Genomic DNA, 71,271 nt, shown 5'->3' with positions numbered 1-71,271 from the left:
TTTTAACCGCTGGAATTGAATCATCTTTTTTTTTTAACCTTGCAAAAAGGAAAAAGGGGGAAAGAGGGCAAATCCAGCGATTGGTCCATAAAGAAACAAAGATCAAATCGAAAAAGAAATAATTATCATAATTTATATTCCTGAACAAGAAAAAAAAAATAGCCTAACCCTAAGCAAAAATCTCCTTTCCCTTGGTAGGATTTAGTAAAAGAAAGAGAAAAGAGAACCAATTGAATAAAGAAGAAATTAATTAGCATCAAACCATTGGATTTCTACTCTCTCATATGACTAATGAATTTCTGGAATTAGCTACCCTTGTATCCTTTAACTTATCCTACATGAATGCTTAGGCCTTCGGGTCACGTTCACTGGATTCTGATAAATTACTGTGTTTTTGTTGTCTGCTTGTTGGTAGTGAAATGCTCCAACGCTCCTTTCCTCCTGGCTTAGATGAAGCATTGCCGTACCAGATCATTCCGACCACGGCTATGAACATGCCCAGAACTACCTGTAAATTGAGGCCCTCTCTCCCAAAGAAGAAGAACCCCATTATCAACACAAGGATTGTCTTCATATGACCAAGTACTTGAAATGACACAGCTGTGAATTTGCCAATGCAGATGAACTGGCTGAGGTTGGTCCCAACCGCAATGGTGCATGATAGAATAATGAACATCTGCAGATGAAGAGAGAATTGTGAGAGAAGATTGTAATAAACCAAGGTAAGAAGCATGCACATGCAGCAGAGCTGAGTAACGAAGAGAATTTTATTCCATTTGCACAACCAAGAAAATGCCATGCATTTAGCCGCTTTATTTGGAAAAATCTACACAAAATGGAACAGCAAATCAAATAATGTGGTCAAATCTAAACAGGATATGGTTGTATAATATTGTCAGCACACTACAGATTGGACAGACCTGCAAGTGCTGTGGAGCATATATGAGAGATTTATAGCTATATTCTCCCATTTCACTGGAAAATGGTTACTGAAATTGATGTTTTACTATTTAAGATTAGGGGGTAAATATGGTTGGGCCCTTGAGCCTTTTTTTTCCTATTTACTTGCTTTGCAGATGGAAAATAAATATCTTTTGGTCTGTAGGTGCTATCAAAAAGAATCAGCAACAGAATCTTACTAATTTGCAATAATAATAATAATAATAATAATAAATTAGTCAACACCATCAAATTGATTCCTAAATTTCAAGTCCTAATAGAGCCAAATGCTTCCAACTTGTAAGCCTATATTTTAAATTGGAATGATTGAATTTTACAAGCCATGCAAGCCATATGAGACCACAGACATACATCTAGAGATCAAAAGCACAAGAAAATAAATCTACAAATCTGTTAAGATAATTACAAGTAACAGTTAATCTATCAAGATAATAACCAAGATTAAATAAAAAACTAAGAAGTAAAATTCTACTAAATCACTCACCACAGAGGCTATATTATAGTCGTAAGTGTAAACTCTTCTGTTTGTCAACCAGTAATCCAAAAAGGGGCCTACTAACAGCAATGTTGCAGCCTGTGCTGGAGCAGTATGACCAAGTAGGTTAAAAGAACTAAGCGAATACTTCTTTTGAAGGTAATGCACATACTGCAAATAAACAATTCAGCATAGTTACAAGGAGAGTGATTCTGAATTGCAAGACAAGTTCAGAAAACTGGATTAGTCAGTTCTTGTAATTTATGATGCTTTAAGCTTCTTTAAATTGAAAAAGGGTACCATCATAACTGTAGATTCATGCACATAAATACAAGCATGCATGACAAAGGTGTGAGCAAAAGACAAATAATTGCTCATTATGTAATAGAATGGACAACTTACATACTGTTGCAGAGAAGTGCTCCAGACAGCAATGAAAGCAGCGATGAAGCCCTTGGTATTCACACTTACATCGGTGATAGTGCAAACACCAACACCCAAGAGAACAACTGCTATACTCAACTTTGTGTCTCGGGAGTACCGAATCTTGTCAAACAACACTTCCAAAAGGCATGACACAGGAATCATACTCAGCTTTGCAATCTGACAGTTATATAGAACAGCAATTTAATGGATTTATTCCCAAAAAAAAATAAAAAAAGCCTAAACCAGCATAACAAAAATGTTACCTGATAAAATCCCACTGAATTCCACATTAGACTAACATTCATACCAACAACTGAGAAGTTTGCAAAGAAGACAAATTTCAAAAGCTCTGGGAAAGGTAGATGAGAGGCTTGGATGTATCCCAGCCACCTTAGAACAAAAGCCAACAAGGTTGTGGTAGCAAAATGCAAACCAGTTAGTGTTGTAGCTGCAGGAAATCATAAGCAGTAAAAAATGTGAACAAACAAATGATAAGCAGTTTATTTAGATTAATTACATATAATGTAAAAGCCATAAGCCAAAATCCTCTCTTTCATTAACTTACTGGTCACAATTGAATATCATCATCACAAACAAGAAAATAATTATCACAGTTACTTTCATGTCACTTTTACAGAAAAAAATATTATTGAAGAAAAGGTTATTAAAATTCACTAGGATATAAGGTTTCTTCCTAGAAAAATAAAAAAAAAGGTGTAATGCAATCATGGTTCCAATGAACCTAGTGCCTTTCATTTTTTTTTCCCTCACTAATTCACTATATATCCTCTATATCCAATATCAAAATTCAGAATAACACTCCTGCAATCCTATCCATTATCCAACTGAGTAACAAGAAGGCGAGAACATCAAATATAAGAATAAATTAGACGGAGATCAAGGATTTCCTTAGTTACACCCCATGAAGCTGCAAACCAGTATTAATGCTGACACCCCTTTAATTTTGATTCTTTAGATCATAATTTTTTAAGAACTATGGATCCGTCTACAATTTATTGTAAGCATCAAGCCCTAATCTAAGTTCATTCATAAAAATCACCATTCATAGGTATTAGGTAACAGAAACCACAAAACCAATGTTCCTATGAACTAATACCCCTAATAACTGAAAGAAGTTTAGATAGAGAGGAAAGTGATAACAAATGTTTACATGGCTGTACACTACTAAAATTAACTAATACACCAAATACTCACTAAATCTTAATCCCAAACTAGTTGGGGTAAGCCACACAAGCTATTTTCCTCCATTCCATCCAATTTAGGGCATCATCCTCCAAAAGATTTAGAATGAGTAAATCCTTAATATACCAGATATTGTAGCTCACAAATAACTGCAAACATTCACCGAAGGAAACCACAGGATAAAGTAGGACCAAATGGTTCTACTGCTCTACTTGAAGCTCTAATTAACATACAAGATCAAACACCATACATATGGGCACTTAACTAGATCTATTAACAAAGCTTACTTTAGAACTATAAGACCATTGCAGACCCTAAGTGTCACTAATATTACACAGCATAACAACAAAGAACAACCAAGAATACTATTGACTATCTTCTACAAAAAGAAAATGAATTAATGGAATGAGAATAGACAGGAATTAACGTAAACCCACCATAACTGAAGTCATAGGTGGCCATTAAGGCTTTGTTGACAATAATAATCCCAACAGAAGTGACAACGTTAAACATCCATGCAGCTGCATCCACTGCAGCCTTTTTATCAGCCTTGCTGGCTGGAGCCATTCTAAATTACTTCAAATGATTATTTCAAGACTTTACCCATCAGCCTCTATGCATAAGTCCATCTGCATTCAACAGAAGTGACAATGATTATTTTGAGGTACTAGTTTTCAAAAGCTAGAAGTTTGACAGTAAAGCTTCAAATGGAAACTGCACTATCATAAAACAAGGAAGCACATAGATATGTCCAACTACTATAAGGAGCAGAGGACTAGCAGCAATAATTAAACATGAAATGCTACTCCATCTAACCTGATCCATTTATTTCCCCACCCAGAAGACTCCTTAAAAATATATACAAAGCCCGTTCATGCATGTCATGAATTAAATCAAGATTATGAGTAAGCAATTCAAATCATACCCAGGATAATTAAATATATAAATACATAAATATCAGTTTCAACAACCTGTCTCCTCTATCTGGTACCATTAGCTGGTGACCAACCATCGAATGGTCAACCTTCTTCATACAAGAAATTCAAACTGTCTTAGGAACAACACACTCTCAAAAATCACTACTTTTTTCGTTTTTAATTCCCTGAATACAACAATTGAGTGCTTGAAAATGAAATATTTTTTAAATCAATCAACAAAGAGCTTGTGATCGCATCTCGCATTTATAAATCAAACAATCTCATGGATCACCAAAACAGATCTCAGATCAATCACGCAACAATCAAGGCTAATTTTAAATTTAAAAAAAAAAATCGAAGACCATATATGCATTCCAATGCAAAACTCACAATTCAGGATTTCAGATCCCAAAAGAAATTCAGAGACTGAGAGAAACCAACAATGAGAAGAGAAAAACAGATATAATAGTAAAAAAGAGTAGAGTTTCAGATAAAAAAAAAAAGCGCCTACCATGGGAATGAAACGACAATGAAAAGGAGCAATGTGAGTTTATGGAAAAGTATTTTTTTGGAATCAAAGAAGATCGGTTGAAAATGGGAATTGCTGAGAATTTGTGATTTGGAGAGAGACTTTAAATTTCTGTTGGGAAATGTAGGGCACGTGGGAAGTTGCAAGTGAAACAAGGCAGCCACGTGCCATTTTGGCCATGCTCCGCCAATATCACTTTATTTGAGAAGCGGTTATTTATTTTAATAGTTACCGGTTATATTAGCTGATAGATATTAATAATCAATAAATAATTATTTATATAATTATATAGTTATTAAAATAAAAATATTTAATAAAAATAATTATTAAATTAATTATTAAATATAAAAATAATGATAAAATTTTATTAACTTTGATCAAAATGTTCTTTCACTTCCTAAAAGCTATAAGAGATAACTTTTCATGAATCACTTTCTCAATTTCTAAAAATTAATATAAATGTTATGTTACTGAACAGTGTAAATAAAAGAAATAATATTTTAACTCTGATCAAAATACTAAGAATTACCTTAAAAGCTGTTAATAAATAAGGCCTTTTATCTTTCTAAATTTTCTTTTTGTTATTTTTAAGGGTGAAATTTTTTTAGTAGAGAAATGAAACGGTGCAAATTCAAATGGACTGGGTAATATATTTTTAATTATTGAATAAATTACGTTAAATTTTTAAGGATAAATTTGTTTAAAAAAAGTAAATTATTAAATTAAAATTATTTTTAGACTTTGATTTAAAACTATATTTAAGCATTTTTAAGTCCTTAATAAAACTCTTTTATTAATAATAGATTTTATGTTTTGATTATTTACTTTTAATTTTTTAATTTAAAATATATTTTTAATTTAAAAATTAATTTAAAAATAAATAATTAATTATTTAGTAAAATAATTTAAAATTAAATTTTAAATAATTTAAGTGTTTAATTAAAATATGCTTAAAAAAAATTTAATTTATCAAAATGATAAAAAAATATATTATTGAGTGATATGGTTGTTAAAGTGAAGATAACGTAGATATTTTTAAAAGTTATTAGAATAATATAATTTTTTACTTGATTAAATAATATTTTTAAAATAAACAGATGAGTCAGAAATAAGGGTATCTTAGAGAGTGTTTAGTTTGACTTAGAGAGTGTTTAGTTTGACTTACAAGTTGATCAAATTTACTTATAAGTAGAAAGTAATAAGTAGATTAATATTTAATTGGGCTTATTAGTTAAAAAAAATATTAAAATCAATCAGAAGTTATAAGTAAGATCGTTTCACTTATGACTTATTTAAAATTATATTTTGACCAAATAAAAAACATTTTATCCTTATAATTTTTAAAAACAGCATTTCAACGATCATAATACTCAATAATATATCATTTTCTATTATTTTGACAATTAAGTTCATTTTAATCATCTTCTAATCAAACACTTAAACTATTTAAAAGCTAATCTTAAGTAAATTTACTAAATAATTAATTATTTATTTTTAAATTAACTTATAAATTTAAAAATATATTTTAAATTAAAAATTAAAAATATATTTTTTTACTTATAAGTTAAATTAAACATCTTCTATCTTCGAACTTTTTGCTAGATGGATAGGAATCTCTGTCCAACATACTTATCAACATATTTAGAAAGAGAAGGCAAGGAAAAAGAAGCAAATAGAATATGCCTAATCCTTTAATGGCTCTCAAGGAGACTACAAAAACACTCTTCTTCAACAACAGTTGTCATTGATTTAATGTATCCCTTGTTGAATTCCCCAAAATCATTGGTGAATACCTTTCTTGCAGCTTCTGTACTTGGAACAAAAGCTTGGATCTTGCCAATCATTAGTGAAAGCCAGATGCTTATTAATGTATTGTTTTTTTTTCTTTTTTTTTTTTCCTTTAAGCATGGAACTATGTATTTGTTTGCATATTAAATAGAAGTGTGTGGTTACGATTTCCATTTTGGAGTTTGCCTCTATCTAAATATCGAAACTGAATTGAAATTTTAATATAAGTTTCAGTTCTAAAATAATTTTATACAATAATTTTCATAGAAAGTCATATTTAATTAATATTTAATTTTTAAAATTGATTATTAATACACAATATATTAGTGTATCAGATATAGTAACATAAAATCACCTATGAATTTTAATAATTAATTTCTAAATTATTTTTTTGCTAATATGACAATTGTTAGATTTAAAAAATTATATTCTCTCCATTAGTTTGATTTGACACTTAACAATAAAAACATTTATTACTTTCACTCTACCCACAATTTTGTCAATCAAATTTGCACATATTAACTCTTTAACAACTTAAAATTTGATTAATTGAAGTTACCAATCAATTAAAATATTGTTTTTTTAATTTTATAAATAACATGTTAACTCAGTTCAACTCAACTAAGACTTTATTTCAAAAATTTAGGGTCATTTATGTGGATTTTCTTTTTTTATTCTAAACGATTTTGGGTTAAATCCTCGGAAATGTGTAATACTTCTAGGTCATGTTGTACTACTCTCCTCCAAGTCAGTTTAGGTCTACCCCTTCTTTTCTTTATATTCACTAACCTAATGTGCTCTACTTGTCTAACTGGAGCCTCCGTATGTTTACGCTTCACATGATCAAATCACCTAAATCTCCCTTCTCTCAATTTATCCTCAATTGGCACAACTTTTACCTTTTCTCTAATACTCTCATTATGGACTTTATCTAGTCTAGTATGATCACTCATCCACCTTAACATTCTCATCTCCGCAACTTTTATCTTATACACATACGACTCCTTCAGTGCCCAACACTCACTACTATATAACATGGCCGGTCGTATGACTGTATGGTAAAATTTTCCTTTCAACTTATTGGGAATCTTGCGATCACATAAAACTCCCGTGACACTTCTCCACTTCAACCATCCGGCTTTAATCCTATAACTAACATCCTCCTCACATCTCCCATCTACTTGAAAGATTGAGCCGAGATATTTAAAGTGATTACTTTGGAGCAGTATTACTCCATCCAAACTAACTCCTTCCCTATCACCAGTTCGGCATTCACTGAACTTGCAATGCATGTATTCTGTCTTCGTTCTACTTAACTTAAAACCTTTAACTCTAGAGTACTTCTCCAAAACTCTAGCTTTCTATTGACTCCTTCTCGCGTTTCATCTATCAGAACTATATCATCTGCAAACATCATGCACCATGGGATACTCTCTTGTGTATGTTTCGTCAATTCATTTAAAACTAATGTAAAAAGGTAAGGGCTTACAACTGAACCTTGGTGTAATTCAATTGAAATAGGAAAATCTCTTGTGTCCCCTCCCACTGTGTACACAATAGTAGTTGCTCCTTCATACATATCTTTCAACAATTGTATGTACCTAATAGATACCCTCTTTTATTCTAACTTTCTCCATAAGACATCACTTGGAACATTATTATAAGCCTTCTCCAAATCGATAAAAACCATGTGTAAATCTTTCTTCACATCTCTATATTTCTCCATCAAGCTTCTAATGATTTGAATCCATATCATACATCACTTGGAACACTATTATAAGCCTTCTCCAAATCGATAAAAACCATGTGTAAATCTTTCTTCACATCTCTATATTTCTCCATCATGCTTCTAATGATTTGAATCCATATCATGAGATGTGATGAAATTTTTACGCTAGGTGTCACCTACCGCAACCCTCCTCCTTTATCCGGATTTGGGACCGACTTAGCACAAACTACTTAGACATAGTTATAAACAACATGTTAACAATAATCTAAAATTTGACTACTAAAAGTCAGAGAATTTTATATTACTTAAAAATTAAACGAGAGTTTTGTATTACAAACTAAAATTTTAATACCTTATTATTACAAACTCTAAGTTAAAATACCACCTTCACAATTTATCATATTTCTAAAATATACTTATATAATTATGAATTCTACATAAATATTTAACAATATAATTAAAAATTATAAAGTAAATTAATGTTTTAATAATTAAAATTATTAAAAATATATAAACAAATAAAAATAATATTAAATTTAATGTAATCCTCCGTCTATATATATATATAAAACAATTTTTATTACATATAAATATATAATTATTAAAAAAAATATATTTATAACATCAATTTTCGATTCAATTCTAATTCGATACTGCTCTAATTTAATTTTTAATGAAAAATCAGAACAATCAAGACATTAAAACAAGTTTTATTGAATATGATTTTTATTACTTCAATACAATTCGAGTCAAGATATCAAAATTGTACTTCATCAAAAAAGACGTTACATATTCTAAATTCTCACCACAAATAAGCTTTTAGAAAATAATGTTGAAAAAAAAATATCAAGAAAGACTTTCAATTGATAATGTACATGCCCTCCATATTCGTTAATCAATTTTTGCATGTCACTAGGAGTGAAGAAAAAAAAAAAAAAAACCTACCAACTGAATATTCAAGCAGGGCACTAAAAAGACCTAAGCCAAAACAAATAATAATTTTATATAGAAAAAAAAAACATAGAAAATCACATACAAACATTCTAAACAGCATATAATAATATTTGATTCTGCAACTCACTTCCACAGATAAATGCTTAATGGGATCAAAACCCTTCCTATCTAACAAAAAAAAATCTGGACTTTCCTAGTGCAAAAAACATCTGGACTTTCCTAGTGCAAAAACCTGTGGCAAGGAACCAACTCTCCCAACCCATATATTAATTCAACCCAGTCAACAGATTTTCACCGCTTCTTAGAGACACCAACAGTCTTTCCACGACGACCAGTGGTCTTAGTGTGTTGTCCCCTGACACGAAGACCCCAGTAGTGCCTCAGACCTCTATGGTTCCTGCAAAATGTACTCTGATCAGCTGGCAGTACCATGTTTCACCAGTTGTGAGTATAATCAAAGTTAAATAACACTTATGTAACTATATTTGACATGTTAAGCCATAACACCACCACCACCACCTCCTCCCAAAAGGAAAAAAAGTGAAGTTTTCTATGCTTCCCAACGACACTTAAAAAGATGGACATCTAAGAAATGATTGTTGTGTAAAAGTTGCTCTCCTAAGGATTTAACCCAAAATCGCAGTGAAGAAAGAGAATCCATATAGCTGACCCCAAATTTTTTGAATAAAGGCTTAGTTGAGCTGAGTTGTAAAAGTTACGAAACCAGCTAATAATCCAAACAATAAATTACCTGATCTTCTTCAATCTCTCCAAATCATCTCTCAGCTTCATGTCCAATGCATTAGAGACAACTTGAGAATATTTCCCATCCTTGTGATCCTTCTGCCTATTCAAAAACCAGTCTGGAATCTTGAACTGACGAGGATTTGCAACAATGACCATAAGATTATCCAGCTCAGCAGCAGTTAATTCACCAGCCCTGAAAGCAACGAAGCAAATCACATTATTGTAACTTAACAAAAACTGCTTGTTTAAAGAATCAAAACTAGTTATAGTCATCAAAAGTCAACTAGATCTGGAGCCAGACAAATTACAGCACAAAAACCCAAGAAGTAATACATCATATCAATCAAAATTTTTTTAACTTAATTGATAGGAGAACAAGGACATGAGTGATGGGATATCTTTCTTGATGAATGACGATAATACATCTGAGAATGGATTCTACAAAGATATCAGCCTTGGTGGTAAGACCATTAGATTACCAGCAGAACTCCAATTCTGCTTCCCCCGTGAAACAAAAAATTCTACCCGAAGCTAACACAGAGCCATTTTTAAAAGTAAAATTATGGGTAAAAGAACTAAAACTTTGTAACTTTTGGACAAATATCCCCACTTAATGATGGATAACACACTAGTTCAGCTAAGTTAACAATAAAAAAGTTAAGAAGTCCATGTTTGCTAATCCATTTGATTTAATGACATTCTTCTTAGCACTAGCAGCAAACATAATCATGAAAACAGAGTACGGAAGTAGCAGACCTCTTGTTCATGTCAACATCAGCCTTCTTGCAGACAATGTTGGCGAAACGCCTCCCAATTCCTTTTATTGAGGTCAAAGCAAACATTATCTTCTGCTTCCCATCAACATTAGTGTTAAGCACACGCAAAATGTGCTGAAAGTCCTCATTTGCCACCAGAGACTGCACATACAAAAAAATCCATACTCACATTCTCATCTAGCAAAAGTCAAACCGCACACCTAACGCGCAAATCTATACAAAAAATATAATAATATACACATCTAAGAGACTGCAATTGGCATTCCAGATCAAGCTAAACAAGCAAGCCGCACTGAAAAGCACACACACAGAATACATAGAACTAAAGCATGCCTATAACACATGTATTCCCACGAGAATCGAATAGTATTGAAACCCTTATCAACAGTTCAGATCAAACAAACGTAAATTCACACATAAACAAGCAAGTAAACGCTTTTTTTTTATATATTTAATAACAAAAAAGCATGTAATCATGTAAAAGCGATTGAAACCCTAATTACCATTTTGTATTGCAGTGACTTTGCAAGAGAGAGGGAAAGGGCTCCGGCGTACTGAGACGCAGCTTCAAATAACTAACAGAAACAAGCAGAAGCGAGGATTAGGGTTTTAAAGGCGTTGGTTATCACTCTAGTTAGGGTTATTAATGTCTTTGAAAGACAATTTTACCCTCCCAAAGGTTTTTCAATCCTAAATTCATTTGTAATTTTTTTAAAATTATATCTTTATATAATATTAATGTACTATGGGGTGTTTGATTTATTTATTGACTGTGATTGATAGCTGATGGATAAATTATAGTGTTTGATAAGCTTAAAAAAATAGAGCTGATAGCTGATAGGCAACTGGTATCACTGATATGATATGATACCATCAGCTGCAGTTTGTATCAGCTCTATTTTCAGAGCTGTTTCTCATCAGCTAATAGTTGATTTAGTTTTATTTTTTATTTTGACAATATTATCCTTTTTTATTTAACTTGAAAATTAATATTAGTAATGTTTTTATTTTTTATTTTTTATTTTTTATTTATAATTTTAACATTTTAATTAACCTATTTTAACTTTGTTAAAATATTTTTTATTAATAACATAAAATATAAAATATTTATTTATATCTAAAAACTTAAAATTAATTATAAATTTTTTTATTAACAATAATAATTAATTTATTATTTTATCTATATTTTTAAAATTATTTAATTATCTTAAAAAATAATTATTTTCTTATTTCAATAATAAAATAAATGATATAATATAATAGATTAATAATTATATATTTATTTAAATAATATAAAATATTAATTTAATAATTATATATTTAATTTAATAATAAATAATATAATATAATGTAATAAATTTATAATTTTATATTTATTTAAAAATTAAATAAATTATATGATATATACCCTTATTAGTCATTTTACATGTCAACAGTAACAACTAAATATAATTTTATCAAACACTTAATATAAAGCAAATTATCATCAATTTATCGATTATCATTATTAACAATAACAACTATCATTGCCTAACATTCAATGCATTCAACGGTTAAACCAAACAGGCCCTTAGTTTTCAATTTTTTTAGAAAAAGCATTTATATTGAATAATAAATTATATATAAATAAATTTTATATGATTATATGTTTATATTTTTATTGAAAAATGAAAAAGTCAATTTCATTCATTAACAAATTGATTGAAACTGAAAATTTATAAAATTTTAATTTAATTAATTTTTTTATAATAATATTCAGTGAAATGGATTAAAAATTTGAAATATCATTCATAAAATCATTGTTTTGAATTCAACTCAATTAAGTGTTCCTAGACTCATACAAGCAACATATTAAATACACATTTTTTTATAACAAACTGATATTATTAATTAATTATAAATTATAATTTTTATTAGTTAAATGAACCGTACCGAGTGATGGGTGAGTAGTCAATTTATAAATTGCTTTTCGTTTATAAAAGTTCAAGTCCAATAAATATATTAAAAAAAATCTCAAACCCACTAAATCAAACCAAACCCAATAATTAAATCCTGAGAGACCGGAGAAGCCAAATCACTACAAATCCATTCAACGCTCCCCTTGTCCTAACCACAGGAATTTGGGGCAGAGGGCAAAAGCTATTTCGCGAGGGAGTGGACTCGGGTGGATTTTTTGATGGAGACTTTTTTTTTATTTTTTCATTTTAATTTTTTATTATTATATAATATAAATTTATTTATTATAAATAAATTATAAATTTAAAATATAAGTTTTAAATATAATTTTAATAATATATTTATTTTTCATTAAAATTATAAAATTTAAATATATAAATAAATATAAATAATTTATTTGTTAATAAAATAATAATTTCTTATTATATGAGGCGGGCCGCATAATATCGGGGTTGGGAAAAAAAGTTCAAGCTGGGTTGAATCAAGTTCGAGAATAATTATCATATTTATTAATTGTCGTCATTTTTGTAGAACCGAATTGAAGCAACTTGGAAGGGCTAATAAAATAGAAGCTACACAGCAAAACAGAAAAATTACCTAATAACCAAAAGCCACCGCCTTTGACATCAATCCAGCCATATGCTGGACCTCAGAAGCAATAAATACCACCATCATCGGCTACTGTCGGAGGGAGGAGATGGGTAGAGCTCATAGCTTCTCAATCTCCTATAGCCTTGGGGGGGTGGTGAAATTGATAACCACCAATTAAGACTAACTCAACAACACTGAGTTACCTACCAATTCACCACCAAACATGCAGAGACCCTCCAAGAAGATGAAGGCCAACTGACATCAATGAGTGGTGCCACTCCCAATAAAGCTATAACCGTTATACGAATCAAAAGAAATGCTCTCATTGTGAACTCCAAATTTGCATAACACAAAACAAACAAAAACCTATTTACTCTCAAACCCAGCAATGGAGAGCAAACCGTGCAGGTTGGGACAAAATGATAGATTTCCCTACCTTAAGGTGCGGAAAGCAAAAAGATGGGGAGATTCGATTAAATTGAGAGAATAAATAAGAAAATTATCTCTCTACAACTTAGAAAGTGAGAGTTATATGTGTCAAAATTTAAACCACAAACTCATAAAGATTGACATAAACCAAATAAAAATGAAAGCTTAATTACAACTACATATTTAGACGTTATTATATTTTAATTTAATATTTTGATTTTAATAATTTAAAATTAAATGTAATTTTATTTAATGAATATGAAGAAAACGTATTATTGATAACACCATAAATTATGTGAAATATTTACTTTTTACGAATGAAACTTTTATTTATGTGAAATATTTTACTTATTATGAATGAGATTTTTATTTATTATGAATGAAATTTATATCACACATAATATAATGAGTCATGTGAATATCACTCATAATAAACCACTAAATCAATTTTAGTTATTTAATAATATTAATTAACATTAACCAAGAATATTCACCATCATTGAATGGTTGTCGTTAAATCTTCTACTGGTCACTATAAAAAAAAAAGGCTGAAACGTCTATCTACGACCCTCAACTTGTCCCACCCGCTTTATTTCATTCTGATTTAACTCTCCACGTTAGCATTATGACTAAACATTATCTCTACTTACGAATAAAATAAAATAAAAACAACTAGTTATCCAATAATTCGTCTTATTAGGCGTCACTTTGGATTCAGTGGTAGATTCCTTCTTATGGAGCTGGATTAAATCGAGAACGTCATCTGGTGAATATGATTTTTATTGGTTCAATACAATTCGAGTCAAGATATCAAAATTGTACTTCATCAAAAAAGATGTTACATATTATATATTCTCACCACAAATAAGCTTTTAGAAAATAATGTTGAAAAAAAATATATCAAGAAAGACTTTCAATTGATAATGTACATGCCCTCCCCCTATTCGTTAATCAATTTTTGCATGTCACTAGGAGTATAAAAAAAAAAAAAAAAAAAAAAAAAAAAAAAACCTACCAACTGAATATTCAAATAGGGCACTAAAAAGACCTAAGCCAAAACAAATAATAATTTTATATAGAAAAAAAACATAGAAAATCACATATAAACATTCTAAACAGCATATAATAATATATGATTCTGCAACTCACCTCCACAGATAAATGCTTAATGGGATCAAAACCCTTCCTATCTAACGAAAAAAATCCGGACTTTCCTAGTGCAAAAAACATCTAGACTTTCCTAGTGCAAAAACCTGTGGCAAGGAACCAACTCTCCCAACCCATTTATTAATTCAACCCAGTCAACAGATTTTCACCGCTTCTTAGAGACACCAACAGTCTTTCCACGACGACCAGTGGTCTTAGTGTGTTGTCCCCTGACACGAAGACCCCAGTAGTGCCTCAGACCTCGATGGTTCCTGCAAAATGTACTCTGATCAGCTGGCAGTACCATGTTTCACCAGTTGTGAGTATAATCAAAGTTAAATACCACTTATGTAACTATATTTGACATGTTAAGCCATAACACCACCACCACCACCACCACCTCCTCCTCCTCCCAAAAGGAAAAAAAGTGAAGTTTTCTATGCTTCCCAACGACACTTAAAAAGATGGACATCTAAGAAATGATTGTTGTGTAAAAGTTGCTCTCCCAAAGATTTAACCCAAAATCGTAGTGGAGAAAGGGAATGCATATAACCGACCCCAAATTTTTTAAATAAAGGCTTAGTTGAATTGAGTTGCAAAAGTTGCTCTCCAATTCTAGTACCAAGCAAAGTACAAGGAAACCAGCTAATAATCCAAACAATAAATTACCTGATCTTCTTCAATCTCTCCAAATCATCTCTCAACTTCATGTCCAATGCATTAGAGACAACTTGAGAATATTTCCCATCCTTGTAATCCTTCTGCCTATTCAAAAACCAGTCTGGAATCTTGAACTGACGAGGATTTGCAACAATGACCATAAGATTATCCAGCTCAGCAGCAGTTAATTCACCAGCCCTGAAAGCAACGAAACAAATCACATTATTGTAACTTAACAAAAACTGCTTAATCAAAACTAGTTATAGTCATCAACAGTCAACTAGATCTGGAGCCAGACAAATTACAGCACAAGAACCCAAGAAGTAATACATCATATCAAATCTGTCGTCATTTTTTAACTTAATTGATAGGAGAACAAGGACATGAGTGATGGGATGTCTTTCTTGGTGAATGATGATAATATATCTGAGAATGGATTCTACAAAGATATCAGCCTTGGTGGTAAGAACATTAGATTACCAGCAGAACCCCAATTCTGCTTCCCCCATGAAACAAAAAATTCTACCGGACGCTAACACAGAGCCATTTTTAGAAGTAAAATTATGGGTAAAAGAACTAAAACTTTGTAACTTTTGGACAACCATCCCCACTTAATGATGGATAACACACTAGTTCAGCTAAGTTAACAATAAAAAGGGACAAAAAAGTTAAGAAGACCATGTTTGCTAATCCATTTGATTTAATGACATTCTTCTGAGCACTAGCAGCAAACATAATCATGAAAACAGAGTACAGAAGTAGCAGACCTCTTGTTCATGTCAACATCAGCCTTCTTGCAGACAATGTTAGCGAAACGCCTCCCAATTCCTTTGATTGAGGTCAAAGCAAACATTATCTTCTGCTTCCCATCAACATTAGTGTTAAGCACGCGCAAAATGTGCTGAAAGTCCTCATTTGCCACCAGAGACTGCACATACAAAAAATCCATACTCACATTCTCATCTAGCAAAAGTCAAACCGCACACCTAACGCGCAAATCTATACAAAAAATATAATAATATACACATCTAAGAGACTGCAATTGGCATTCCAGATCGAGCTAAACAAGCAAGCCGCACTGAAAAGCACACACACAGAATACATAGAACTAAAGCATGCCTATAACACATGTATTCCCATGAGAATCGAATAGTATTGAAACTATTATCAACAGTTCAGATCAAACAAACGTAAATTCACCCATAAACAAGCAAGTAAACGCTTTTTTTATATATATTTAATAACGAAAAAGCATGTAAATGCATGTAAAAGCGATTGAAACCCTAATTACCATTTTGTATTGCAGTGACTTTGCAAGAGAGAGGGAAAGGGCTCCGGCGTACTGAGAGGCAGCTTCAAATAACTAACAGAAACGAGCAGAGGTGAGGATTAGGGTTTAAAGGCGTTGGTTATCACTCTAGTTAGGGTTATTAATATCTTTGAAAGACGATTTTACCCTCCCAAAGGTTTTTCAATCCTAAATTCATTTATAATTTTTTTAAAATTATATCTTTATATAATATTACTGTATTAGTTTTCAATTTTTTTAGAAAAAGAATTTATATTGAATAATAAATTATATATAAATAAATTTTATATGATTATATGTTTATATTTTTATTGAAAAATGAAAAAGTCAATTTCATTCATTAACAAATTGATTGAAACTAAAAATTTATAAAATTTTAATTTAATTAATTTTTTTATAATAATATTCAGTGAAATGGATTAAAAATTTGAAATATCATTCATAAAATCATTGTTTTGAATTCAACTCAATTAAGTGTTTCTAGACTCATACAAGCAATATATTAAATACACACATTTTTTTTTATAACAAACTGATATTATTAATTAATTATAAATTATAATTTTTATTAGTTAAATGAACCATACCGAGTGATGGGTGAGTAGTCAATTTATAAATTGCTTTTCGTTTATAAAAGCTCAAGTCCAATAAATCTATTAAAAAAAATCTCAAACCCACTAAATCAAACCAAATCCAATAATTAAATTCTAAGAGACCGGAGAACCCAAATCGCAACGAATCCATTCGCCGCTCCCCTTGTCCTACCCATAGGAATTTGGGGCAGAGGGCAAAAGCTTCTTCGCGGGGGAGTGGACTGGGGTGGATTTTTTCATGGAGATTTTTTTTTTATTTTTTTATTTTTATTTTTTTATTATTATATAATATAAATTTATTTATTATAAATAAATTATAAATTTAAATATAAGTTTTAAATATAATTTCAATAATATATTTATTTTTTATTAAAATTATAATATTTAAATATATAAAAATAATTTATTTATTAATAAAATAATAATTTCTTATTATATGGGGCGGGTCGCATAATATCGAGATTGAGAAAACAGGTTCAAGCTAGGTTGAATCAAGTTCGGAAATAATTGCCATATCTATTCATTGTCGTCATTTTTATAGAACTGGATTGAAGCAATTTGGAAGAACTAATAAAACAGAAGCTACACAGTATAACAGAAAAATTACCTAATAACCAAAGGCCACCGCCTTTGACATCAATCCAGCCACATGCTGGACCTTAAAAGCACCACCATCATCGGCTACTGTCGAAGGGGGGAGATGGGTAGAGCTCATAGCTTCTCAATCTCTTATAGCCTTGGTGGGGGCAGGGGGGTGTGTGGGGGGGTGAGATTGATAACCACCAGCTAAGACTAACTCAACAACAATGTAACACCCCTAATTTTTAAATTTATTATTTTGTGAATAATATTAATATTTTATTTTATTTAAATTTTAGGAAATTATTTAAAATTTTTCGGATTTTAGAAATCGGGTTCGATTTTCTGAAAATATAAAACTTTGATAATTTTTAAAAATTTATTTAAAGACAACATGGCAAAACTAAAAATATATTTGGACTCTACGAATTTTTTCGAGTTTTCTAGAATTTTTTCAGAATTTTTGGGCATCATTTTCAGTCCCAAGGCAGAGTAAAAAATTCAAAATTTTATATTCTGAATTGAACTGGCCGAATCATTAAACATTCAACTGTTACATTTTAAAATTCACACATTTCAACCCTTATCACCATTTCAGATCAAGCAAACGTAAATTCACACATAAACAAGCAACTAAACAATTTTTTTTTGTTTATATTTAATAAAGAAAAAACAACTAATCACGTAAAAGCGATTGAAACCCTAATTACCATTTTGGATTGCAGTGACTTTGCAAGGAAGAGGGAAAGGGTTCCGGCGTACTGAGGCACAGCTTCGAATAACTAACAGAAACGAGCAGAAGAGAGAATTAGGGTTTTAAAGGTGTTGGTTATCACCCTGGTAAGGGTTATTAATGTCATTGAAAGACGATTTTACCCTCCCAAAGGTTTTTCAATCCTAAATTCATTTATAATTTTTTTAAAATTATATTTTTATATAATATTACTGTATTAGTTTTCAATTTTTTTAGAAAAAGCATTTATATTGAATAATAAATTATATATAAATAAAATTTATATGATTATATGTTTATATTTTTATTGGAAAATGAAAAAGTCAATTTCATTCATTAACAAATTGATTGAAACTAAAAATTTATAAAAATTTATTTTAATTAATTTTTTTATAATAATATTCAGTGAAATGGATTAAAAATTTGAAATATCATTCATAAAATCATTGTTTTGAATTCAACTACAAGCAATAAATTATATACACACATTTTTTTTTATAACAAACTGATTATAAATTATAATTTTTATTAGTTAAATGAATCATACCTAGTGATGGGTAAGTAGTCAATTTGAAAATTGCTTTTGTTTATAAAAGCTCAAGTCCAATAAAAAAAAAATCTCAAACCCACTAAATCAAACCAAACCCAATAATTAAATCCTAAGAGACCGAAGAAACCAAATCACTAGGAATCCATTCATCGCTCCCCTTATCCTACTCGCAAGAATTTGGGGTCGGGGCAGAGGCTTCTCCCCAAGGGAGTGGACTGGGGTGGGAATTTTTTTTTATTTTTTTATTTTAATTTTTTTATTATTATATAATATAAATTTATTTATTACAAATAAATTATATATTTAAAATATAAGTTTAAACATAATTTTAATAATATATTTATTTTTTTATTAAAATTATAATATTTAAATACATAAATAAATAGAAATAATTTATTTGTATGTAAAAATAATAATTTTTTATTATATGGGGCGGATCACATAATATAGAGGTTGGGAAAACAAGTTCGAGCCAAGTTGAATCAAGTTCAAGAATAATTGTCATATCTATTCATTGTCGTCATTTCTGTAGCAGTCGAATTGAAGCAACTTGAAAGGGCTGACAAAATAGAAGCTAGACAGCATAACAGGAAAATTACCTAACAACCAAAAGCGACCGCTTTTGACATCAATGCAGCTATGTGCTAGACCTCAAAAGCAATAAACACCACCATCATCAGCTGCTGTCGGAGGGGTGACATGGGTGGAGCTCATGGCCTCTCACTTTGTTAGAGCCTTAAGGAGGGGGTGAGAGGGGGGCGGCGGCGGTGCGCGTTGCGGGTTGGGTTACCTACCAATTCACCACCAAACATGCAGAGACTCTCACCAAACATGAAGATGAAGGCCAACTGACATCAATGGGTGGTGCTACTCCCACCATTATACGGATCAAATGAAGTGCTCTCATTGTGAGCTCCAAATTAGCAGAACACAAAACAAACAAAACCCTCTTTGCTCTCAAACCCAGCAATGGAGAGCAAACAGTGTAGGTTGGGACAAAATGACAGATTTCCCTATCTTAAGGTGAGGGATGCAAAAAAATGGGAAAACTCGGTTAAATTGAGAGAATAAATAAAAAAATTCTCTCTCTATAATTTAGAAAGTGTCAAAATTTAAATCACAAACTCACAAACATTGACATAAACCCAATAAAGATGAAGGCTTAATTACAACTACATATTTAGACGTTATTACATTTTAATTTAATATTTTAATTTTAATAATTTAAAATTAAATGTAATTTTATTTAATGAATGTGAAGAAAACGTATTATTTATATCACCATAATTTATGTGAAATATTTACTTTTTATGAATGAGACTTTTATTTATGTGAAATATTTTACTTTTTATGAATGAGATTTTTATTTATTATGAATGAAATTTATATAACACATAGTATAATGAGTCATGTGAATGTCACTCATAATAAATAAAATCTTTCACATGTCAATAATAATATTCCCACTAAATCAATTTTAGTTATTTAATAATATAATTATAATTAATTTAAGAAATTGAAAGTTAATTGAGAACATTCACCATTATTGAATGGTTGTCGTTGAATCTTCTACTGGTCACTATAAAAAGAAGGCTGAAACGGTCTATCTACGAGCCTCAACTTGTCCCACCTTGGTTTGATTTTGGTGGTTAATTTAGTAAGATGGCTTTATTTTATTATGGTTTAACTCTCCGCATTAACATGATGACTAAACATTATCTCTACTTAGGAGTACTTGTGATTCGTCTCATTGAGTGTCACTTTGGGTTCGGTGGTAGGTTCCTTCTTATGGGGTTGGGTTAAATCAATGACGTCATCTGGTGATCCTGGGCCTTTGATTTAATATGGCTATAACCACCATATCTAAAGAGTTCTTATTTTTTACTATTCAACAAAAAGAGCCTCAACTTAAAAGAAAAGTTCCAACATATATGGAAGGCAAGTTACTAGTGTCTGTTTGGCATTGAAGTTGAAAGGTCAAAATTTCTCTTAAAAAAAAAAATTAGATATTGTTGAAAAAAAATTAGTTTGGAAAAAAGTGTATTACTATTTTTGTATTCTAATGACTAAAACTTATTAAATTTAATTTTAAATTATTTTTTAACTCTCTATCTAATATATTAAAAAATATGTTTGGCTCAACATCAACTCAAATAATAATGCCATATAGACCCTTAAGCTATGAGAATTTAATTATTGATTATAATGGACCTACAATGATCAATTGTCATAATTCAATCGTTAAACATTCAACTGTTACATTTTAAAATTTTTCATCACAGTAAAGCTAAATGCAGGTTGTTTCTTTTTCTTTTCTTTTCTTTTGCTTTCTTTTCTTCAAGAGTCTCAGATGCATGTGCTAACAAGCGAAGTGATCAAAACTTCTTATCATTCCCTATATATTTTTAAGCTTTGTGGCTGTTAGGTAATGAGAATATCCATTCTTAATAGCAATGTTTGTGCTTCTTGAAAACCATCACAGGAAATATAAATGAGTTGCAAGTAGAGCAGTGAACTGAAATATCAAAATGAATAGAATGGTCAAAAGATAACATTTATCATGAAAAATGGCAATAAAAATTTAAATGAAATATGTACCCACTGCATCAGCTTGCCCCACCAAAAAAAAAAAAATTAATTAAAAAAAAAGAAAATATAGATAGTATAGAATAATAAATTATCTACTATAAAAAATATAATAATTCATGTAAATTTTTAATATGTCATAATAGTAGAAAATGAAAATAATATCATAAAATAATAAATTTTCGATATATTTTTAAATTTACAATTATACTCAATAAATTTTTATTTTTTGAAAATGTTAGTGGTTGCTTCATTATCAATACCATCAAAAACATTTTTTAATAAATGCAATTAAAAAATAATTTAACAATATCCCCAATATAATTATGTAATTAAGTCTTCATAATTTTTATTATAAAAAATACCCTTTCAACACTTATAAAAAACAAAAAATTGCAACAAGTAATATCAACGCTAATTGATATACTAGATTTTTCACATATTACACGTCAATTGTCAAAATAGTAATTACAATAATTATTAACTAAAGTGTTAATTATTATACAATAAATGATATAATTGTAAAAATAATAAGTTTAAATTTATCAAATATATTAATATTTTAAAAGTTTTAATGGAGAAAAATTTTATTTTTTTTCTGAATTATATATATATATATATATATATATATATATATGAGCAATTAAAAAAAAAAATGAGTGGGTCTGGATCCGGTCTTGGTAGCAGCTCATGCATCTCAATCACTTCCTGATGGCGGATGCAAGATTAAATATGGAGGGGCCAAAAATTTAACAGGTATGTCAATTGTTCCCAATTTTAACTCAGGCTTCTATTTTTCAAGATGTTGCCTCATTATTGATAATATGCGATGTGGGATGGAGATATATTTTCCTCGTTTCTAATCCTTAAAATTCGTCCCAATAATATATTTTTTATTAAAAAAATATTTTATTTTTATTTATTTAAGGACTTAGATATTAAAATTTTAATATATATTATTAAAATTATGTTTAAAATTTATAGTTATAACTTATAATGTATTTTTTAATATATAATTTAAAAATTAATTTAAATAAGGTCTATACTACACCCAGCTTTTTAGGAGCCATTGTTCATACTCATTATGCACATACTTTAAATTAATAAAATTTTGCAATATAATTATTTTAACATTACTCTGATTATATATTTTATTGATTAAAAATCTATTATATAATATTAAAAAATACTACCAATTAATCACTTATAAATCAAGCATATAAATATTTTAGTTTTTTAAATATTTTAAATACATATTCACATTTTATAATATTTAATTATTATTATTATCTTTTTCACTTATAAAATTTTTTAGCATAGTAATATCTTTTACTTCAGAGAAATAAATAAAAAGAGATAATTACTTAAGAAAACCCATATAGTGCGAGGTAGATTATAATTAAGGTCTTAAAATGTCATAATTCAAACTTTGGCAGAATTTTCTTTCCTTAAATTCTCACTAATTGGATTTGAATTTAGAAAATGATATTTGAGAGATTAATTTGTATACATAACAATAATTGGTACATGAATGAGATAATATGATATGATCCAAAATTTAAAATTTCTCATAACAAAACTTGTCGGATAATTAGGGATAGTAATGGGTTGAATATTTTTATATTCAATTTAATCAAATTCCATTGAAATTGATTTGACTAATATATAATTGAAATAATTTGCAGTGAATTTGAATTTGTAAAATAATATATGCAATGATTTTGGAATGAATTTAAAAAAAAAATGACGCATATATTTTTAGATCATGTTCGGTAATAATTTTTAAGGTGTATTATTCAATAACAAAGTGTTTATATCAGTGTTTGAAGTTAAAGGAGTGACTTCTAAAACATTACCCCTCTTAGAGATTGAGGGAATGTTTTGATTAGAGTTAAAAAGACAGTACCATTATTTTTACATTTAACAAATATTTATACTTTACATCAATATATAAACAGCTAACCACTAATGATTAATATCTAAAAGTTAACTATTAGTAAAACAGTTAAGGACTACTAAAATAGTTAAATAATAGTTAATATTACCGAATAAACCCTTATTTAGTCAACACTCATGTGACAAACATACTAATTATAATTTGTTCAATTAAAATATACTGATTATAAAAATAAAACAACAAGAGTCAAATGGGTCATAATAAAAATTAAAGGCACCAGCAGATTTTTTTTTTTTTCAACTAAGGTACCAGCAGACTTTTTAAATAAGGTTGGGTATCAATTTAAGTATTAAAAAAAATCAACAAAAGATTAAAGTATTTGAAAAAATTGTATTTGAAAAAATTATATTTGAAAAAATTAAAAATATATTAGAATTAAAATAATTATAAATAACATGAATGTATAGCTGATTTACTTACTAATTGTTTGGTTTTTGAAATTATATATAATTTTATTTAATACATAAATAATATTCGCTATTGCAATTTGATGATAATAAAATGAGTTACACCATGAGTTGCAAAATACTATTATGAAAACTAATTATTTAGTCTTTTCATTTTAATAAAATTAATTATGTAATTTTTTTATTTTAAAATATATATTATTTAATTTTTTATTTTTAATTTATACATTATTTAGTCCTATTAATTTTTTTGTTAGTAAAGTAATTTAAAGAAGAGAGAAAAATTATAGGTACTGGATAATTGATAAATTTAAATTTATATGAACTAAACAATTATATCTTTCAAATTAGAGAAGCTGGATAGTTAGTCGGAAAAAATAATTATTTTAAAATAATGAGAGAAATTAAATTGTTGTCCCAAAATAGTCTAAGAGGGGGGTGAATTGGACTTTAATAATTTTTTGGCCTTTGCTTGTAGCCTAATGAAAAATTGTGGCTTTGTTCAACTAGTTGCTTCTCTATACAAAATGATAGTGATATGTGTTTCAACAATGAGTTTCTAAGTTGTAATTCAAGCCTCAATCAATATATATGGCAATATCTAACAAAACATGCATCATACAATATACAACTAATTTCTCATGTCACTCAATATATTCTCAAGTTAATCAATTCAATCTATTAAACCAACATTCAATATCATGTATAACAAGAAAAATTTTAAATTGCACAAAAGTAGGGAGGTCAAGGTTAGAGAGATCAAACACAATGATTTTTATAGTGGTTCGGCTTAACTAGCCTACATCCACTCTCTCAAAGAACCCTCTTTGAGTCTTCTCTCCACTATTTGCTCTTTTGAAGGCAAGAGACCAAAAGCCCTTTATAAATTTTTAACACTAAACTTTTACCAAGGTAGCTTGAAACCTCCACAAGTGCTATCACAAGCACTTTCTCTCTCAAGCTTCAATAGGTACTTGTACAACCTCTCTTAAATGCAATTTAATGTTGTAACACTCACTCTTACTCAATACAAATCAAACTATAAAGAAGAGATGAGTTGATTTGCCAATGATAGCTCAAAATCTTTAAAGCTCTTGAATGAAAACAATAAATGAAAAATCAATGTTGGAGTTCAAATGTAAGCTTTCATCAAATTAAAATGAAGGAAGGTGTATTTATAGTCCCAAATCATTTTAGACCGTTTGAAACCCTTTTGGAACGTTATACACACTGCCCAAGACAAAATGGCCATTATTTTGTCCTTTTGTGCGAAGTTGAGCAGCTCTGATCAATTAGCAAACTAATGAAGTTTTAGTAGCAGTCAGTAAACTGGTTAGTAAACTAAATTTTTTAGCAAAAACATTAGCAAACTAAAAATTTTAGCAAACCAGTTAGCAAACTAAGTCAACAGATGCATGTCTTAACTTGCAATGTAAAATGATTTAGACCTTAAAAAATGTTTTAGTAGTAGTGTCCAAGGTTATGATGAGAAAAAGTAATCAGAAAATAAAATTTTATTTTTGAGCTTCATATGACTAAATTCTCATTCATTCTTTTCACAATAGATCTAAGACTCAAACTATGCCTTTCATACCTTTTCTTTGAGTCTTGGCTTCCATAGTCTTGTCCTTTTCTCATTTTGGATTTATTTTGAAATACCTTTGAGTATCATTTCTCCTTAGATATAACTTAAAAGGTTCTTTATGCATAAGACAAAGAATCTACACATCACTTTGAAGTTGGGTTAGATAGATTCTCTTTGAGTTTTGTTATCATCAAAATCAATGCTCATTTTGAGCTACACGGGGTCAACAATCTCCTCCTTTTTTATGATGACAAAACTCAACTGAATCAACAATAAAAAATAAAAGTGTGTGAAAGTTTATGTGAGTATATAAATCCAAGCAGTATAGTATACCGAAAATGCTCCCCCTGAATATATACACATAATTTCCAAGAAATCTATTTTCTGTACATAAGCTCCCCCTGAGTTTATGCTATAAAGCATATTCACAATATTCAAAAAAAAATTTCCACAAGTATAAACATAAGTATGAACACATTCATATCAACACATTCATATAAACATAAGTATGAACACATTCATATCCATCAACACAAGTATCAACACATATTCACACACATATTCACATATCCATATCCATCATATCCATCCTATTCTCCCCCTTTTTGTCATCAATAAAAAAGGAAACAGGAGAACATAACCAAAAGAAATCATGTTAGCCCAAATTTAAATGCAGTAGGATAAACAGTAGCAAACTAAAAACCAATAGTAGCAAACAGACTAGTAAACTAATCATGCAGATAGTAAACTAAAAATCCAGATGAGATGCTATTTAAGTCTTTTACTTCTGTGAGTGGATTTGGAAGGCACCATCTTCTTCCTAGGGAGTTTAATAACAGGAGGCTGAGGTGCTTGGTCAGCCAATTGATCATCCTTCGGTGACTCATCTTCATCAGATGGTGGTTGAAGGGCAGCAGCTAGTGTCTGATATGGGTTGGACATAGTTGACTTGTACCGTTTCTTACCTTTCGTGGCTGCAAGGGCAGCAGCTGCAGATAGTTGAGTTGGAGCACTCTCTTTGTGATCCTTGAGAAAAGCTTTCTTCTGCTGTATAGGGGCAGTAGCAGTTTCAACAGGTGGTGCACTTGGAGGTTCAACAGGTAACTCACCTTCATGTTCTACAACTTTTTCACCTTCATGCTCAGTGGGTATACCAGTTGCAGGACCAATTTCAGGTTCAATGACCTGGTCACTAGCATGCTCAACAGGGGCTTCTACTGTAGGTTCAAGCTCAGGTTCAGCTACTTGGTCAATTTCTTGTGCCATAGCAGCAGGAGACTCACCAACCTTATTGCTTTCACCCTTATCAGCAAAGACTTGAGTAGCAGCCTCAACTTTAGTTGGAACACCAGTTTCCTTGGCCTGTTGAAGATCCATAATTAGCCTCTTCAATTCCTCATTTTGAGTAAGCAGGTGACTCACTTTGTAGTCAACCACATCCACATATTTTCGCAATAGTTCAATGGACTGATGGGTTGAACTAAATTGATTATTAACAGCAACTTTTAGCCCTTGAATCTCAGTAAAAAATTCACTAGCAGAATCAGAGCCAACCTTAGCAGAAGAAGAACCACCCTTTTTAAACCTTTTCTTTCTTCCATCAGTGTCAGAGTGGATTTCTCTGAGCACAATCAAATCAGTCCTAGAGTTTTCCTTAGAGACATTCACATTGAGCTCTTTAAACACAAAAGTCAAAAGATGTGCATAAGGCAGTTTTCCAATCCCATAAGCTTTGCACATGTTCTTGAAAATCAAGTAAGCCAAATTCATCCTTACTTTATTCACAATGTGCCACATAATACACATGTCCAGGTGACTCAAATAACCATAGCTACAGTTTAGGATGAGAAAATGTAGTTCACCATACTGTGAATGATTTTGATGTGTTGAAGGGCTTTTGTGCTAGTGGACTTTTCATTTGCGGCAGTGTTAACAGGAAACACTTCATTTTCAAACTCAACCAAATTAAATCCTGCCACCCTAGCAACATCCTTATGTGTGAAAATTTTATTTTCATCATTTGGCAAATTTAAAGCCGTAGCTATCAATTCAACAGAGACACCATATACACTGTCATTCAACACTATCTCAAATTTGTCCTCATCATCAACTGTTCTCAAAGTCCTATAAAACTCTTGAACAAGCCTAGGGTAATACCCATTTGTACATTCACACACATCCATCCATCCTTGAAACTCAAAAAGCTCTTTGAATTGAAAGTTTACCTGATTAAAGTACTCCCATTTGATGAATTTGCAATCCAACAGTGCTTTATCCACTGAGCCCGAAGATTTTGCAGCACGCATTTTTCGTTGGGTATCAATCCCTTGCCTTTGTCCCTTCTTTTTCTTTTCTGGCATCGATATAGTGGGTTTGACACCCTTGGATGGTTTAGAAGACTCACAAGCTGATTTCGATGCATGTAAGTTTTTCTTCCCTTTCAATTTCTTTCGCAATGTGGCGACAGGGACATCGTCGGAGGCTGAGGAGGAAGACGAAGCAGCCGCAGCAACAGAGGACTTTCGTTTGGCGCGAGCCATAAAAAAAAAGAAATCTGATAATGGCTTTTCGGTGAGTGAAGAGTGGAAGAGGAAATGAGAGACGAGAAGTTTGATGGGTTAGGGTATATTTTGCCGGAAAGAGAGAATGGGTTTGTTTTGGCGGTGTCGTGAACCGAAGCAGAGGAGAGAGAGAGTGATGGTTTCGTGTGGCAGAGGTTTTTAAGTTCTCTTGAGTCCCGCGCTTTTTTCTACTTCAGTGTACTTTCTCTGAACCTATTTTCTCCCTTTTTTTTATTTTATTTTAAACAAGTCTATCTATCTTTATATGCACAAATAAATATTTCTACATGTCTGACACAGCACTGAGAATGTGATATCAAATGTGAGAAGATAAATGCATAGCTGGACACGCAGAGAATTTCAAGCACAATCACGTTTTGGTTTGAGATTTGAACAGTACACGATATAGCAAACTAATTTTAGTCACGCAATATTAGCATACAACTTAGTAAACTAATTTTACGAGTACACAAACAAGTTAGCTAATATTCTTTAGAAATTTCTTAGCAAACTTATATCACAGCAGATCACACACGCATTAAACAAGATGTAAAAACATGAAATTATTATGACTTAAATTTCAAGCAAGTGTTTCACACATACCAATTTCCCTTCTAATTCTACAAAAGGTTTCTTCATTAAGAGGTTTTGTAAAAATGTCAGTAAGTTGATTTTCAGAGGCAACAAACTCTATTTTAATATTTCCATTTTGAACATGATCTCTAATAAAGTGATGTCTGATCTCAATATGTTTTGTTCTTGAATGTTGGACTGGATTTTTGATCAAGTTTATGACACTTGTGTTGTCACACCTAATTGGAACAAGATTATATTTTAAACCAAAATCTTCCAATTGTTGTTTCATCCATAAAATTTGAGCAACACAACTACCAGTAGCTATATATTCTGCCTCAGCTGTAGATAAAGCTACTGAAGTTTGTTTCTTACTGTGCCAAGAAACTAGTGCAAGACCAAGAAATTGACAAGTACCTGAAGTACTTTTTCTATCCAGTCTACTTCCAGCAAAATCAGAGTCACTATAACCAACAAGATTGAATGATTCACATTTTGGATACCATAAACCAATTGAGTGTGTGCCAATGAGATATCTAAAAATCCTTTTAACTGCACTTAGACGGGATTCTTTTGGACATGATTGAAATCTTGCACACAAGCAAACACTAAAGTGTATGTCTGGTCTAGATGCAGTAAGATACAAAAGAGAGCCAATCATACCTCTATAAAGCTTGATATCTACTTCTTTACCTTTTTCATCACTGTCCATTTTAATTGTTGAACTCATAGGAGTGCCCATGCTCTTCAAATCTTCCATCTTAAATTTCTTTAGCATATCCTTGTTGTACTTTGATTGATTTATGAAGATGCCATCTTTCATTTGCTTAATTTGAAGTCCAATGAAGAATGTGAGCTCACCCATCATGCTCATTTCAAATTCATTCTGCATAATCTTAGAAAATTTCTTGCAAAGAGATTCGTTAGTAGCACCAAAAATTATATCATCAACATAAATTTGCACAATGAGCATATCATTATGATGCTTCTTAACAAAAAGTGTTGTATCCACTTTGCCTCTTTGAAAATCATTTTGTAAAAGGAATTTACTAAACCTTTCATACCATGCTCTAAGAGCTTGTTTTAAACCATATAAAACTTTAGTAAGTTTATAAACATGATTTGGATGCTCATGATTTTCAAAGCCTGGAGGTTGTGCAACATACACTTCCTCATCAATATAACCATTTAAAAATGCACTCTTGATATCCATTTGATAAAGCATAAAATCCTTGTAACATGCAAAGGCACACAACATTCTAATAGCTTCAATTCTAGCAACCGGAGCAAAGGTTTCATCAAAATCAATCCCTTCCTCTTGGTTGTAGCCTTGAGCCACTAGTCTAGCTTTGTTTCTAACAACATTGCCTTTTTCATCCATTTTGTTTCTAAAAACCCATTTAGTACCAATAATTGAATGATCTTTTGGTCTAGGTACTAAATTCCAAACTTTATTTCTCTCAAATTGATTTAGTTCTTCTTGCATGGCAAGAATCCAACTTTCATCATTTTGAGAATCTTCAAAACATTTAGGTTCAATTTGTGAAACAAAAGCAACATTACCAAAATATCTTCTCAATTGTGCTCTAGTCATCATCCTCTGAGATGGATCATCAATAATGTCTTCTTGGGGATGATTTCTATGGAATCTCCATTCTTTAGGTAAATCTTCATGTTGGGGCTCATTTACTTGTAATTCTTCCAAATTTGGCATTTCTTCATTGATTTGATCTTCATTGGCATCATGGACATCTATTGTAGTTTCTCCTTGAGTTTCTTCATCTTTGTCATCAATTTGTTCCATTTCTTGACTTGATATTATATTTTCTTTTCCAAAAACCTGCTCATTATTATCATCACAAGCATTTTTCCTTCTAATAGAAGGGTTAGTCTCATCAAACAAAATATGAATAGTTTCCTCAATAACCAAAGTTCTTCTATTGAACACTCTATAGGCTTTACTCTTTGTTGAATACCCAAGAAAGATTCCTTCATCGGATTTAGCATCAAATTTCTTTAAGTTATCCTTCTTGTTATTTAAAATATAGCACTTACAACCAAATGCTTTGAAATATGAGATATTTGGTTTTCTTCCTTTCCATAGCTCATAGGGGGTCTTTTTCAAAATTGGTATAATCAAAACTCTATTCAACACATAGCAAGATGTATTAACAGCTTCAGCCCAAAAGTACTTTGGCAAATTATTTTCACTCAACATAGTTCTAGTCATTTCTTGCAAAGTCCTATTTTTCCTTTCTACTATCCCATTTTGTTGTGGTGTTCTAGGAGCTGAAAAATTATGGTTGATTCCATATTTATCACAATATTTCTCAAATAAATGATTTTCAAATTCAGTTCCATGGTCACTTCTTATAGATGAGATGCAAAAGCCTTTTTCATTTTGAACCATTTTACTAAAAGAGGTGAATTTTTCAAAAGTTTCATCTTTGTGAGCAAGGAAAAATGTCCATGTATATCTTGAATAGTCATCAACAATAACTAAAGCATATGACTTCCCACCAAGACTAGTAGGAGATACGGGTCCAAATAAATCAAGATGAAGCAATTCTAGTGGCCTAGTGGTAGACACAATATTTTTAGATTTAAAAGATGCTCTAGAATGCTTTCCTAGTGCACATGCTCTACATTGAAATTCATTTTCATAATTAATCTTAGGAAGACCATTAACAAGTTCTTTCTTAGACAATTTTGAAAGTGTATGCATGCTTGCATGACCCAGTCTTCTATGCCACAAATAACTAGAGTTATCAAGAGATACTAGACATGTATCATGATTAGTTTCAAAATTATTCATGTCAAGCAAGTAAACATTATTTGATCTATTTGCAATGAACAATGTGTCATTATCTAAGTTATTGATTGTACATAGAGAAGAAGTAAACTTTACCTCAAAACCTTTATCACACAGTTGGCTTACACTTAGCAAGTTGTATTTCAAACCTTCAACAAGCGATACATCTTTAATACAAGGTTTGGTTCCAATTGTGCCATTTCCAATTATTTTTCCTTTCCCTTTATCTCCAAATTTTACATATCCTCCATCTTTCATTGTAATTTCTGAAAACTTGTCCTTTTCACCGGTCATGTGCTTTGAACAACCACTATCTATATACCATTTATCACTTTCCTTCATCCCTTTGAAACAAACCTGAAATTTAATCACTGAGCTTTAGGTACCCAAGCAACTTTGGGTCCTTGAAGGTTAGTGACCTTAGGTAAGGTTCCCTTTGGTACCCATACCTTCTTTACCTTAAGATGGCCTTTCCTAAGTGCACAAGAACTAATCATATGACCTCTTTTATTGCAATAATAACATCTAACATTAGGCAAAGAGGATGTAGATACTTTAATGAAATAATTCTTATACTTGTCATAGTTCATGAAACCATCAAAACCAATTCCATATTTCTCATTTGAAATTCTTTGATTTCCAATAAGTACATTTAGAGTTTCTTTTCCTTTTGTAAATTTAGCCAAATCATTTGTCAAGAACTATACTTTAGCTTCAAGAACTTTATTTTTCTCAATGAGCATTTCACAAGTTTCTTTTGAGATTTTCAACTCTAAATCTAGTTCTTTAAACAAGGCAATTTGTCCTTTGTAAAATTCATTTTCTTTATGCACATTGGACATGGCAATATTTTGTGATCTCAATGATTCAATCTCTAAATTCATTTTAGTGCACTTTCTCTTGTAATTTCTATACTCATCATATACTCTAGCAAATGCAAGTTCAAGTTCTTCTACATTAGGAGATTCATAAGAATTTACCTCATTGTCACTTTCTTCTTCCTTTTGTGAACTCTCGACTTTCTCTTCAAGTGCCATCATACAAAGAAGAGCAGCCTCCTTGTCACTTGATTTATCATTTGAAGATTCTTCACTGTTGCTCCATACTACTTTCATAGCTTTCTTGCTCCTATCTTCTTTTCCTTTCTTCTTTTTGAGTAGTGGACATTTGGGCTTGATATGTCCAGGTTTGTGACACTCATAACATACAATTTCTTCTTTTGAATCTTTGAAGTGTTTATCCTTGGGAGTATACTTTTTCAAGAATTTCTTGTATTTGCTTCCTCCCTTCTTGAAAGCTCTTTTAAATTTTCTTGCAAGCATAGCCATTTCATCATCATCTTCACTCGAAGCACTTGAGTTGTCACTTGAGTCAACTTTGAATGCAACTCCTTTCTTCTTATCTTCATCTTTGTTTGACTTAAGAGCAATGCTTTTCTTCTTTTTCTGCTCATTTTCAACTTCATCTTTCTTGTATACCATCTCATGTGCAATGAGAGAGCCAATGAGTTCATCAAAAGTGAATGTTTTAAAATCCTTGGTATCTTGGATAACTGTAGTCTTTGCTTCCCAAGATTTTGGAAGTGATCTAAGAATTTTCTTCACAAGTTCAGCTTTCTCAAATCTTTTACCAAGTGCTTTGAGAAGATTTACAAGATCGGTAAACCTTGTGCTCATATCTGCAATTGATTCTCCTGGCCTCATTTCAAACAGCTCATAATCTCGGATAAGAAGGTTTGCTTTGGACTCTTTGACGACATCAGTTCCTTCATAAGTGACTTCAAGTTTATCCCAAATTTCCTTAGCAGATTGACATCCTGAAACACGATTATATTCATTAAGGTCAAGTGAGCAATGCAAAATATTAATAGCTTTAGCATTTATAGAAATTTTCTTCCAATCATTGTCATCATATTCATCTTCATGTTTTGAAACTTTTGTAGTTCCTGGACCATTCTTTTGAGGAACATATGGACCATTTTTAATAATTCTCCAAGCATCAATATCTACAAAATGTATGAAATTTCTCATTCTTACTTTCCAAAATGAATAATTAATGCCATTGAAGAGTGGTGGTCTAGTGATTGAGTAGCCTTCAGCTAATGGTGCAAGTATACCGGCAGTATTACTAGATGAACCAGCCATTATGGATCACTCTAAGGTTGTAACACCCTAAGCAAGAGAGACTGGCTCTGATACCAATTTGTTGTCCCAAAATAGTCCAAGAGGGGGGTGAATTGGACTTTAACAATTTTCGGCCCTTGCTTGTAGCCTAATGAAAAATTGTGGCTTTGTTCAACTAGATGCTTCTCTATACAAAATGATAGTGATATGTGTTTCAACAATGAGTTACTAAGTTGTAATTCAAGCCTCAATCAATGTATATGGTAATATCTAACAAAACATGCATCATACAATATACAACTAATTTCTCATGTCACTCAATATATTCTCAAGTTAATCAATTCAATCTATTAAACCAACATTCAATATCATGTATAACAAGAAAAATTTTAAATTGCACAAAAGTAAGGAGGTCAAGGTTAGAGAGATCAAACACAATGATTTTTATAGTGGTTTGGCTTAACTAGCCTACATCCACTCTCTCAAAGAACCCTCTTTGAGTCTTCTCTCCACTATTTGCTCTTTTGAAGGAAAGAGACCAAAAGCCCTTTACAAATTTTCAACACCAAGCTTTTACCAAGGTAGCTTGAAACCTCCACAAGTGCTATCACAAGCACTTTCTCTCTCAAGCTTCAATAGGTGCTTGTACAACCTCTCTTAAATGCAATTTAATGTTGTAACACTCATGCTTACTCAATACAAATCAAACTATAAAGAAGAGATGAGTTGATTTGCCAATGATAGCTCAAAATCTTTAAAGCTCTTGAATGAAAGCAATAAATGAAAAATCAATGTTGGAGTTCAAATGTAAGTTTTCATCAAATTAAAATGAAGTAAGGAAGGTGTATTTATAGTCCCAAATCATTTTAGACCGTTTGAAACCCTTTTGGAACGTTATACACACTGCCCAAGACAAAATGGCCGTTATTTTGTCCTTTTGTGCAAAGTTGAGCAGCTTTGATCAATTAGCAAACTAATGAAGTTTTGGTAGCAGTCAGTAAACTGGTTAGTAAACTAACGTTTTTAGCAAACACATTAGCAAACTAAAAATTTTGGCAAACCAGTTAGCAAACTAAGTCAACAGCTGCATGTCTCAACTTGCAATGTAAAATGATTTAGACCTTAAAAAATGTTTCAGTAGTAGTGTCCAAGGTCATGATGAGAAAAAGTAATCAGAAAATAAAATTTTATTTTTGAGCTCCATATGACTAAATTCCCATCCATTCTTTTCATAATAGATCTAAGACTCAAACTATGCATTTCATAACTTTTCTTTGAGTCTTGGCTTCCATAGTCTTGTCCTTTTCTCATTTTGGATTTGTTTTGAAATGCCTTTGAGTATCCTTTCTCCTTAGATACAACTTGAAAGGTTCTTTATGCACAAGACAAAGAATCTACACATCACTTTGAAGTTGGGTTAGATAGATTCTCTTTGAGTTTTGTTATCATCAAAATCAATGCTCATTTTGAGCTACACGGGGTCAACATAAATAATTTATGGACTGAAAAATAAATGGACTAAATAATAAATTTTTTCAAAATAAAGGACTAGTAATTAACTTAGATAATAATTTTTCCAATTATTATAAAGAAAAAAAAAAGGTGCTAAAGGGACAAACTGAATCAAGAGTAAGAGAATCTCTCATTCTTAGAAGTAAGGCATCCAAGATTGGATCCGTTTCTGCTGGATAAGGCCCTAATATTCTATGATCAAGACAAATATGGCTCATCGTTCACTAAGAGCATTTGACAGCATGTGAAATATCCAAGGAGGGGTTTGGGGTTCACTTTGTCTCGTTTGGATATAGATGTGTGCTTCGCCGCTCTTTCTCTACGCATTAGAAATCATTAGATAAGGTTTATCTTATTCAAGACAGAATTTTACTTCTATTATTGTATGTTCGCAACTTGTTTGTATCTGTTCTTGATGGTATAAATCAACTTGACCATTTTCCCTTTTGTATTCAAGCTAGCTATAGCTAGTGCATAACCGTACTCTTAGATCCTCTCCTATAGTAATTATACCCTTTTTCACTTGTTTCTTGTTTCTTGCTGTATTTCATAAGCTTCCAACTGATAATCGGACAGAATTGAGGATAATGTGTTGATCTCATTCGGCTGCAATAGAATATATTATAAAGAACTTGCTTCCATATAATAAGTATTATTTCTTTTCTAGTCTCTTTGAAATGCCAGAATGATTTGTTTTTCCAGTAAATCAAAGAAAGTAGGAGCGATCAACTGCTGCTCTAGTGCATATTCAGTGCCTGCTGCAAAGGGTCATATTGTTCTCTACACTTCTGATCAAAGGCGCTTTGTAGTTCCATTAGTTTATCTTAACAATGAGGTCTTCAAAGAGCTCTTAGCATTATCTGCAGAAGAGTATGGGTTGCCAAGTAACGGACCTATCACATTACCATGTGAAGCACCTTTGATGGAGCACATCATCAACTCAATTCAACAAGCTATAGCTAAAAGTCTTGAGAAACAGTTGCGCCTGTCAATTACTGCTTCCTGCTGCACTTATCGGTATTTCATTTCCATGGAAAGCTGAAAGACATAAGCTAACTGCAACCCTGTAATGAATCAATGGAGGAAGGCTAAAACCTGCTTTGTAAATTACAAATGCTTTCCCCTACATTGAGAAGTTGTGTTTCACTGTAACCAACATTTAGCTAATAATCAACTTTCTTGAAGGGCTTTCAGCTCATGTTGTAAGCTTTTATCGGCTTATCTTCTATTTTTGTGGCTTATATCTGAGTTCTGATTATGAGATGAGAAGTTTTGGAGCCATTTTTAAATAAAATCATTTAGCAGAAAGACATGTCATATATGAAGTCCTCCTCTTTGCTTCCCTTGATACGCTGACTATTAAAACAAAAGGAGGTGTATGACAGCCCCTCATATCTACTCATCACATGGTTTTGCTTCTTTTCTTTCACTGTGTTTGTGAATATATAAGCATCCAGATTCCATTGCCTCTAGATACCCACAGAAATACTCAAGCGCGCAGTGTTATAAAACCCAAAGGTCTCTTTTGCTTAAAAATTCAACCTGTGCCGCTGCTTGATTTAGGGAATAATCTATGCATTGTGAGCTAAAATTTATGTTTGCTTGCACAATATTAGTTATTTTCCAATTTCCAAATACAATATGTATGGGATAATAGTCTACCATCAGTTACTGTATGACAATTGCCTAAAGTTTACTTGTGTTTCTTGAGTCAGTCTCTGAATAGTCTAGGCCATTAGCAGTAGAAATTAAACACAATAATAATGATAAACTCTCTATAAAAATGTGATAACATTATACAGCAATTTTTTGAATAAGGTTTTCTATTATTTCTTAAGAACTCCAATCTTATCCAAGTAGGAACCTGGGAGCCACCTCTTCCTACCTCTTGTCAGGCAGTTCTTCGACATGTTAGGTCTAACACACGGTTCTGCGATATTTATGTACAGAAATCAAGCAAGCAACACTCTGCCAACTTGCAAAAACCATTAAGTAGATAATGGTATTGACAGTAATTTGTAATGAGTTTCTGTGGTTCTTAGGGTTTGTTGGTATTTGGGACCCATTTGTTGTTAGATCACTCTGCAGAAGATGATATGTCTTGTGTGATTCACCTTCTATGCTCCACCTTGGTGTTTAGATTGCCAAACAAAAACAAACATGCCTGCCCCTTTAACATCTGCTCATCACATGGTTTTGCTTCCCATGTTACATTGCTTTAGGAGCCTTCATTTAAGGAACAGCCTCTGGCTTTGTACATATATAATCAACTCATTTCATTACCTCCTGCATATCAAAAACTAGAACTGAGTGTTCTAAGAATAGAGCCTTCCTTTTTCTACCATCTTAAAAGCAAAATTGACAAGATGATCAGTGCCAAGAAACTTATCAAACTGGCAAGGAAATGGCAGAAGCTGGCTTCCCTTAGGCGGAAAAGAATCACAATGCCAAGAACCACCTGTGAGATAGTGGATGCAGAAAGTTGTAGCACATCATACCCAGTTGAGAATGGTCACTTTGTGGTGTACTCGATTGATCAAAAACGCTTTGTGCTTCCTTTGGAATATCTTAACAATGATGTTGTAAAAGAATTATTCGAGCTTGCAGAAGAAGAGTTTGGATTGACAAGCAACTGTCCTCTCATACTGCCATGTGATTCAGGCTTTATGGAATACATAACTGATCTAATACGAAGGCGTATGACTAAAGATGTAGAGAAAGCATTGTTGATATCCATGGCTAGCATTGGCTGCTCATCATCTTTACATTCTCTTCAAGCTGTTACAAGCCAACAGTTACCAATCTGCAGCTTCTAAAACATATGATTTTGTTTTGGTTCTATAATTGATCCACAAAAGTGTACAAATATATATTTATCTATGAGAAATATTTCAAAGATTCTAGTCATGTGATTTTTCTTTAGTTGTTCACATCCTACAATTAAATGCATATGCTACTTTTTGCATATAAAATCAGAACATTCACAACCAATCTGGCAAGCTCAAGCAGGGAATGCACAATGTTATTCATTAGACTTGTTTTTTGGATTTAAAACTGTACTTACATATATATAAAACAAACATGAGCTTGACATGCCAACCACCAAAACTAGTCTTATCACATGGTTTTGCTTCTGCAAATTGAAAGCCACATTCAAGGGACTTGTCTCTGCCCTTGTGAATATATATATACCCACAAATTTCTACTGCCTAAATCCAGCATGTTCTCATCTTAGTGTCTAAAGATCAAGTTCATTATATAATCCCCCTCAAAGAGCATACAAGAAGAACAACAACATGCATGATCAAGTTTATCGAAATTGCAAGAAATGGCGAAAACAAACTGCTCTAAGGAGAAAAAGAATCTCATTACCAAGAAGCAGCGAAAGGGTCATTTCGTTTTTTACAGTGCTAATGGGAGAAGATTTATTCTTCCTTTGTTGAGAGCTTTTTAATTTGGCAGAAGATGAGTTTGGACTGCAAAGAAGTGGCCTCTTACATTGCCATTTGATGCAGCATTTATAAAGCATTTACTTACTTTTCTCCAAAGGCGAGCAGCCAGAGATCTTAAGAAGGAGAAGGCCTTACTCATCTCCATAGCTACAAGTCGTTGCTTGTTATCTTCTCACGTAAATCAAGAACAACACAATCAACATTTCCTAATCCGTAACTTCCAAGTTCTAATGCATATGCCTTCCAATTTAGATACATCTATTTGGGCTCAAAACCATCTACCTTGTACCCGGCCCAAGCCCTTGCATAAAGTCACTTGCTCTTCCACGGGCAATTGCCGCCGACTGCGATCTCCGTCTTCCTCTCTTACCTTCCTCGCCCAGCGTTCAAACCAAAAAAAAAAACAAAAGGAAAAGAGCATGAAATCGATCTAAACCCTCTGATCAAAACAAAATAATAAATGATCACCTGAAAAGCTCAACCAATCCAAATTCACTTTTGTTTTTGGGAATTAGAGAATGAAACTTCTCTTTTCTCTCCTCTTTTTCTCTCTCGCTTTCTCCTCTTTCCTCTCATCATCCGTCGCCAGAGGCGGAGAACGTACTTCTCTATGTTCAGGTATCTCTGTATACACATCAGTGCTTTATTTTATTGGATTCATTGTTATGAAACTTTATTTCTTAAGTTCTCTCGGCTTGTTTGACCAGAATTGGTTAATGATCTCAAAATTTTCATTTGATGCTTTGATGCTCTGTTCAGGCACTAATAATGTCAGTAGTTATGTGAATTATGCTAGGCGGTTTCTTGTTGAGGATGACCAATCTCAGGGAAGGTAATGATTTATTTACGAGTCCATGTCTCGATTTTTGGCTTATTTGTTGATTTGTGGGCTTTTTCTTTTTGAGATGTATTGATATCAAGAGGGTGATTGATGTGGAAAATTTTTGTGTCACAGTGTTGATAAGGCTCGTGGATACTTGACTAACTCTGATCTTGAAAAAGCTGTGAAGGAATTTGGGGAAAGATGCAGTAGCATTTCTAGGATTTATAGGTGATTACTATATATTTTTGCTGTAATAATTGTTAGCAATAGCCAGCTGGAGTTGTGCGTTAAAGGGCCTTTTTTTTTTTGCTTTTAAGGCAATTATGCTGACTTGTGTTCTTTGTTCCTCTCTTTGAGGGATTCTTGGAATGGGTAATCAGTATTGGAAAGAGTGTGAATGGATTTCCACTGGTAATGGTTTCACTGAAGTTAGTTCTTCTCTTTATCTTTCTCTGCTTTCATGTCTTTTTTAGCTGTAATTTTATGCTATTGAGTTGTGTATTTCTAAGTATTTGTTTTTATATTATTGCTTCTAGTGGGTTATAGAGATCTCTGACAAGCCTGGGGCGGAAGAGCCTGAACCTGCATTCAAGGTGAATGATCATGCACGCTCATATACAAGAATGCACCTTTCTTTTTCCTAGTGTTTGTTCTTTTGATTTCTCTCAGTTGTGGAACTTTAATTGTTGAATGTTGGTCTGTTCACATGAACTTAAAATCATTAATTTTGAAATAAAATTCTAACCACTTTATCGAAAATCTCCCCTAAACTTGCTGTTTCTTAAGCAGATAGAAGCTTGATGAGTTTTGAATTCTTTTTTAACAGAGTTCTCAAAATATATATATTTTTTCTCCGGTTGAGTCCTAATTGAACACCATATTAGAAAGCTTTATTGAGTTATGATATAATTAATGTGTGTTAAAATGTTCAAATTCTCAGATCAAGAAAAAGTAAATGTTGAATACTTAAATTAAAAAATCCGTGAAAAATTCAAGGACTTTATATGTTATTATCTCTCTCTCTCACTCTCAAATTCAGAGCGTGTCCCCTTAGGGTTTTCTGTTCTAAATGCAATTTTTTTTGGTTTGATTTCAACATTGTTCATTTTGAGCAAATTGGTGTCTAATTGCTTTATTTTGCAGTATATTGGAAATGTGCATGGAGATGAACCCGTAGGTCGTGAACTTCTGATACATCTTGCTAACTGGATATGTGATAACTATCTGAAGGATCCCTTGGTAATTTCCTTTCTATTCCACATCATGTGATCGTGTTTGATTGGTTATGGTGCCAATTATTCATACGCCTCTATATATTTATTTGTTTTACACCTCTAGTTAACTGCATTTTGTCCTTTGATTTACACTTTTCACTAATATGTTCTTCAATTTTTGGATATTTGGCTACATAATGGTGCTTTCTTTGGATACTTGCATTTGCTGCAGTTGAACTTGAACTAGAACTAGAACTGTTGCAATTGCTGTCTGCATTTTCAGTTTCTCCTTTGCACTTATGACTTTTTGCCATTTTTTTTGGTCTTTACTTGCTACAGTAACCTATCTACCTTGTGCGATATGAATTCAACTTTAATGCTACTAAAGGAGCCTAGTTTGAAACTGAAACAAATATTTGTCCGTTTGTTTTTACATTGCACAAATCTTTGCTGATATCTGCTTTTGCTGCTTCAGAAGATTAAGGGGGTAAAAAAAAAAAACATTTTCCCTTCCTTCAGTTGACGTCTTTGTTAGACATATATTTATTTGCAAGATTAAATTTTTTCTTCTGCTGAACAAAACCTAAGTGAGATAGATGTTTCATGTTTGTCCATCTATGTGAAAATCAATCAATTGTTTCTACTTCTGATATGTTTTCACTACAATGTGTTAATATCTTCATCTGCATCTTTGCAGGCCAGGTTGATAGTAGAAAATGTTCACCTTCATATTCTTCCATCAATGAATCCTGATGGGTTTTCATTGAGGAGGCGTGGTAATGCAAACAATGTTGATCTAAATCGAGATTTCCCAGACCAGGTATCTCTCTTTAATTTAAATTTTCCATTGAATATGGATAAGCAATTAGACTATTTTATGATGGGTAATCAAATTCAATGTTTAGGACCTGTTAGGGTTTTTATTATATTTTCCTTTAATGTGAGTTACAAAATCCTAATGACATAATAAAACTGCAGTTCTCTTGAGCATTGTAGTATATTTGAATGATCTTACAATGTCAGAATACTTCTGATTTGGAATTGATGATTAATTTGCTAGTAAGGCATTAATTTTTTTTCAGTGTTTTTCCGTGAAGTTTCTTTTTGCTTGTATTTCTATTGTTTTAAAAGAAGATAGACCTGAAAGAGGGAGAAATAGAAAAGATGGTTTGAGATTCACAGCGTCACTGAAATTTTTATGTGGAATTGGCTAAAAATTCAGTTTTTATTGGACATATTTCAGGGAAGTTCGGGGTATAATCCTGCCTCTTTAGGTGAAGATTGGAATATAGAGTGTGTCAAGATGGATTGGCGTGTCTTGACAACTTTAATCATCTTATGTACTGGAAGTATTTAGATCCTGGATTTAAATTGTTTGTTCAAGGTTTAGTTAAGGTTGTAAAATCCAGATTGCCATGGAATGGGATGTTCCGATGAATTTCTATGCTTGATATCCTGATTGAACTTGTGGAAAGATTTCATTTCTGGACTTGATTGACTATACTGTTATGCCTTTCATGAAGTCTGATCATATATTGGTTTTACCAACACAAAATTGCCAGTTCTTTCCTTTGAATGGTGACATAAACTCACGACAACCTGAAACAAGAGCAATTATGAATTGGTTGGGAGAGATACATTTCACAGCATCTGCCAGTTTGCATGGGGTAAGGGTTCATCTTTTCCATCTTGTTGTCCTTTTAGTAAAAGCTTACATGTGCTGTAGCCATCGGATATCAAATGCTTGATTTTCTTTTCCTATTACTTGTTAATTTTCTATCTCCTATCAATGTACTGATACAAAATCACTTACTAGGTACTCCTGTCGCATGTGTTGTTGTTTTTGTCATTTTGTTCTCCACAGACAGCTGATATTTCAATTTTTTTAATGTCTAACTCAACAAAATATATTAGGTAGTAGTGAATCACAGACTCACCTTTTCTTTTTTTTTTTTTTAAAAAAAATAATTTGGATTTTTTTTTTTGGAAAACTGGATTTTCCTCCCAATTTGAAAGATATATTGAAATGAAATTTACGGGGTTTGATAGGAAGGAGTCTAGAGGTTGGAAAGGGATATTATGATTTTAAGAATCAGGTTTATCTAAAATCTAAACAGTTATTGCGAGATTAAATTGTTTTGTTTTTGTGTTTGTCATGGGCTTTTACTCATGGTGTATTCAAACAACTGACCTCCAACAAGATTGGAGTGCTAAACCTTGTTGACTTGTTTTTTCTTTGCTTCCTCAAATTGTTTACGGGAGTATAACTAAATATCCCATTTTTATGAATTTCTTCTTTCTCTTTTATCTGGAATTTCTTCTTTTATAAAAAAAGTTAATCACTTGAAGAAGGATGCTTTATGTGAGAGCAGCACATCCTGCTCATTCCTATACAATCTTGATTTTCATCTTCTTGTTTGTTGCTGGGTTCATAAAGTCTATGCCAGCTAATTCAGAAGATGTGATATAGATTGTTTCATGGAGATTTTATATGTTCTAATGGGCAGTTAATAAATAATGGATACTTCTTAATAACAGTCTTTCTATCCACAGGGTGCACTTGTTGCAAACTATCCATGGGATGGTACAGGGGATAAAAGGTAATTATCTGCATTCATGATGTGTCTTCACATCTATCCCACATATTTATACGTGAACCTTCTTCATATTTCAGTTTTCAATCCTTGTACATATATGGAAAAAGAAAAAATTATATGAAGAGAAGAAAGGAGATTTCCTTGGCTCCCTTTGTGATGTGTTATCATGCTATTTACTCATAGTTTATGGTGTCATCTCTTTGGGGAATATTAGACTGCCACCAAAACGACCAATATTAATTTATCTCCATCCCACTTACTTCATATAATTGATCTATGTTTTTATTATTAGGCCATTGAATACTCATCTATTGGGTAGCTTATTGTTCTGTGTCCCATATTTATAGCTTAGTGTAATTACCATGATGCAGCTTTCAAACAATTCTTTCCTTTTGGTGTATTCTTTTGGCTGTATCATATGCTTATTATGGTTTTTGAATTGGCCTTTACATAATTTCTATTAGATGCCAGAGGTGATTTAACAATGCTAGTTTCTTTTACACTGTGATTTTGGCCTTCTGATGCTCTTACTACAGTTGAAGAACTTAAGGCTTCCTAAGTGCTAGTTCTCACTTCTCAGGCATTTGCTATAGTCTTAGATAGTTCATTGTTGACATTTCTTTTTTGAACAGTTTAATGTGATACTTGGAAGCTATTAAATTATTTGCTAATTACAAGTTTCATTTGCTATACAGAGGACTTCTTTTCTTTCTTTTATGCACTTAAGCTTCTCTAAAGTTGTGAAACAATTTCAGGAGAAATTACTATGCATGTCCTGATGATGATACATTCCGGTTCATGGCAAGTATATATAGCCGTTCTCATCATAACATGTCTTTGAGCACAGAATTTCCTGGAGGAATAACAAATGGAGCATCTTGGTATGCCAGCTCTATGGTATTTCTTATTTAGCTTATGATGCTAGAAGTGTATTGAAATGAAGACGTTAATGTCAATGGCGGATCTAGAAATTTTTTTTTCCTGGTGTCAACATATAAAAAATAAATTGTAATATGCCACTAAAAATATAAAAAATATAATACCAATATCTTATAATTAGATTGACCACCCCAAAAAAATCAAGAATTACAGTATTATTAATACTATGAAATAGATCTCTCTTTATATAGGTGACGAAATAGTCATTTATCAATTAATCACACATGTGATTATGTAATTTTATCTTGATAAAATACTATATACTACCCTTTTTTAGTTTTAAATTTCATTAACAGAGGGTTCAATAATTAAATTTATTAGGGGTCAATTTAAATAAATCTATATAAATATAAAGATATTTTAAGTAAAAAGAGGGGTCAATTGACCCCTCATTTGTGTACATGGACGTGGATTGGTCACTGGTTAAAGTCCACAAAATCTGCATTCCTTTTAGTACCACTTCTTTTCATCTTCTTCCTGTCCTCTTTGTCACTCAGCTTTTATCTAAATCAAAACCGGTTGCAGGTACCCAATATATGGTGGAATGCAAGATTGGAACTATATACATGCTGGCTGTTTTGAATTGACCTTGGAGATTAGTGACAACAAGTGGCCTAATGCTGATGAGGTTTAAATTCTGTTAAAGATGTACTTTTCATAATTTTCAGTAACACTCCTATTCATCCCCATTTTGTTATCTTCTACCTTGTAACTATATAGTTGATTAATCTCTTACTAAATTTCTGGGCAGCTTCCTGTACTTTGGGAATACAACAAAATGAGTTTATTAAACCTTGTAGCCAGCCTTGTGAAGGTAGTGTCTTGTTTGATAATTGATTTTTTTTCTCTATTAATTATGGTCATATGATATTCTGCTTTTGAAGTTTCTAGTAGGGTCCCTTTAATTGATTATTTAGTGGGATTGGAGAATCCATGTACAAATGGATTTTCTGCTTTTGTTTTGATATATCTAGACAAACAGGCACACACATCTTAGGTGGAGACTCTATCCCTCCCTGACTGTACATGGTACCCTTCTCCTTTTGTATTTTCTTTTTTTTTTTAGAAGAAACACATTGTTTTAGATATATTTATGGGCACATGAAGATTTTTAGGAATGAGTTTCTCCAACGTTCATGCCAAATATTTCTCCATTGTTGATTTTTAAGAAGTGTTACTCAGATCATTTATCCATACAACTTATTTTCTTAAAGACAGGAGTACATGGAAGGATATTTTCATCTGATGGAGGGAGGCCACTACCAGGTTCTATCATGATCAAAGGAATAAATTATACGGTGTGTTCACAACCATTCAATGTTTATTATTATTGTCACTTGTAGTAAAGTCTATTAAAGGAGTTAGCATCATTAGTTGCCCTCAAAGAGTGGAAATGAGGAAAAAGATTCATGTGAGCTAACCTAACTAAATTGAAATTAAGGTTTAGTTGAGTTGTTCTAAATCTAAAGTCTCTTTAAGTCTTCACAGGTATTTCTATTCTAAAGTCGAAACCATTAGATGATTAACTCTTAATTATTATCCCTATCTCGTGGTTTTTAATGGTCATATTATTGTTTTGTGTCTTCACATAGATTGTCATTTAGTCAATTTACTACTCAGTGAACTTGAGTGGAATATGCAATTCAAAATTTTTTATACCATTTCTGAAACCTGTGAATCAGTCCTCCAGGAAATGTTGCTTTTAGGAAAGTTCTGCTTTGATGTAATGCTTCATTTCTCACATTTTTCTTAGCAATTCTTTGACTGTAATTGACAGATTAAAGCTGGTAGCTTATTTGCCGATTACCATCGCTTGCTTAACCCAGCAGAGAGATATGAAGGTATCCGATATTGTGCACTGATCATATTTTTTAGGGTTTCTTTTTGTGATTAAATCTCAGCAATTCAAGTAATGCATGAAATCTATTTCAAGTGCTTAAAATGGATCTTGAAAGCCAAAAGTAGAACGATAAATCTAATATACTTTTGATGAATTGGGTATGTTGGATGCCAATCTATTTCATTTCATGGCAATACAAAAGTACAGAGCCAAAGAGAAGGTGTCATGACATTGGCAGAATTATAATTGAAAAAAATAGTAAAACATCAATTGAAACCCTTTTTTCATATGGTGAACTATTTAGAGTGCGTAAGTATGAAGCATTGATAATTATTAATCTCAAGAATCATGAATGTAGTATTGACCCACAAATTGATGTTAGCTCAAATGGTACACCCGCAGCCTTGCTGGTAATTGCAAGTGACAGTCATGGATTCAATGGCCCGACCCTTCTCTTAAAAAAAAGTGCTGATCTATCTGGTACACTTCGAAGTCTATGTATAGAAAGTAACAGGGCACAGACATTTTGTAAATAGTCTTTTATTTAAGAATTACTGACCATCACATTGTTCAATAATATACTAAAATTTTTTCCTTTTTTCATACTTCAGCATTATTCTACATTAGTATATACTGTGTAATTGTGTTATAATTCGAATGATCATGTGCATCATGTGTATACTTAAGGGTGTGAGTAAAATAGCTAACAGTTGACCATTTTGAGGCAGCCTCCTCTAAATTGTGTTGCTAAATATTTGTAGTCTAGAACATACCTGTAATCTTTTAATGCTGCAAGTTCAGCTTTTTTATTTTCTTGATGTATTTCGGAGAGCTTTGGAAGTTTGCCTTCTGGTAAAATTTTTCAATAATTGATGTATCATAGTCCCCAATCTCATTCTTCTCTAGTTGTGTTTTCAAGTCTACTCTTAACTCATCTAGATGAACTGATCAGTTATTTTTCCTGAGTTAATTCTGATTTCAATGTGACAAATATCTGTAGTTGTGGCCTCCATGCCGGGGTACAAATCAAAGACCACATGGATCGTGTTAGGAGAATCAGCCATGAGTGTAGACTTTATTCTTGATCCCGAAGTCACAGCTATGGAGAATCTAAGAATTATCTGTGATTGCAGCTATTGTGGCAAGTCCAAGCTTGAAAATTTGTGGGGGTTTCACTTGGAATTTTATTATATTATTTTGATTACCATTTTAGTTTTCCTCTGCGTTCTATTAATATGGAGAATGAGGTTGAACTTCTTAAACCATAGACAGTCGACCAAAAAGTCAAGTCAAGTGTGAGGCACTCACTGTTAACTTGTACTAAATTGTTGTACATTTCAGATAAAAATATACACCTTTTTGTCATTTGCTCATCTATTATGAAGCTTCTGTAAACTTGTTTTGGAACAAGTTTTCCTATGCTGGACATTCTATTTAGTTTATTTTTGTCAATGAAACTGATGAGATCTAACCTTTGTATGTAGCTTTGTGAAGGTAATTGAAATATATATTTTCTGAACTGTAATTGAAATGTACTGAGATGTTTCATATGCTTGATCCACATGAAAATTTTCAGGTTTCCATGTAGAATATTACCTCCAAAGAAACTACAAGCATTTTCCTGCTTGACAGTAGAGAAAATGATCACGGGATAAATGCAATGCAGCTCAATAGATACATATCTTTTTAAAATACAGGTATATCACAAGAGATGACCCCTTCAAGTGACACAGATAGACAAGAGAAACAGGTCAATAGAGATGACCTCTTCGAGTGATACAGATACACAAGGGAAAGAGGTCGATAGACATGACCCCTTAAAGAAATATAAAAATAGAGCATCAGGTCAACGGACATGACCTCTGCAAGTGACATACATAGTGAAACAGACAGGACCTATGAATATATACATCACATTCTTCAAATACTTTCTGAACCTTCTTCCTCGGAGACTAACTGGTTTAGCTTGTGAAGCAATAAATCAAAATCATCTTGGCTTCTGATCAGGCTGAGGCGCACATAGCGATCTCCAGCAAAGAACCGGTGACCTTTCCGACTTGTGATATTGCCTGCTTGAAAAACTTCATAACAGTCTTTATCTTCTTCTTTTTCACAATTCACCCATGCATAAGCTGCAATGAATTCATTGCAGTTACAGTATTGCAGCAAATTTCTTGAAATTATGCTTAATATGTATATATAAACTAGAGCCTGCATATTCATAAGTGTTTGCTATCTTACCTGGTGAAGCTTCCCTGACTTTCTTGAAAAATATGCAGTACTGGGGTGCTATTTTCTGAAGAGAGAAACGCTTTGACATTGAAATTATCTTATTCAATCTTTCCCAAAGTTTCCTCATTGTTTGGTGTCCAAATTCAAACAGATCCTTTCCTCCTCCTTGAAGGACTACTTTCAGGAGCTTAAGAGCTCTTAATTGACTCTCCCGAGAAACCCCGATGGTATTTAATTCAGAATACCTTTCCATGCTTTCATAGGTTGCTTTATCCTTCAACACTGCCCACCTGTACGAGGCAAGGGAAAAACTGATAGGATTGTACAGACTTCAGTGCATAAGAGGCTTAACAGTTCAATTTGTATTTACCCAAATCTAGAGCCAGCATGACCAGTGAGCTTGGAAAGTGTAAATATCATCACATCTTCATCTGCTGGAGCTGGAATTGCTGTGAAATGAGGCCAATAATAGGCACGATCATAAATTGCTTTCACATTTTGGCCCTGGAGAACTGCCTTATTCAGCTGGCCATCAGGGTTGTTTGGAGAAGTTACAAACTCAATCATATCTGTACCAGCCTCTGAATAGTTTTTCCACAAGGATGTATCCCCTTGAAACCTGAAATCCACCGACCGGAAAAAATCTGTCTGTTCTTCATAAACCTGTAAAGATTTTAACATCAAACGTCAGTATTCTCTTCTTATGAACGCTTCAAGCAATAAACAGAAGCCGAGTGCAGATTGCAGAACCTGCAAGAATATAATGTGAGACGACAATGTCTACAATGGAAATTCAAGAAATGAATAAGTAGGACTACCAACCGGGTAAAAGGGGATTGAAGCTACAACTCTGGCAGGGGATGAGGCATTATCAGAGGATAAAGCGTGAACTGCAGCATTGAGGAGTTGGGTTGAACCAGCACCAAAAGTAATATATTTTTCTTGTGTTACTGCGTTGCCTACCATATCATGAAGCTTGCGAATGTGCCTCTGGAGCTCTTTCGAGGTAGTGGATTGATCACCGTAATAGTAGCTCATCCGATGCCATCCTGCTACCACAATTGCACTGCTGGCTGCATGCTGCACCCAGAAGGGCTCCAAGAATAATGGATCCCCACTGCAACATTTGATCAACTATGATGAGGAACATAACAATGAAGAGATCTATGTTTCAATACCTTCACATACCAATTTCCGAATTGGTATGAATCTTATGACTACAAGAAAATGGTCTATTCCGATACCTTTTTTACAACGCTAATTGAAAACTCAAATTGAAAGCGTTAGCAGTATCACTTAATTAGAAGTAATAATTAACTGGGGCAAACAAAAATTAACAAAGCTTATTAAAATGCTTTAGCATTTGGCAATACAATATCATATTAAATATGTAAATTTTTGGATATTTTAATTAATAAAAAATTATTATTTTAAGTGAAGCATAGTTATGTATCTTTACCATTAGTGATGTTTTTTCTTCACTAGATGCTTCAGTTGTTAGTACCTTGGTATTTCTATACCTTTTAATGCAATGAAAAAAATATAGGCAAAAAATATTTACCAATTGTTGGTAAACTCAAATTTCATACGCTTTTCATTGCATTAATAATATTGTACTGTTAATGCTTTAATTTGGTTGCAAATTTCTATTCCTACCACTTATTATTAGTGTTGCGTATGTTCATTTCCCAGTGCTTAATTTGCATTGGGAACAAATTTATCCACACAATGCAACTTTTTATGTTGTCAATTTGGAGGCAACGAAAAGTAGAGGTGAGCATATTTCGGTCTGAATTGAAAAATCGAACCGAACCGAAATTACTAATATATATATATATATATATATATATATATATATAAAGGAAACCATGAGATTTTTGAGTTTTGATTTCTAAGTTTTTTTTTTATGCTTTTGTTATTGAGATTTAATGTTAAAAATATGAAATCTTACAAAATTCGATTTGATCGGTTCAAAACTAAACCGAACTAATATTTATCAGTTTGATTCGATTTGGTTGTCTCTTAGTGATCAGTTTAGTTCGGTTTCAAAATTCTTAATTTTCAATTTTTGATTTCATCGGTTCGATTTGAAACTGAACTGAACGTTTGCACACTCCTAACAAAAGCATGCCTACTTAATAGTAACGCTTTTCTTTGTGTGGATAAGGTCTTTTCCGATACTCCTTTGCTTGTTAAATATCAAAAAGAGTATTGATATAGACCAACTTTATTATAGTGTGAAGAGAGTTTTGCTGTGTTCACTTTATAATTTTCTTCAATTTTCATTTCTTCTATTTGTTTTCTTATCAATATCAATAGACAATAGGAGCACAATTACAATAGAATCTCAAAGCAGTTAGAATTTATCTAATAGATAGAAATCTCTTCAAATAATTATTTGGACTAACTATAGTGAAATCTAGAAGAAAAGTTTTTTCTTTTATTTATTAAAAAGTAGTGCTCCAACTTGAGGATGTTTAATCTAGAAGCTTTTAGGATCATGTGCCACCACTTCTATTAAAAACAATTTTTGATAGTAGAAATGCAATTTATTTCATTTGAGGCATTGCAGAGTTTCAAACTTTACATGCTATGAATGGGTATAAGGACTTTGCAATTTGACACATCTTTTAGAACCATGCATAATCTCCAATTTGAGGCTAATAGCAATTGACAACTTCTTAGCTAGTCACCCTACTCAGCCTGCGAATTTGAGTATGTTTACTCTGGACATCTTAGGATAAGGTGCCACCATTTCTACTAAAGGCAAGGCACACCCTATTTCCTTTAAGATATTGCAGAGCCTCGCATCTTAGGTGCTAAAAGCAAGCATAAGGGCTTTGCAATGCTCTTTTTTGACACATTGTTTGTTAGTCCTTAGAATACCAAGTCCATACATGGTATTGGAGTTAAAGTTGATTATTGGCCCCTTATTTGACCAATAATATGTATGAGGCTTGACCTTTTTTTAAAATATCTACATAATATTCATTAACTTAAAAAAGTTATATGATAGAGTATTGAGAATAGTCCTTTACTAGGTGCTAGGGAGAAAAAAAGTTCATCTCAAATATATAAATGTTATTAGGGACATGCATGAAGAGGGTAGTAACGAATATGAAAACAATGGGAGAGATACAAATGAGTTCCCTGTAACAGTGGTTTATATCAAAAATCTACTTTGAGTTCTTACTTGCTTACCTTGATTATGAATATGAGTTAATCAATCATATTCAAAATAATGTCCTCTAAATTATTTGCGGATGATACTATCTTAGTGGATAAAATTAGTGAATGCATTATCTAAAAGTTGGAGCTACATTTTAAAGTAATAGTTTTAGGCTAAGTAGAAGTACGATAGAATATATACATTGTGAGTTTAGGTTTCTTACAAGGAACAGAGTTGATGTTCAATTGGATAGAGTTTCAATGCCAAAATACAACTAATTCAAGTATTTAGATTCTATCATCTAGAAGAATGGATTAATAGATAAGCATTTAACTCATAGAATCAAAGCAGGATGGATGAAATGAAAGAGTCCAACGAGTATGCTATGCAACAGTAGGATTTCTAACAAAGTGAAAGATATGTTCTACATAATTATGATTGGACTAAATATATTGTATGAGAGTGAATATTGGGCATCTAAAATATAACATACTCATAAGATGAATGCAAATATTAAGATGGATATTTGGTAATATAATAATGAATAATGCTTGGAGTTAACACATTCACCAGAGATTGCATCTAGCACACATTGAGAATAAAATGAGTGCTTTAATTAAGATAGTTTGGTCATATCTAACATAGAATGTCTCAGTGTCAACGTGTGATAAGTTAGTAATGTAATGAGTAATAAGAGAAAGGAAAAATAGTATTAAAATATTTAATATTTTTTAACTATTAATGTGAAGTTTATTTTAAACATAGCTCAGTTGTGAAAAATAATTCAAAAACATAATTGCTAATTAATAGTTTTTTTTTCTATACTTAATTACAAGTGGTGTTTTACAATTTTATAAAACATAAAAGCTTTTTGAATAATTTCATTATAGATATAGTTATGAGACTGATCATGACGCACCGTATTCCGATCCTCCATCCTCTTCCAAAGAGACCATCTTTTGATTGGAAAGAAAAAGAATATTACAATTATGAAGTTCCAAAATATTATAGTCAACCCAAAGGCTAGTGGCTAATACCATTTGATTACACCTTCCACACAATCCCTTAATATCTCCTCTAATCATCAGGTTTTGTGGGACCAAAGTTTGCCAATTTTATAATCCAAGTACGTGAAATTTAAGGAATTTTTTTGTAATATTTATATATTACCCTGCGATCTTAATGTTCTTTTTCTTTTGCATCCTTAAATTCCCTCTTTTCTCCCAAAACAACCCTTATTCCTACTCACAAACATGAACCAAAAACTTTTGATCTGTGTCTGTGTGAGTGAGAGAGAAAGAGAAGTACCCATCAGCATTCACGGTACAAGCAGAGAAGAACTGGGAGCAGTCAAGACCTCCATAGCAACTGTTACACTCACAGATTGGTTGTTGTTTGTCATCAAGAATAAGGCCATCCAAGAAGGCTCTGCCATGGCCAGAGCAAGAGATGGCTGCCACAGCCTCAGCTTCTGTTGCGGCTTTCCTGGTCCAGTTACTCACAGCAGGATCCCACCCAGCACCCAAGTACCATTTGTATATCAAAAATAGATTAAGAACTATGGAGGACGCTAAGCATAACACATGGCGGTGGATTTTTCTTGAGTTTTCTATTTTACTCATATTTTACTTCTTTTTTTTTTTTTAATTTTCTTGTTTTGGATTGGAGGGGAGGGCTCATCTGTACTCGTTGAAGAGGAAGAGAAAGAAAAGCTGGGAATATTATGTTTTTGATGATTCCATTTTGGATTTTTATAATTGAAGATTCCGATTGTTATCTTTTTTTATATGATTGTGAATCACTTATATATTTTTATTTTTTATATTTATCATAATTACTATGATATTAATTTTTGAAGTGAGTGTTCGATTTTCGTTTAAATGCACATAATAACAAAAACGACAGAAAACTAAATGCTGCTTGCTGCTGCCTCCTTCATCAGTCAGTCATGTCATTACACTCGTGACTCATCCACCAATGGCCAGTGGGAGAGACCAATTCTATTTATTGGGAAACAAATAGTAGGCCAACAGAGAGTAGGAGATGATCATATGAATGACACATGCATTGATCACCAATTGTCAACCGAGATAAAACTCCCACGAACAATTGTCAATTCCTATCCTAATAGGCAGCTGTGTCTAATATACATGTTTGAATGGGTTTATTCTCTTTATCAGCATCTTACTTTACTCAACTTTTTGAGCTGTGTCACGTTTTTTGGGCCCTATGGAATTGCAGAAATATTCTGGTCTATGGCAGTCAAATCAGATATTGAACACTTGCGCTATTCAACAACAGGCCGAGTTGCTGCGATTTCCAGTTGAATCAACTGAATTTTGGGTCAAAGGCAACTGGGGCTGTGCAGATTTCTTGCCTTCTTTTAAACCCGGAAAGCATGGCAGACCCAAAATCCCATCCAATTTTGATTGTTACCAATCAGATTGATGCCCCTAAACCCAGTTGGCGTTAGAGTTTTGTTTTTTTCCATTTTTTTTTCTTCTTAAGAAAAATGCATAAAACAAAACCCTACCGCCAATTGGAATGAGTTTAGAATCTGATTCATTCAACACATCAAAAGCACTTTCTTCATCAATATCTGAAGTTCATTATGGTCATGCATCTTCCTCTTCCAATGAAAAAAATTGCATAGTTCCAAAAACTAACCTTTCGGTAAAGCCACAGCTGCAGGCCAAGCATTCTCTCTTTCGAATAACCACTTGGAAACAAAAGAATATTCACATTGAGAATACCTGCAAATTTAAAACATTGACCAACCAACCACTCATGTAGTTCTGACAGACATTAGACAACATTTCATTTCAGGAAAAGATCTTCAGCAGTGTTGCCTCCATAGACTTTCTATAAATATTGTGATAACAAATAAAATTAAATGGTGGAAAAAAAACTGATAGAAGAACAAAGATTTTACTGCTTGACTAAATTTATGCACTTACAGATCAAACACATGAAGATGAAAATGGTTAAAAGAAAAATATGGTAAAAGACGAAAACGCTACTTTAACAGGTCACAAATTATTTTAGGAATACAATTGACAACATGCCTTGGATCCCCTCACCCCCAAAATTCCCCCAATCACATCCAGTATGGAAAAACTTTAATATAATATCAAAATTTTGGGATCAATTGCCACTTCTGCATTCTCCCATCTGAGGCTGTAAACTACCTTCCACATAGCAGTTATGTCCCATATATATGTCTGTGTACAGGAGGGGCATCGAAAGTTTTAACCACATCCATCCATGGTTTGTCTATGATCACAATAGAATTTTCAGAAAGGTTTCCAATAAACAAAACAGGATCTCTGAAAGCAAGAAATTCAAAATTTTTTTGATGTTTAGCCTCTGTTTGATACTCTTTCAACCTACGTTTCAATCTCCCATTAATAAGAGCATTTTGTAACTTCTTCAACGGAGAATGCTGATTGTTTACCAATTTATTGTCCTCCTCTCGATCCACTGGAATCCCAAAGTTAATCAAGCACATTGCCCTACGCCATAAGCAAAATCTCCGCTTTAGATTTATCATTTAAAATTTTAAATAGATAGTGTAGAGCAGTTGAAATGGATAATGATACTTAGATAAATTTCTTGTTGTCTACTTTGACCATAGATGAAACTAACATAACTAGACAATTGCTATGTAAAGACATTAGCAACCAAATACGAAGTGAGCAGCACCTGGCACTATAAATGATGACAGAAGGTGGACTTGATAAAGGTAAGAATGAAAGCCCTATAACCTCCCCAGGAAATTCTTGGTATCTCTTGGGCAGAACAAATGTATGCCGCATGGACCATTCTCCCAATTGTTTTGCCTCCACATCAAATGCATAAACCTGGTTTGAAGAGGTGGTGATTACAAGCACATTGTTATTTTGAGGAGGAAAACCGCCGGCTGTAACAGAGGCACCATCCAATCTTGACATAAACCAATGTTGCCTGTTCCACAATATAAATATTACTAATCATATCCAAGAAAATCAACAGAAAGGCAATGCAAAAAGCATAGCATTCACAAGACATTTACAAACTGTAACCCATTTGGGAGATTCAGTCGTGCTTCTGATTTTTATAATTCTCAAATTCTTCCTACAGATTCTATTTCCAGTCATGGATGCAATACAAAGCAAGTCTTAACTTTGGTTTTGGAATTTTATTTTCGGGTTTTTATTGGTTCATTTGGCAATTCATAGGACAACTTTGTTCTTATCAAATAGAACTTAATCTTGACATTTGCTCAGCTTGTTTCCCAGGGTGGTTGTTTTCCATCTTGTATTGACTACATGGACTAAGAATGATCATGGGCAAAGGGGTTACCTTGAACACACACACACACACACACACACACACACACACACACGTGCGCACGCGCCCGCGCCCGCGCCCGCTCACACGCACACCCCCACCCCCACCACACGCGCACACACACACCCCCCAAGCACACACGCACACACACACACACCCACCCACCCACACGCACACACAACACAACACGCGCACACACACGCACACGCGCAAGCACGCACAATCGCAAGCACGCACGCACGCGCACACACAAAGTTTGATGTTTGAGAATAAAAAGTATGCTTCCACACGCACGCCCACGCGCGCACGCACACACACACACACACACAAAGTTTGATGTTTGAGAATAAAAAGTATGCTTCCATACCTTTGTGTCTCCAGATTAAATATATATACATCTCCAAAGCAATTGACAGCAGCTAACCACTGCCCATCACCACTGGTGAACAATTTAGTTATAGGAGGCTCAGTGGGTGGTAATTCCTCATCACATTCTTCACGCTGAGGGGTGAAGGTATGCATTAGTTCTGAGCTGCCCACATCCACAACCTGTAGCAATTATTGTAAATAAGAATGAATATATTTCAAATTAAACCTATTTGTGAATAGCTAGAATATATATTCAAATTAAGCCTATTTGTGAATAGCTAGAATCCTTATTATGCCTTTAACCTTACTTTTACTTCCACAATTAGGAATTAGGGCTTAAAATTTTTGTAAAGAGAAATGCATAACCTCCATATTTTCAGAAAATAGTAATCAGCTTCATAACCTAAAAGTATCTAATTTATTCGAAAAATAATGATAAACATCATAGCCAATAAAAATGATACATAAAACCTATCCTGAGAGTGTGTGTGTTTTTAAGAGGAGGAGAAGGAGGGAAAGAAGGGAAGAAGAGGAGAGGAGAGAAGGGGGGGGGGGGTGTGTGGGGATTGTTGTGGTGGTGGTTGGCTTTACTGTCAAGTCAACATAACCCAAATAAGACAATTTACTAGTACGAAGTCGTGGATATTTGGCAGCCACCACACTGAACCCCAAATATTACTGAACACTCAAGCAACCTTCATGCACCCAAAGAACTTTTAACTTGGCAGACTCTAGTGAAATCTCAAAAGAGTGCATTCAGCCAGTAGAACTCTCAAACTCAATTACACCAATTCTTTGATGCAATAAATAGAGGATACCAACACATAGCCAAGAAGATAAAAACATCTGAACATTAGTTTCTTTACTCGTCTCAAGTGCATAAGCCTAATTAAAATTATGAAACTAGTCAAACATACAAGAAAACAAAATAAACAATTATTAAAGATCTAAGCCAAAAGAACAGGGAAAAAATCTTACATATATTCTTCTATCATGCCCCGCTATCATCAACCTTGAAGAATCAGAACTAAATACCATGGAATGCGCATATGGTAATTTCTGAGGAAGTTGCTTTTTGTTAACAGTCCATGCAGTTTTGCCACTATGTTTCTTCAATTCAAAAAGATTGGGTTTAACATGGTCTGAATATGCAAACAGTGTTCCCGTATTAGAAATGCTGCTGCATATGATCTTCCGAGATGCTTTAGTTTTAATTCGAGCTAGCAAATCTGTATCTGCATGACCTCTAGAAGGGCCAGGACCACTATCTGGCATGAATCCACTTTTCACACGAACACAGAGAATATCTAGCCAATAAGATCCTTGAACTAGAAGCAAAGAATTCCGGTTGAATACAGTATTAAGAACTAACTGAATAGGCACTCTCTGTGGTGCAGGGCAGATATCATGTGGAGAGAACTTAGTGAATTCCTTGGCAGAATAGGCAAAGAGCTTCGTGTCATCACCAGCAGAGATAAGCATGGGAACTCCCAGATGGGCCCACTTACGATAACTAAAATCAACAGGCCTCTTTCTACTACGAATTCTTTTTACCTTTTCATCAGGCAATGGATCTGCTAATTTATACACACAATTTAGTTAACTGAGAAACATGGAGATGTAAAGTCAATGAAAACAAAAGGTGTGCATCTGTGAAATGCTTGACGTATGTACTCGCTTATGAGCCAAGACAAGTAATATGAAAACTAAAAGATATAGAACTAAATCGTGTACTTACCTTCCCGACTTATTGGTACTGCCACTGTCAGTGCCCTAACATCATGAGTGTGAGCTCTTACATAACCCACATATACCCATTTCTTCATCACTTTAGCAGACACATCTTCACTAGATCCAACCATCTCACTAGAAAGCTTAAAAAGAATAACCTACAAAAAAAAGCAATTCAACTTTAGCAGGACGCATAACTCTATTCCCAACTAAAATGAAAATGCAAGGCATAGAATGCTAGAATATGAATTTGTGTAAGACAACGTCCATTCAACCTAACATAAAAATTAAATTCATTATTTGCATTACTTAAATCAACAGTGCCATAGGAAGAAAATCCTAAGAAGTTTCTAATCCAAATAAAACAAAAAGCTGTACCTGACCATCAGATCCAGCTGAGAACACCCTATTATGACTAGGTGCAGCTGCCAGAGCATTCACATCACCCTTGTGAGAAGAATGTGCCTGCAACAGTGTCCCATGCTGAGAGTCCCAAAACTGCACACTACCAGTACTGTCTGCACTAACAAGCGTCCCACATCTGAAATTGACAATGAGTGATCATCAGCAATGCCAGAAAAACTATATCAATGACTTGAATATCAACATACCAATCCACCTAAAACATATAGAATGCTTCCGTTTCTACCTCAGGGCAAGTAAATACCATACACAAAGTTCAGGTCCGCTACCCAAACCACCAAGCCCAACTGTAATCCTGTATATCTCATGACCCACTTTAGCATCCCAGCACCTTATAAATCTGCAAGAAGGCTGACATCATTAGATAGTATACACCTCAAAAAAATAATAATAAGGAAGAAGAAGCTGCTCTAGACTGCAAAATGCAAATATCACAAGTTTCAGCTAGTCTGGTGAAACTATTAAATAACAGAATGCATCTGAAAGCACAAAAAAAACACAGTCAGCCTCAGTGAAACTCACCCATCACTACTCCCTGAATACATCTTACTTGCATCAGAACTCCACGTCACACTTAAAACTCGCCCTGCAAACAATTATACAAGTAAAAAGCTATTCATAAAGGAAGAAGAAATGATGCAAAAGAGCAGTCAGTAAGGTGAAGAAATCTCACCACTGACCCTTGGCAACGTTTTGTTATATATTAACTCATTTGAGTCGGGAATAGTGTATATCCGCACGCAGCCATCATCACAAGCAATCGCTATACGTGGATTCTCAACAACAGATTGCTCATGAAGTTCATCCGAGTCTGAATCATCTTCACTTTCACTGGATTGACAATCATCAATGTTATTCTGTTTATCATTTAAATATCCATTTCCAAGGTTCTTGGAATCAAGATCTTTTTCAATTGGCGGATTACTAGAAGGCTCCACTGCCATCTGCCAAATTGAGACTGCAATCGACTCTAGGACAGTCTGCAAGCATACAAATAAATATAAGTTCTTCAATGGGTGATTTGAATTATCAAAAATATCTAATTTGATTTCATTAAATGGGCTTCCAAATAGCATGAACATTGCTCTTCCAAGATATCTTTCACCTTGTGAAGTATAACCCAATAGAATGGACACCTATATAATTACCGCATGGACATATACTAAACAACCTTAGTTTCCAATTTGCCAACCATGGATATATTAATAAAATCCATCTTTCTTACTAATGCAGCCTAGACTTTATCTAAAATTGAGGAGAAAAGAAAAGGATAAAACACAAAAGGCTACTTAATGGAAAGCTATTAAATGCAAAGAAATAATGAAAGCAGCTAAACTTTACCTTCTGCTTCAAATGAAAAAGATCCCACTCTGAAACTGAACCGTCAATACTTGATGAGAACAACCTGCCACATGGCATTCCTTTTGAGCCAACTCGACACCAAACCAGTGATGAAACTCTCGAATTACTGTCTCCTTGTATAGTCTATAAACAAAAACAACCAAAACACCAACTAATTAATTAAACACTACTAATGCATACATTTAGATAAAATATAGCGCTAAGTACCAGCTGACAGTGCCAACCAACGGAGCCAGGAGACACAAGCCAAATCTCGAGTGAGCCATCCTCACGGGCGGCAGCGACCTGGGAGTCGTCAGCGCTAGTGGCTAGAGCTACAACAGGGGATGGCTTCCACTCGATTGAGCTGTTTCTGTAAACAGCTTCGAGCATTTCGGTTGGATAAAACAACAAATACTATAACAAAGTTCCCCTTTTATCCACCTATGGTTGATTGAAGGTCCGGACTAAGACGAAACCCTCTGATCGGACGGAGGAAAGCAAGAGAGAAGAGTTTGGAAGCGCCGCAAGTGGTTGGCACAGACGTAGCCACAGAGGAGAAGAGAGGGAAAGAGAGGGCATCAGAGGAGAAGCGTGTGGTATTAGGTTTCTGAGGGTTTAAGCGCGGCGATTGATTGCTGTAGGAGTGCATATGTGAACCGAAAGGGATGTTGGACCGGTTCAGAGTTTGAGTTAGACCGGGTTCTGCGAGCGGTCTGGTCAAGGCATGAAACGGCAACGCTTTTGTGCTTTCTTAAGTTCATTGGACTGAGGAGAAGGAATCATGGTCAGTAGTAGCGTTCTAACGCGTCTTTCCAAGTCCAAGCGGCGATTATAGCTGTCGTTTTGAATCTACTGCTCATGGGGTTATGGTCAGCACTTATTTTCTATTTATTTTCCTTTTTTTTATTTACTTAAGGAGGTTAACCAAATCAAATTTATTTTTAATTTAATTTTAATTCTTTATTAAACTTTATCCCTATACAGTTGAATCAAAATCGATATGAAAAATTTATTTATATAAACGTTGTATGTAATTTTTTAAATATATTTTTATATATAATTAATAAATAAATTTATATTATATATAAATGTTATATATATAAGAAGGAAAGAATATTAATTTTATTAAAAATATTCTTATTTTTTAAATTAATGATAATTATATTTTTATTATTTAAATTAATTTTAATAATTTCAAAATTTTAAAATTTTTAATTTTAAAGTCCATATAATTGAAAATTCTTAGAACATTTCCAACTTGATTATAAATGACCTCCAAATCAATAGTGCAAACTCTAAACTCTATATAAGCAATATAATATATAGATATATGGATATTTAAATAATTTTTAATATATGAATAAAATTTACAAATAAAATTTAGAATTCCACACAGATTTAAAATAAGATATAAATTTTGTTTTTTAATTTAACAATTAAAAATGATATGCAATTATTTCTTTTATTAATTAATTAATTAATTAATATTTTTATAAAAAAAAATAAATTTATAAAAATATATATTTATTGCAGTCAAATGTTTCTATCATCATTTATATATTTATGTGCACTAACTTTTGCGCATCAAATGATTTATTATTCAGAATAATTTTTATTCATATAAATAAATAAATTCTAATGACATTCAAAATTCATTTTTTTATGAGAATTTTTTTGTTAATGACTATATTTAAAATTTTTAATTCATACAATAAAAAATTTTATATGAGTATAAAAAGTTGATTTTAATCGATTTAAAACTTTATAGTTTTAGATTGAGAATTTTATTAAAATTAAAATTATTTTTTTTGGCCTGTGGTTAATATGTATTCCTCAATAAATATTTATTTAGTCATGTAATTGGTCAAATCATTTAAAATTTATATGATTTATATTTTAAATATATAATTCATATTTAAATTTTATAAACAATTTATTTAAAAAAAATTATTAAAATATTAAGAAAGCATATTATTTACAATGAAATTTTTAATAATATGTTACTGAAAGATAGTTAAAAAATTTTAATTTATACTATTAATATTAATTAATATTTACAAAGTAATAAATATCAATTCACAAATTCTCCTTCCCATATAAAATAGGATTAACTTAAAGGAGTTTGATGAAATATTAAGTTGATTTAAGCCATGTATTTAGTTAAAAATGAGCATTTTTTATTCAAATCAAATAACTTGGACTTTATTTACGGAATATAAGTTTTACCAACACTTTAGTATATACATCCAATCAATTTATAGATATCACGTTATATAAAATTATGATGGTTCTATCTAAAATCATGATGGGTTTTATCTAAAATAATAGTTTATTAAATTTTTATTAATTGGGTGTACATACATTTATGTGCATACAAGAATTTTCTTTATTTACCTTTTAAAGTAATTTTAAATAATTTATTAATATATTATTGATAAATCGATAACATAAATATACTTTATATTGTGAAATTGATGAATTATTAATATAACATCAGTGTAATTAATTGCAAAGATTTTAGGAATTATTATTGATTTAAGATTTCTTATAACAATATATATCCTTAAGGCTAAACAATTAAAAAAACTAAACCTATAAGTTTTTCCAATTTAATTAAACCTTTATTTTTATCAATTTAGTAGTAAAAATTTTACATTAATTTTAATTTTAGCAATTAACTTAATTAGATGATTTAATTGATAAAAATAATTCATATATTTGTCTACATTATTAATATTAGTTAGTTATTTAATTTTTTTTTATCATTTTAATAATTATTCTCAAATAAATAAAATAAAAATATTGTCTTACTAAATCAATTACTTATAATTTTAGAAGTTAATTAGAATTAAAAGTATAATTGAGAAAAAGGCAGAGGGAGAGAGAGAATTAAAAATTAATATAATAATATTATATATATTACTCAATTTTTTTATTTTTTATCAATAAGAAATTTGTTAAAATTAATGAAAATATTAGAATTGTTGAACAAATTAATAAAATTGAATAGATTAGCTAAAATTTATAATGAATGAAAATATTTGAATTATTTGTATTGATGAGTTTAAATGTTTTTAATTAAATTTATTGTTAAAATTGAAAACAATATGAAAATTTTGTAATTAAGTTAATAAAATTAAAAAGATTTGGCTAAAATTATAATTGATATAAAGAGTTTTATTTTTTTATTTAAGAGCAATAAAAAAAAAGTAAAATTTTAAAGCAGGAGAATCAATCTTAACATGATATAATTCTATCATGATATATTCTTAATTATAAGTATATTAATATATTATATAATATATTTGATTTTTAATTTTTAATACTTTACATTTAAAGACCATATAAGTAAAAAATAGATAAAAGTTATATTATAATTTGTATTGTATATAAGAGCATATTTATCTTTATTGAGTGGGGTCAACTGACCCACTCAATTTTAAAAAATAAAAATTTCTATATATATATAATTAAATTACTCATATAAAATTTAAAAAATTATTTAATAAATTTAGATTTATTGAAAACTTTGTTCTAGACATCTATTATTTAAATATTTTAAAATAAATAATAAAACATAACAAAATAAAAATTTATCTACTAAAACTCTAACACAACAAACTTTTTTTTTTTTAACTCTTTCATTATAATTTCATCCATTCTGCTTCTCATATTCACATAAGTAAACTTTCTCATTTTTATTTATTTATTTTTTCTATACTAACTAACTTTGTATTTTTTTTTTAACAAAATCAAGTGCACAAACTTAATTTCATAACATAAATTCTATTTTTTATTTTATTATTTATATTCTATTATTCTATTAAAAAATAAGAATCAAGTATTCTTGTATATTTTAATTATAGATAAACTTTATTTATTTAATTTTACAATCAATTGGCGAATGGGCATTTGTTAATTTTTATACTAAAAAGAAGATCAACAAATAATCAAAATAATTTAATTTAATCTTATATTGTTTAAGTTTGTTATTTTATATTTAATAGATTAATAATTATTCTACTCAATTGTTTAGTATTGAAAATTTATATGCATTATTATATTGCTCTCTCAAAATAGATAATTCATTATAGTATGTAATATTTTTTTCTCTATATTTAGCAAAATAATATTTTTTTTCTCTAAATTTAGCTCCACCCCTAATTGTGCAGGTAAATTAAAATTTACTACCTGAAATTTGATAGAATTAATAACTTAGTCCCTACATTTTTAAAACCAAGCAATTTTGTTATTGAAATTTGAGAAAACCTACAATTTAATCTCTATCATTAAAATTTTAGTTAAGTTACTAATAATTTTTTTAAGAATGACCAAAATACTCTTAACTCTATTTTTAATCTGAAATTAATCCCTGAGATTTTATTTTATTAATAATTTAGTTTATGAGATTTTGTTAAACTTACAAATTAGTCCCAACAGTTTTAAAACTAAGCAATTTAATCATTGACCATTTAATAAACCTATAAGTTAGTTTACAACATTAGAATTATGGTTAATTTTCTATTAAATTTAATAAAAATACCAAAATGTTTTTAACTCTCTTTTCAACATAAAAATAATTTAGTCCTTTAAGTTTTATTTTAATAACAATTTACGTTCATATTCATATTTTTTTTTCTTTTTTATATATAACAATATATATATTAATTATTTATATATTGTTAAAATAATAATGACATAAACAAAATTTTAGAAAATTATAAGGGTTTATTTATAAATGGTTATTATAACAACCCAAATTTCCTAATAAATATATTTTTATAAATTTTCTTTTATTGAGCTAATAATTTATTGATATTTTACTCATAAATTTAAATTAATATTTTTACAATGGTAATTTGCGTTAAATGGGTATTATTATTATTATTATTATTATTATTATTATTATTATGACTAGTTTTAAACATCCATATTAAATGTTTAATAAAATATTATTTTATATTATTAACAATTGATTTAGTGGTCATTAATTTAATTATTATTATCATTATTATTAACATTGTTATTATTATCAATTTAAATGTATTAAAGAGAGATTATGGACCTATGTGAACAAACAAGAAAAGTTTAGAGATTTCAATAAAATTAAAAGTAAAAAAAAAAACTTAAAAACGTAGCAGCAGCCCCCCCCCCCCCCTTCTCTCTCCTCTCCCGCGTCACCCCATCCCCCTCACCTTTTCCCTCTTATTTTCCGGCTAGTCGGCCAACACCAACACCAGCAAGGCACTGGCGGGACTTCCCCACCTCAGGACGACGTCAGATAGCGGCAGCCACTACAGCAGGCGACAGGGAGGAAGAGAGAGAGAGAAGAAAGGAAAGGAAAAGAAGAGAGAGAGAGAGAGAGAGAGAGAGAGAGAGAGAGATCTAGACCATTTTCGGACGGGCTACAGCTATGGGGAGGGTGGCGCTCGACTCCTGGGACCACGGGCTTCCCATCTCGACCAGCGCTGCTCCTTTCCATAGAGGTTTTCGACGAGTTTTGAAGAGAGAGAAAGAGAAGAGAGAAAATTAGGCAGTGGGCTTTCCGATAAGTTTTCGGTCGATCCGACCGTCAGATCGAAAATCCGAGACCACCGATGGACTCAGAACGGCAAAATCTTCAAGATACGACCAGTTTCGCTCTGATCAGATGCCGTTTGAAAAATGCGATAATTGGATGGTCCAGATCGCTTGGTAAGATTTTTAAACTTTTTCAATTTTCAAAATTTAAAAATAATTTTATGATAATTATTAACAAAATTTGGACTTAATTTAGGTACAATTGGATCGAGGATAGGTCATCGGCGCCGGAACTGCATTTTTAGCCAGATCCTGTCACAACCCAACCTATGGGCCGGACCGGCACTAGTACCTGGGCCAGCCTAAAGTCCTCGAGGCCCGTAGGAAGCCTAACTATTCCTTAACCCAACTCTAAGGCCCATTTGGGCCCAATTTTAAGAATTCAACCGGACAGAGTCCGGCCATAAAATGGACCATTTAACGGGGAGTTTTTGACTTGCCCGACTTGTAAACACAATATATAATAAATTGGGGAGCTCAGCTCACCCTCCTCATAATCAAATTATCATAATTCAAATGGGAGCTCAGCTCCCTCATCCAATCCCATCATGCATGCAAATAATAAATTTTTACAGGTCCAACATAACTTTTATAATACAGGCCCATAATAAAATAAGTGATTCTAACACATGCGGAGTCTGAGAATTTAACTCAATAGTACAAAATACATTAAATAGTTTTAATAGACCTGCGAAGAAGAAGAGCAGGTTAGGCACAATAAAAATCCTCCTGTAGCTTGGAAAAAATAGATGAACAGGAGTGAGCGTTCAACTCAGAGAGTAAAATATCAATTTTAACTATAATCTCTATAGCTATCTAAAGCTAATGCACCCTGTGGAGTGAAATGCAACATCATCATAAATTTCATACAATTCACATCAAAAATGCAATTTGGAGCACTCACACCCAACACTGTCAAACAATACATATATGAGAGCTGATTCCCTATACAATCCTCTTAATCCAACCTCTGCCAACGAGTGTCTCTCAAGTCGGACTTTCGCTTAATAAACTAAATATGGGGTCCCAGCGAGTGTCTCTCAAGCCGTGTCTACCCCGCAGGATCGAGTACCAGTGAGTGTCTCTCAAGCCATGTCTACCTGTCATGCCCATATCCAATACCATACCACACGCACGCCACGCACACACACTGCTCTAAATTATCACAAACAACATCTATGGCACTTCAACAATTATGAATGCAATATAAAATGTGATGCATGTGTTTAACTACATAGATATATATTTATAAGTGATGCATGGACATACTTGAATATATAATAATATCGAAATTATAATTAAAATTAATATTTTACTCACAAGCTCAATCGAAGTCACTGTGGCGGCTGGGTGGAGGAGTAAGGCTGTCCCAGCTCACTTGATAATTTTATTACAATTACTTAATACATTTGACTCAATACAAACTAAAAAAAGGCCAAAGATGTCCTAAGTCGTGCCGAAAATCTGGCAGAGTCTCCCCTAAACCTAGGACCTACCCAACCTGTAAAAGGGCTTAAAATGCACTTCTATATCCACAAACCACACACTTACAACTCAATCACATCACATAGCCCCTCCTGGGCCCGTCCAAACAGTCAACAATCATAATATAGAAAATTACATTTTAGTCCTTATAATTAACCCTTTTACAAAAACTACCCAAATGAGCTCTAAAAATTATAAAACTTTGTCCTGCGGTCCTTAGTATTATTACTAAGCTAATGCAAAAGGAATTATAATTTTCTAAACTACCACGAATATTTTATGGATTTTTAATCCCATTCAAGCACTAGATAATTAAGAAAAAGTAAGGTTCGGGTTTACCTATGCCGATTTCGACCTTGGGAACGCGCTCGGGACGTCTGACAATGGTGGGGTAGCCAAAATCTCAACCAGTTCCAAGACTTTTTTGGTAGCCTGTTTATCCGGCCCGAAATTTGCAGACCTGGGCAACCGTTGAATTTTCACGACTTGAAGGTACTTACACGAAGCCCACAACACGGGGGTTAGTATATAATTTTTATGAAATTTTCTAAACTTATTTAGTACTCGGAAAAACACTACGAAGTTTTATGAGACCAACAGAAAAACGGTGTCGAAAATTTTTGAAATTTATATTGCTGCGAAGCTCTCGATGAGTGGAGAGCTCTAGTACTCTCGGTTTTCTTGTGAGATTCACGGTTTATGAGAAATCTAGGCTAAAAATCGAAATGGGCTAAAACTTCCCGGACAAAAATTGGGCAAACCGCTCGATGGATTTTGGTGTTATTGGTGTTTATGGAAAGCTCTCGAGGTGTAGAAGTGTTTGACACAAGATCCGGTCCAATCGGTGGCCAGAACAACCAAATTTTGGCTAGGAAGGCAAAACGACTCGCGAGCGCATGGGAAACTTCGCGCGATGTTTCCGGTTTTCTGGAGCATCGGCCGGCGGCAGGGAGGGGCTGGGGGGTGCGCCTGCGAGTGGGGAGGGCTGGGGTGGCTGCGGCGCAGCGAGAGGAGGAGAGAGGAGAGAGGAGAGAGAAAACGAGAGAGGAGGAAAAGGTGCCGGGCGCGCGTGAGGAAGGAAGAAAAAGAAATGTCGGTCCGATTCGGTCAGGTTTGATTCTGCTGGTCTGATTCAGGATATAAAATTTTAAATTTTTACTCTGCCTTGGGACCGAAAATGAGGCCCAAAAATTCTAAAAAACTAAAAAAAATTCGTAAAGTCCAAATATATTTTTAGTTTTGTCACTTGGTCTTTAAATTAATTTTTAAAAATCATCAAAGTTTTATATTTTCGGAAAATCGAACCCAATTTCTAAAATCTGAAAAATTTCAAATAATTTTCTAAAATTTAAATAAAATAAAATGTTAATATTTACCCACAAAATAATAAATTTAAAAATTAGGGGTGTTATAGACTCAGCTGCTTGGCGGCCCATCTCAGAACGTGGTCTATATTATAGTCAATCCTAGCATTTTCAGACGTTCTGGACGCGTTCCAGGTATCAGATTTGGCATAGGTAAATCCAAACTCTACATTGCTCAATTTTTTTATTGTGTACTGGACTAGAATAAAATTCATAAAATATTCTTAGATGATCAGAAAATTACGATTCCTTTTGCAATAGCCTTATAATATTGTTAAAGACTGCAGGACAAAATTTTAGAATTGTTAGAGCTCGTTTGAGTAGTTTGTGCAAAAAGGTTAATTTCAAGGATTAAAATGTAAATTTTGATTTTGTGAATTTTTGCTTGGATTGGAGGGCCCAGGAGGGGCCATCTGTTGTTAATGAGATGTGGATTGAGATATGTGATTTTAGAAGTGTGATTTGAACCACTTTGCAGGTTGGGTAGGTCCTAGGTATAGGGAAAAACTCTGCCGGATTTCCGGCATAAATTAGGTTATCTGTTGTTTCTTTAGAGTTTTATTTTAATTTAATACTAATAAATTTATAATATAATTATTTAAGTGATCGAGGTTAGTTAGTTTCTTCAATCCAGCAACCACAATAGTCCTTAGTGTACTGTGAGTAAAATATTAATTTTAATTATAATTTCAATATTATTATATGTTCAAACATGCCCATACATCACTTATAAATATGTATCTATGCAGTTAAACAGTAGGCACGTTTTATATTGCATTCATAATTGATGAAGTGCCATGGATGTTGTTTGTGGTAATTTGGAGCAGTGTGCGTGCATTGGCGTGCGTGTGGTATGATATTGGATATGGACAGGACGGGTAGACACAGCTTGAGAGATACTCGCTGGGACCCGATCCTTTATGGATAAGTCAGGGTAGACACGGCTTGAGAGACACTCACTGGGACCCTGCATTTGGTTTATTAAGCGAAAATCCAGCTTGAGAGACACTCGCTGGCAGAGGTTGGATTAAGAGAGCTATATAGGGGATCAGCTCCCATATATGTATTATTTGAACAATGTTGGGTGGGTGAGTGCTCCAAATTGCCTTTTTATTGTTATGATGTGATTTGTATGAAAATTTTGATGATCTTGCATTCCACTCCTTAGGATGCATTAGCTTTAGATAGCTATAGAAATTATAATTAAAATTGGTATTTTACTCTCTGAGTGGAATGCTCACTCCTGTTCACCCTATTTTTTCAGGCTACAAGAGGAGACCTTTTTCAGAATAACCTGCTTCTTTTCTCGTAGGTTAACAATAATTACTTAATTTTATTATTATTCTCTATATTTGTAATTTAGAACTCCGCATGTTTTAGCAGTAGTATAAACCCTGTTAGGAATTGTGTTAATTTAAATTCTTGAGGTTAATAAATAAAGAATATATGATACTTAAACAATTTGTAAATGATGTAACTGGGTTGAGCTGGACTCCCCTAATTTGAATTTCTGATAATTATTGGGTTAAGTTAGCCAGAAATAAAATTATAATATTTTAATTTAAATTATTTTTATATGCATATTGGGACTAAATCATGGGTTTGGGAATAATAAGGCTTACTACGAGCCTTGGGAGCTTTATACCAGTCCAGGTCCTAGTGCCGGTCCGGCTTATAGGTTGGGTCGTGACAAGAGTTGGTATTAGAGCTTAGGCTCCAGATTCATGGGAAGTACATGTCTAAAGCTTTAAGAAGAGTCCAATTAGGAGTTCACATGTGGAGTATAGGATTTTATTTTTGTTTTCTTCTGTAAATCCTTGTTTCTAGGTTCTGCGTTATTCCTAGGTTAGTATAAGAGTGCTTTAGTTTAGCACCTCGATTTTGTGAAGTACATGGTGACGTGGAATATATTTAGCTGACGTATTGAGGTCTACCATGGAAACATGTACTCCAAGAAATGCTATGTTTCTGTCAGTATGGGTTTAAGTATCGTGCCTATGTGGTGCAAGGCATAAGGACATAAAGGTGATTTTTAGCAATATAGTTGCTTTGGATGGGAGCGAGGGTACCACTACTAGTAGTCATCAGTGGATACCCCATCAAAGTAAATGTATAGTATTAGTGAACTCAAGAGAGATAAGAGATTCAGAAAATCTAATGTGTGGGACGTATCGTAGTAACTATGTAATGTTCTCGATATTTTGTGCTGTAATCTGTAGATTATAATATCGATTTGAGATTATTGTGTAGAGCTGCGTGCATCCCCATGGTGCTTCATAATGAGGGTGTTTGCGGATGGCCTCTGTTTTGGTACAGTTATGCCAAAACAGAGTTCTATATCTACAGAGGAGTTGGGAACTCCTAGTTAGGGGTCTAGAGTTAGAATATTGAAAGGTCACAGTTGGGTGATAACTAGAGTCAGTGACTCGGTTACCCTAGCATGATCTAGAGTTACATCAAGAGTTGCCATCAGACCAGAGGTTGCGGATTAGTTGCAAAGTAAAGGTGACATTTATAAAGTGAGACCATCTGGTCTTTGGTATGGAATTTTGGATGGTTTTTGCAGTATAACAGACATTTTGCTTAGAACTTAGAGAGAATAGTATACCTTGTGTATATCAGCAAGGTGTAAAGTACAACCCTACTACCTAGAGAAGGTCGAAACTATGAATTGATGATTTATAGAGCTATGATATGATAAGAGAGTCATTAATTTGACATGGTTTTGGCCAAGTGGTAAATGTTGTACCTTTGTTGCAGTAAGTTAGGGTACAGTTCTATCTTTTCAGAAGGGATCAAAGGTTATTACTGATAATAATAACTTAAGGAATAGTGTCCTAGATGGAGCTGTTGCGTGAGATAGAGAGTTGTTAGCTCAGGTGTTCTGGAGAGGGTACAATTTCCATGTAGGAATCATAAGATGTAAGATCAAGATGTATGTAGGCCTTTAAATTGAATAACGGGTTTGGATACCTAGTATTTTAAGTTTCAGCTAATTAAATGGATATGAGAAATTAGAGTTGCTACAGATCCCCTCCCTAAGGTAGTAAGGGATAGTGTGTAGTCCAAAAAGGGTAAGAATAGAGATCACACAGGAGAAGTATGACTGCTATTCCCTAAGTTCATCCTTAGCTCCTTAATGCTTAAGACAAAAGTATACTCCAAATAAAGTAAAAGAAAAAGGACAAAAGTTAGCATCGATAAATCATAGAAT

At 32.3% G+C, this 71,271-nt stretch overlaps 7 protein-coding genes and 1 non-coding gene across 11 annotated transcripts; 3 read left to right on the top strand and 5 right to left on the bottom strand.

The window, feature by feature from the left end:
* Positions 1–104: 104 nt before the first annotated feature.
* On the bottom strand, positions 105–4,697 carry LOC110671329 (UDP-rhamnose/UDP-galactose transporter 6). Its single transcript, XM_021833755.2, has 6 exons — positions 4,493–4,697; positions 3,502–3,693; positions 2,125–2,309; positions 1,838–2,038; positions 1,445–1,606; positions 105–676 (listed from the first exon to the last, which is right to left on the bottom strand). The coding sequence occupies exons 2-6, from the start codon at positions 3,629–3,631 to the stop codon at positions 347–349; spliced, it is 1,008 nt and encodes a 335-aa protein (XP_021689447.1). The 5' UTR covers positions 3,632–3,693; positions 4,493–4,697; the 3' UTR covers positions 105–346.
* Positions 4,698–9,006: 4,309 nt separating this feature from the next.
* On the bottom strand, positions 9,007–18,589 carry LOC110671353 (40S ribosomal protein S18). 2 transcript variants are annotated; one of them, XM_058138049.1, is made up of 4 exons: positions 18,478–18,589; positions 10,485–10,645; positions 9,733–9,921; positions 9,007–9,378 (listed from the first exon to the last, which is right to left on the bottom strand). In XM_058138049.1, the coding sequence occupies exons 1-4, from the start codon at positions 18,478–18,480 to the stop codon at positions 9,273–9,275; spliced, it is 459 nt and encodes a 152-aa protein (XP_057994032.1). In that variant the 5' UTR covers positions 18,481–18,589; the 3' UTR covers positions 9,007–9,272. The 2 variants fall into 2 exon arrangements, with proteins under 2 accessions (XP_057994032.1, XP_057994031.1); XM_058138048.1 differs by lacking the exon at positions 18,478–18,589 and adding an exon at positions 11,008–11,165.
* On the bottom strand, positions 14,530–18,614 carry LOC110671354 (40S ribosomal protein S18). 2 transcript variants are annotated; one of them, XM_058138046.1, is made up of 4 exons: positions 18,478–18,614; positions 16,054–16,214; positions 15,296–15,484; positions 14,530–14,898 (listed from the first exon to the last, which is right to left on the bottom strand). In XM_058138046.1, exons 1-4 carry the CDS (start codon positions 18,478–18,480, stop codon positions 14,793–14,795), a joined length of 459 nt encoding a protein of 152 aa, XP_057994029.1. In that variant the 5' UTR covers positions 18,481–18,614; the 3' UTR covers positions 14,530–14,792. The 2 variants fall into 2 exon arrangements, with proteins under 2 accessions (XP_057994029.1, XP_057994030.1); XM_058138047.1 differs by lacking the exon at positions 18,478–18,614 and adding an exon at positions 16,578–16,729.
* Positions 18,615–35,304: 16,690 nt separating this feature from the next.
* On the top strand, positions 35,305–36,514 carry LOC110671328 (uncharacterized). Its single transcript, XR_009144824.1, has 2 exons — positions 35,305–35,511; positions 35,869–36,514. It is a non-coding gene; the product is annotated as an uncharacterized LOC110671328 (transcript).
* Positions 36,515–36,934: 420 nt separating this feature from the next.
* Positions 36,935–38,380, top strand: LOC110671358 (auxin-responsive protein SAUR63-like). Its single transcript, XM_021833796.2, has one exon. The coding sequence runs from the start codon at positions 37,533–37,535 to the stop codon at positions 37,980–37,982; it is 450 nt and encodes a 149-aa protein (XP_021689488.2). The 5' UTR covers positions 36,935–37,532; the 3' UTR covers positions 37,983–38,380.
* Positions 38,381–38,711: 331 nt separating this feature from the next.
* On the top strand, positions 38,712–47,514 carry LOC110651790 (carboxypeptidase SOL1). 2 transcript variants are annotated; one of them, XM_021807202.2, is made up of 15 exons: positions 38,712–39,236; positions 39,378–39,450; positions 39,574–39,669; positions 39,822–39,852; positions 39,978–40,034; positions 40,585–40,680; positions 41,353–41,475; positions 42,218–42,322; positions 43,209–43,255; positions 44,008–44,133; positions 44,717–44,819; positions 44,943–45,005; positions 45,406–45,489; positions 45,969–46,032; positions 47,032–47,514. In XM_021807202.2, exons 1-15 carry the CDS (start codon positions 39,137–39,139, stop codon positions 47,328–47,330), a joined length of 1,467 nt encoding a protein of 488 aa, XP_021662894.2. In that variant the 5' UTR covers positions 38,712–39,136; the 3' UTR covers positions 47,331–47,514. The 2 variants fall into 2 exon arrangements, with proteins under 2 accessions (XP_021662894.2, XP_021662895.2); XM_021807203.2 differs by lacking the exons at positions 38,712–39,236; positions 39,378–39,450 and having other exon boundaries at positions 39,799–39,869.
* A 169-nt stretch (positions 47,515–47,683) lies between these two features.
* LOC110671359 (tryptophan aminotransferase-related protein 4-like) lies at positions 47,684–53,200 on the bottom strand. Its single transcript, XM_058138268.1, has 5 exons — positions 52,741–53,200; positions 49,086–49,380; positions 48,634–48,926; positions 48,273–48,553; positions 47,684–48,163 (listed from the first exon to the last, which is right to left on the bottom strand). Exons 1-5 carry the CDS (start codon positions 53,052–53,054, stop codon positions 47,952–47,954), a joined length of 1,395 nt encoding a protein of 464 aa, XP_057994251.1. The 5' UTR covers positions 53,055–53,200; the 3' UTR covers positions 47,684–47,951.
* Positions 53,201–54,341: 1,141 nt separating this feature from the next.
* Positions 54,342–60,256, bottom strand: LOC110671356 (WD repeat-containing protein PCN). The gene is made up of 11 exons (XM_021833792.2): positions 59,854–60,256; positions 59,626–59,769; positions 58,958–59,264; positions 58,807–58,870; positions 58,511–58,624; positions 58,240–58,402; positions 57,869–58,019; positions 57,109–57,704; positions 56,129–56,310; positions 55,135–55,395; positions 54,342–54,944 (listed from the first exon to the last, which is right to left on the bottom strand). The coding sequence occupies exons 1-11, from the start codon at positions 60,016–60,018 to the stop codon at positions 54,635–54,637; spliced, it is 2,457 nt and encodes an 818-aa protein (XP_021689484.2). The 5' UTR covers positions 60,019–60,256; the 3' UTR covers positions 54,342–54,634.
* Positions 60,257–71,271: the final 11,015 nt, after the last annotated feature.

This window comes from Hevea brasiliensis, chromosome 16, assembly GCF_030052815.1.
Source record: "Hevea brasiliensis isolate MT/VB/25A 57/8 chromosome 16, ASM3005281v1, whole genome shotgun sequence".
Lineage (NCBI taxonomy): Eukaryota > Viridiplantae > Streptophyta > Magnoliopsida > Malpighiales > Euphorbiaceae > Hevea > Hevea brasiliensis.
Note: the sequence above shows the minus strand (reverse complement) of the source record. Positions and strands in the feature narration are given on the sequence as shown.

Bases quoted from the DNA above. Each gene is read 5' to 3' on its own strand.
- LOC110671329 (XM_021833755.2), bottom strand. From the start codon at position 3,631: ATGGCTCCAGCCAGCAAGGCTGATAAAAAGGCTGCAGTGGATGCAGCT. The intron at 2,039-2,124 runs GTAACATTTTTG...TATAACTGTCAG, and splicing joins ATTCAGTGGGATTTTATCAG to ATTGCAAAGCTGAGTATGAT. The intron at 1,607-1,837 runs GTAAGTTGTCCA...GTTTATTTGCAG, and splicing joins GCACTTCTCTGCAACAGTAT to TATGTGCATTACCTTCAAAA.
- LOC110671353 (XM_058138049.1), bottom strand. The intron at 9,922-10,484 runs GTCTGCTACTTC...CGTTGCTTTCAG, and splicing joins GATGTTGACATGAACAAGAG to GGCTGGTGAATTAACTGCTG. The intron at 9,379-9,732 runs GTAATTTATTGT...TACATTTTGCAG, and splicing joins GAGAGATTGAAGAAGATCAG to GAACCATAGAGGTCTGAGGC.
- LOC110671354 (XM_058138046.1), bottom strand. The intron at 15,485-16,053 runs GTCTGCTACTTC...CGTTGCTTTCAG, and splicing joins GATGTTGACATGAACAAGAG to GGCTGGTGAATTAACTGCTG. The intron at 14,899-15,295 runs GTAATTTATTGT...TACATTTTGCAG, and splicing joins GAGAGATTGAAGAAGATCAG to GAACCATCGAGGTCTGAGGC.
- LOC110671358 (XM_021833796.2), top strand. From the start codon at position 37,533: ATGATCAGTGCCAAGAAACTTATCAAACTGGCAAGGAAATGGCAGAAG.
- LOC110651790 (XM_021807202.2), top strand. From the start codon at position 39,137: ATGAAACTTCTCTTTTCTCTCCTCTTTTTCTCTCTCGCTTTCTCCTCT. The intron at 44,820-44,942 runs GTTTAAATTCTG...ATTTCTGGGCAG, and splicing joins AGTGGCCTAATGCTGATGAG to CTTCCTGTACTTTGGGAATA. The intron at 45,490-45,968 runs GTGTGTTCACAA...TGTAATTGACAG, and splicing joins TCAAAGGAATAAATTATACG to ATTAAAGCTGGTAGCTTATT.
- LOC110671359 (XM_058138268.1), bottom strand. From the start codon at position 53,054: ATGAGTAAAATAGAAAACTCAAGAAAAATCCACCGCCATGTGTTATGC. The intron at 48,927-49,085 runs GTTGGTAGTCCT...AAATCTTTACAG, and splicing joins CTTCAATCCCCTTTTACCCG to GTTTATGAAGAACAGACAGA. The intron at 48,164-48,272 runs GTAAGATAGCAA...AATTCATTGCAG, and splicing joins AGTCAGGGAAGCTTCACCAG to CTTATGCATGGGTGAATTGT.
- LOC110671356 (XM_021833792.2), bottom strand. From the start codon at position 60,018: ATGCTCGAAGCTGTTTACAGAAACAGCTCAATCGAGTGGAAGCCATCC. The intron at 58,871-58,957 runs GTGAGATTTCTT...AATTGTTTGCAG, and splicing joins AACGTTGCCAAGGGTCAGTG to GGCGAGTTTTAAGTGTGACG. The intron at 58,020-58,239 runs GTACAGCTTTTT...TTTTTTTTGTAG, and splicing joins CAGCTGGATCTGATGGTCAG to GTTATTCTTTTTAAGCTTTC.